The sequence below is a fragment of the Metopolophium dirhodum genome, chromosome 1 (assembly GCF_019925205.1).
Source record: "Metopolophium dirhodum isolate CAU chromosome 1, ASM1992520v1, whole genome shotgun sequence".
In the NCBI taxonomy this organism is placed as follows: Eukaryota; Metazoa; Arthropoda; class Insecta; order Hemiptera; family Aphididae; genus Metopolophium; species Metopolophium dirhodum.
The window spans coordinates 2,674,693-2,746,781 of NC_083560.1; the positions used below are offsets into that span (position 1 = coordinate 2,674,693).

The 72,089-nt window shown below is 28.7% G+C and overlaps 1 protein-coding gene, 1 long non-coding RNA gene and 2 pseudogenes across 2 annotated transcripts; 3 read left to right on the top strand and 1 right to left on the bottom strand.

The window, feature by feature from the left end:
- Positions 1 to 714: 714 nt before the first annotated feature.
- On the top strand, positions 715 to 6,471 carry LOC132933570 (uncharacterized). Its single transcript, XR_009662902.1, has 3 exons — positions 715 to 909; positions 5,734 to 5,869; positions 6,459 to 6,471. It is a non-coding gene; the product is annotated as an uncharacterized LOC132933570 (long non-coding RNA).
- A 6,940-nt stretch (positions 6,472 to 13,411) lies between these two features.
- LOC132935927 (uncharacterized) lies at positions 13,412 to 28,658 on the bottom strand (annotated as a pseudogene).
- Positions 22,013 to 26,140, top strand: LOC132937318 (histone-lysine N-methyltransferase eggless-like; annotated as a pseudogene).
- A 21,874-nt stretch (positions 28,659 to 50,532) lies between the features above and the next one.
- On the top strand, positions 50,533 to 54,344 carry LOC132937324 (lysine-specific demethylase 3A-like). Its single transcript, XM_061004151.1, has 6 exons — positions 50,533 to 50,596; positions 50,669 to 51,861; positions 52,040 to 52,906; positions 53,047 to 53,242; positions 53,471 to 53,568; positions 54,081 to 54,344. Exons 1-6 carry the CDS (start codon positions 50,533 to 50,535, stop codon positions 54,342 to 54,344), a joined length of 2,682 nt encoding a protein of 893 aa, XP_060860134.1.
- Positions 54,345 to 72,089: the final 17,745 nt, after the last annotated feature.

Below are 72,089 nucleotides of genomic sequence, written 5' to 3' on the forward strand. Positions count from 1 at the left end.
AATTTTAAGAATATAGTTAGAAAACAACTAGCGATTTTGGGTATAATAATTATATATCAGTTATATTTTCAGTGCACATACTATATGTATATTCAACCTAAAAATGGAGAGATGCGAAATTGTCATTTAAAAAAGGTGAAAATGTATTAACAATAGTGATGCGCAAACGACAACCAGTGATTCAATATACGATAATATAGCAAACACATTTTTCATTCTAATACTTTTGATTTATAATAATATACTCACTACTAAAAATGTATTTTTTTGCTAATAAGTCTTTGTAACTAATATTAATAACTATTATCATAGGTGTCGACGCCAGATAATGCGTTAAATTTAATTGTTAATTGTCGCCACCGTATCGCCATATATCCCTCCACCGTCCGGCTCACATACACACTCGCACGCACACCTGAGCATTGTTTATTTTTATTTTTATATTGTTCTAGAGATTATATTTTATGTAGATTAGGCCGCGACGCGGTATCGGTCACATAGGCCGCCGCAAATGAACCAGTACGGTTTTTCGTAGTGTAATCGAAACAGCCATTATTACGTGCGCAAATCGCCGTTTTTACAAATTAAATTATAGTTGTTTTTTGTCGGCACGAATTGCCAGTGTATTATATTATTGTAGGCGCAAATCGCCACGTAAACTGTTATTATATTATTGTAGGCGCAAATCGCCACGTAAACTGTTATTATATTATTGTAGGCGCAAATCGCCACGTAAACTGTTATTATATTATTGTAGGCGCAATCGCCACGTAAACTGTTATTATATTATTGTCAAGGCGCGAATCACCAAAATTATTATTGTTATTATATTTTTTTATCTTGTGTGTGTGTGAAACTTTATTTTTATTATATAGCTAGGACCAGCTGGCCAGACTGCGCTCCACAACTGTGAGTTATTTTATCATTATATCTTTGTCATATTAATTATTATCGTGCCGGAAGGGCCGTATAAATATTATATTTTATCTTGGTCGTAAGGGCCACCGATTAATTATTTATATTATACTTTTTTTATAAACTATATTATTGTGTTGCTGTGATTCTAATATAGCTACATTATTATTGATATCGTGAATTATACAACAACTAATTATTTACTTGAAACGTGTTACCTTTTATTATTAGTTTTCTTTTAAGCACACACTCACACAAATACACACATACACACCGCATTCATATTACGTAGCTCGTCGGTATTCGTGAGGCGATCCCGACCGCTGCCGACTGAGTTACTCACACACAAACACACCATAGGTCATAGTGTACAAGAGTCGGTAGGTGATAAGTGGTGCGCGCGAAGTATATCTGGTGTCCGGGCATACTTGATAATATTTTTAGTACTCCGGCGTTTTCAATAGGTACTTGTATAAGTAAATAATAAATTAATACATTTAGTAGGAAGAGTTCTAATTAATATTTTATATTTGCGACGATATATTATGTACTATGTTACCCACCTATATAATAAAATAACTACCAAGCTGAGGCATTCAAACTGTTTCAATCCACAACAATTTCATGCCTGCCTGTGTTATATAATATTATGAACCGATATATTACAATATATTACACAGGTCCACTCATAATATTATAACAACCCTCACTATTATACCCGACGATGTATCGTCATTGTATTATATCGGGACCATAGCCGGCTGATTTCTACGAAATCGTGTAAGTTAATATATACGTTTATCGCCTTTTAATATGGCTCACCTAAGGACACGTCTCAGTAATAAAATATTGTAAACACAAATGCCAATGCGTATCATAATTATATTATACATTCATGCTTGTAAAGCAAGTATCCATAAATAAAGTATAAATAAGAAAATTTTACTGGTTTGGTGGACACCCGCCATTTGTAGAAAACAATTGACATAATATAAAAAGAATAACTAAATATAATAACGGACACATTGAACAATATACTATATACATATACCGATAACCAAAATTTATGACGATACAGCGCATTGTCGACGTGTACATGTTTATAAATATTTGGCGCCTTTTAATATGGCCCTTTAAGGTCACGCCTTTGACCGCCTCAGTAAAAAAATATTTTAACACTTATGGCGATACTGTATGATAATAATATTATATATTATACATTCGTAATACAGTGATGGATTTGTGAAACCAAATAGGTACTGACCATAAATCTGTTATTTGTTATTTATATTAAGTAAAGTTATGTATTATCTCCGTAAATTAAGAATATTATTATTAATATATATTTAATAATTATATATTTAAATTGATCGAGTGACTTGCCATGTGATTGTTGTATTTCAATACATTTTATTAGTCAATTATGTATTGTACTCGATACATTGACTAACAAATAGTGTTTTCATAAAACAATTTCATTGCAATTTACTCGATAAATTCAAATGATACTTTGAAACGTTAATATGTTTAGCGACTATATAATTATATTTTACTCGGCACCTTTTTTTTATCATTTATATTATAGTAACGTAGTGTCATATTTTGTAGACGATCGTCAATAAAATATTATTTCATATAGATATTATCAGGTACAACGATTGTATTCGCTAGAAACGATATGGTCGTTGGTAATATCTAATTCACTTCTACAAATTCATTCAAGTGATCGTAATAAGTGAATAAAAGTATATATGACTATAATATACTAATTTTATAAATTTAAAACAGTTAAATTAATTTTAAACCCAACAGTAGATAAAACTTATTAAACTATAAATATATACCTACACATATATGTATTATTGTTGTATGTCTGTAAATTCCTAAAAGGAATATTTTCACGAAAATTATTACGTTTCATATTAATTTACTCAGATATAAAATTGTATATTTTAAACAAAATTTAAATAAGACATCTCTACTTACTTTAAACGTTTTTGTCATCAATAATTATCTAAGAATTTGATTAACAATGTATATTTTGTTGGAATGTAGAAAACAATATTGATGACATTATTTAAAAATAATAATTATTGATACAATTAATAATTTAACTATTATAAAAATAGGATGTGACATCAGACGTTTTATTACAAATTTCATTGGGTGGGCTGGATTGTTTTTAGAGAGGGTTAAAGTCCTCCCTGAATAGCCCCTTAGCAGAGGGACACTTCTGTGTCATGACTCCCTCCTGCAGACAAATTTTCGCTACCTCCCCGCGGACCCGCGACCTACTAGTTGAACAATACCTTTCACCTATAACTTAAAATATTATGACAATCGTGTACATATAAAATATATACGTTTGGCGTCTTAAATTGGCTCACCTAAGGACACGCCTTTGCCCGTCTCAATAATAAAATATTGTAAACACATAATCCAATGTATCATAATAATATTATAACAGCCCTTGCTATTTTAAGGTACTCGGCGATGTGTCGTTAGTCTATATTAGATTGTAGCCGCCGCGGTCCTATGCGGTGACGTCTACCGACTTGTAACCTAACCTAGCCTATATATTTTGGTCATTTGCGCAACTGCAATTATTTAAAATACCAATAATATATTATATTTCTATCGTTGAATTAAGTTCATCAATGAGCGTGTTCAATATAAATTTTTACTAACTTAACTTTTTACCTGATAGATAACTTATTAACTATACAATATTATTACGGTATATATATTATATATATTTTAAAATAGAAATACCCATACAATATATGAAAATTGAATATCTATAACGAGAATAAAATAATATAGACATGTGTGAATATTAAGATTATAGTTAGAAAACAACTTGCGCTTTTAGGTATACACATTTTTATCAGTTATATAGTGCAAGTATAACCACAAATTACAACAATAAACAACTGTCTTACAAAAGGGTGAAGTTCAACAATAAATTGTGATGCGGAAACGACAACCAGTGATTTAATATAATATAATATAAATAGCTTGGGTGCGAACACATTTTTTAATTTATAACCTATAATTAGCGCTAGGGACTTAAGTTATAAGGTTAGTTGAGCTATAGTTGATAAACTGACTTGAAAATATATTTTTAAGTATAATATGTAATTAATTTTGAATTAAATATATAATGTGTGCATGTGTCGGATATCGGAAATTCAGGTGTCGGCAAAATAGTGTTTAGCGAATTGATTTATCACCCATTCGGTACGTCACGGTATTCCTATGCTATAGAGGTAGGTATAAGTATATATTATTTTAAATTAAATATTAATAATGTGGTAAAATATTACACTAATAATATCGCTTAAAAATATTTGTTCTATCTCTTTCATATGGTTGTGAATAATATTATATTCTGAGATTTTTTTTCCTAGCGTGGGTTTATTCGTGGGGATTTTTATACCGCATTTTATATAATTTTATATCCACCCACTAAATGTATGCGATAATATGTTTTTTTTTAAATTTACTTCCAAATAGACTATTTCGAACATGCTGCCGTTTTTATTATAACATTTGGCAACCGGTCCGTGAGACGCCGGGCTCCGCTGAATTATTCTTATTTTGAGTTTCGCTCGGTAAGAGACGTCTTCACCTTCGTACACTTGTCGTGTTATTTAATATATTATCGTCAAATATTTAATATATTTTATATTTATATTGAGTCACCTATCCCGTCCAAAGTTGTAAACACCACCTTTTTATTTTATTAGTTGCCCGGCCAAATGCCAGTAAATATCCAGAAGCGCAAACATAGTCCTACATCGAAAATTTGGGCACACTATTGTTATAATAGTTTGGCACTGCTATAATACTATAATATTATATTTTAAGAAACGGCTAACTTCTTCGGACGTTAAAATCACAATATTGTTATATCAAAATGTCCAAGGTACACGTTTTAGATACTGGCTGCTGGCACACGGCCTATAGAAACTCCGAAGCAAAAATTGACAAAGACCGATATTCGTTTTACCTTTTTTGACCCATATTACGTTACAATATAATATAGGTATTTAGTGTCCTCTGACTTACTGCGGAATACAAAAAAACCGTTTTCCTTTAAAACGAACATACCAAACTAGTTTTATTGCTTGGGGGTTAGTTGGGTATAACGATTTCGTACCTGTATGTACACATTGTATTGTGCGTGAAATTAACGTTCTAAAGGGCACAATTTCAAAGCCGATCGAGACGGCGTCAGCCGTGCCGCCGGGTGGACGCATTTTATCAAAACAGACTAACGAGGGATGAGTAAGAGGTGGGGGGTAAATTCTTAGTCACTAGCAGCTCAAGTGTCCTACGTGTTAGGGCAGTCGGCTCATTGCGTTTTTCACTGAGGTAACAGTAAAACGTCCTCACATGCACCTACGAGCTGGAGATTTCAACGGGTGACTAGCATGAGTACGGCCAAATAAAATATACTTTTACGCTTAATATAAATATATTATATTATGTAAGGCCTGTGAATTGTAGGAAATCGCATTAATTTTAGTTATTATTTTAAAATATAACATTGTATACACAAAATTTTATTTTGTTTATTTTATTTTTTATTCATATCCTCATTCTGCGTTTCGGTTTAGATGAAAACACACAATACATTATTTTTAACTAATTGTTAGGTATTTACTAATATTTTATCGGATGTTAAAATATTTATAATTCAATTAATTTAATAGGCACCTAATTGTTCTTGCTATCTAATATTTCTATATGGATATTTAATAATATTATGTACCTACTATCACAGGCGTCTAATATTTATTGTACAATTTACAGTTTTAATGACATACAGCATTATTCAAACCGGCTATTAACCATCGGCAGAATAACTGATATTTATCGAGAGACAACGAAGCGGACGTTACTCGCAGTACAGAGTTTTGCTATTGATTTCAAGAAAAATACACTTATCGTAAGTATATTTGCTTTATTATAGACATTAGCCGTACAATAGTTTATATTTTATTTTCTATAAACAATAACATTTTGAAAATATTTTGACTCGTTTTGAGTTGTTTATGACCACTTTCGAATTTCAATTTTCTTATCTACAAATATCAATAAAATTGTATTTTTTGGGCAAATGGCCCGTGGCTCATTGCCCGTCATGTCACCCTAATGGTACGCAATTGATAATACTATTAAAATGTTATCATATATCTATTTATATAGCTTCGAATAACATAGTTTCCGTTTATTTAACACGCATTTATTCGTACTTTGACACTGTTACCTATCCTATAAATTTTTAAAAATATTCATGAGAACATTTATAAGACCTTATATGTTGTTTTGAATTAAAAAATTAATTATTTTATAATAGAACATTTAATATAAATTATTTTATAACCTTCCTAATTTTCTACAATATACATGATTGTGTGTTTTGTTTTGGCAAATTTCGATAGTACAGTGAATTATTATTACTATTATTATTATTATTATTATTCTCTTTATGACGAAGTTTATATTATAATAAACTAAAAATCAATTTTCTTTAGTCCAAAATGCCCGGAGTAGCCATGAGGAGATGCATTATAAAAATGAACGACTCCGCGATTGGAGACTATTTCATGTGCAAGAATTGCAAACATTTCATGTTGTCGAGAGAGACGGCAGTATATCATCGTAAATGTACCAAACAATTATTGGCCGCGTAAGTATAAATTGATAGTTATTAGATATATTTAGCATATAATTCAAACAAATCCATTGAGAAATGAGTGGTTTTTCGATAGTTATGGGTAAATTGTCTTAGTTTTGTAGGTACCATTATTAGCTAAAAAATATATATTTTAAATAGGGCTTTATTTGCTGTGATATTATATGTTTGAGATTTTAATATGTGTGTGTATTCCTTTTTATTTTGTATTTATTGTGTCTGTGTGCACGATAAGTTGTTGAAATAATGCTCTGATTCTCAACTTCAGTAACTTTTCTGGTGGGACAGTGAATATATAGTTAGTCGGATATTTTCGAATATTTTAATAAATTGTATTACCGGAAACTCAAACACTTTTTTTTAATGAGCGTTTGAAGTTTGACATTGGATATTCACCCTTAAATTGACATATTGTTTTCATATAACGATCTTATTTTGTTGCAATTCAAAGATTATAATTGATGATACTTTTTTGTAATTTAAAAATATTATAAGAGAACTATGGGCTGACCACCATCTTACCGTCCTATCCATATCAATAGATTTAATATTAATTATTTCATAATGCAAAACAATTAATCAAGCATTTGAACTTCCCTCTACTCCGAAAAATTTGAATTTAAATTATAATATGATTAAAATATTCCTAATTAATATAACTAAATTTTTTTTTCTAGAATTGAACCAGAGGAAGATGTATATCGCTGTTCAACATGCGGTAGATACTTCGATAACAAAGAGCAATGGAGTAGACACAATGAATTACACAAAGCTATCGGAAATTACGATGCGTTCAAATTTACCACCTTATTATAGACGACGATAATTTTGTTAGGAGTTTACGTTTATAATTTTATGTTTTATTGGCTGTAGTAATTCGTATTATTGTTATTTAATTAGTTTTATGATTTTTTTGCCTAAAAACAATAAACTAACATATATTTCTTACTTATATTTAACATATTTTTTATTGTATATACAACTTTTTGTATACCTATATGTACTCTTGTGTGTTTGCACTACGTACTTTAAGTTTTAAATTCCTAACTATAAAATAAGGCAATTGTTTATGTTCCAAGTTGTTGAATTGTGTCCTCGAAAATTCAAAATTAAAAGACATCGAAATATATTGATTATTGTTATTTAATCTTTACTCGATTGTTTTCTAGCTTTTTGAATAGAAACTGCCAAAGTATACAAACAAAATTGTGACGAAATTACGATGAGTTTATACAGTTGATAATAACACGGATGTGAGCGACTTGACATATTATATTGTCAAGGGGTATACTGAATGAAAAATGAATATTATTTCAGTGTAGTGTTTGCTTGAGCTTTCCTGTATGTGATGATGAAAGAAGAAGAGAAGAGATAGTTAAATAGACAATAATTCAGTTAATTCAGACTCACTGAATACGGGTAACGAAATGTTAGTGTGATTAATGCACAACATTATAAATAAAAATCGACTAAAAACGTACTACGTACCTACCCACTTAAAATTCTAAATTCCTAAACTATAGAATATGGTAACTTTCTGTGTTCCTAATTGTTTAATATATTGAACTCGTTAGTAAAATGAGAAGTTTAAAATATCTATTATTCTAAAAATTTTCTATTATCTATTATAAAAAATTTTACTTTTACTTTAGCATAAATGTTGAGTGTAGGTATAAGCGTGTTCCTAAGTTTGTGCCAGTTTTTTAAATTCTCACAATTCTATAAAATTTTAAAATTAAATTTTTTATTTTTGTTGCCACCTCAATCGTAACATTTTTCCACTAATCAACTACTCGATACCTATTTAGGGGGGGAGTGTTTATAGGGTGAATTATATCGCAAAAAATGACTTTAGGGGAAGAACTCTCAAGCTTTGTAGAATTGTCGGATTATTTTTTTATCTGAAAGAAGAAGACTTCCTACAGCCCGCATATCGATCTTTGATTTTGTATTTTAATTCAAATAATTGTATTAAAAAGTTTGTAAAAAAAATGTTTTTTATCTTGTATTTTTTTAGACATATTTTCAAGTTTGAGGGTAAAATAATGAAGAACAGAGATAGATGCGGGCTGTAGAACATTTTAGACATTTTAAATACAAAATAATTATTATATTTTTAATTTAATACATTTTGACAAAATTAAAATATATGTAATATGTAAAGAAAGTATTAATCTATAATAATAAGTATAAAATAAAAAAAAAAGAATTTGGAATATAATTTTGCTACGAAAATATTAAATAGAAATGTGTGTGCTTAGAAAATATAAAGTAACCCTGTAATTAATGTAATGGAGCATTTTGAAATAAGATAATGTTAAATGTTAAACGTAAATTTTAAGAAAAGTATTACATTTGAAAATTTATTATATTTATCAAATCAGTTGTTTTTTAACTATAATCTTAATATTCGCATATCTCTACAGAGATTTACAGCGCGTAAAAGGTATTCAATTTTCTTGTATCGGTATTTCTGTTTTAAATTAAATATATAAATACCGTAATAATATTTTGCCAGTAATCAGGTAGAAATAACACGACGAGATGGGTAAACTGCGGCAAAATTAACCTTTTTCTAAAAGTTCATATGTAAACTGTGACAACAAATTTTTACATCATACGATCTTTGACAAAACCGATAAGATACATTTTACAAATTGCGGCGATTTATTTTATTCCTTCTATATACACAGCTTCCTATATACATATAGATTCGATAACCTATGTATACGTTAATCGTTTATTTAGGTATAATAGTATAATTATATTTGTTTCCTAATTAAAAAGTTTTCATTTTTGTTAGTCGTAATATTCAAATTTATTAGAACTTCGTGTACTTCATTAATATCCTTGGAAAATGGTGGGTGATATTTAATTTTTTTATAATTTATAAATTTATACAAATATATGAAATATTATTAGTCAGTAATTGTGGATAATTTCTTAAAGTTTAAACTACTAAGTTATAATATAGTACATACAATAAATTGCCTCAGTTTGTATATAATGTACCTTATCGGGTTTATCGTTAAACATGGTATAACAGAAAGACCAGTCAAATGAAATAACTTTTGTTATAATCAAGATTTAACTTTTTTTTATACATATATTACCTAAATAATATAATTTATAAACATTTGCTATTTCCAGAATAAATTTTTTCATATTTATTTCTTGAAAATGAAATTAAAAATTTAAAAATTTCTTTCAAATTCTTATTGATTTTAAAATAGCCAATTTGTTAGTCTGATTATAAGAACAATTTTGATGGTAAAAACATTTATCTAAATCAAGTAGTTTGTTTTTTAGAATTTTTTAAAATATAAATATTTTTTGACTAAATTAACTTAAAACAAAATTACTTTTTTAATATTATTTTCCTAACTTGCATAATATTTCATATTACATACATAGTTTTACTTATAAGTTATAGTAAAAAAGTGTCTATGCCACTAAATTTACTAATATACAAATGAGATTATTAATAAATGTTTTTCTGCATTAACACCCATTATATACAGAGTGATTCGCCAAGCAAGCTCACTCCCATTTTCTTTAATAATGCGATTATTCAAAATTAGGTTTTTAAAATCTTTAATAATTATACTTAAAGAACATTTTTTCAAATTCTTGTTTTTTTTTGTACTACTTAAAGAGTTTCTTCTGGCAATACAAACTTTTTTTTTCAAAATTAACCTTCTTTTTTACTGTTAACTATTTAGTGGATATTTATTTATTTTTGAAAATTTTTATTTATGCAATTCAAAATTTGGACGAGTATATTCTCAATTATTAAAATATTTATTCTAAGATAATAGTCCTTAAAACTGGTTATATTGGATCTAGTATTTGTTATATTTGACCATTTCTACAAATTATTAATGTTAAAATATTAACCAATATTAAAAATTTATATAAAAATGTCACCAATATTTTTAAATCATCTCGTAGGCCCCATATCTTCCAAACCCATTATCATGAACCTATTAACCTTAGTACACAAAGTTAAATAAGAATAACTCAAAAACAATTTGTTTGAATTTTGATTCTGATGCGTTGATATTTTCAGTATTTAAATTACATTCAAAAAGTGAGGTTCTCATTTGAAAAACAGAAGTTTAAGTCACCACACTCCTTATGTAGTAAAAAAAAAATTCAAGAATTTAAAAAAATATACACTCTTTGAGTATATTTAAATATTCAAAAAAGAATTTGAATAATTTCATTGTTAAAGGAAAAAATTGGGAGTGAGGGTGCTTGATAAATCACACTGTAAAATATAATTTGGAACTAATATTCATGTTATATTTTTATTTTAATATTAACAGTTAATATTAAAATAATAATAAGTTACTTATCTACTAAATTAACACTATTTTACTGTACAAAACACAAATATATAGAGTAGCGCACACAGGATTTGTTTTGTAGGGATTTATAATTATAATAATTCCTACTACTTCCTCGATGTGTGTCACTGAATATATAAGTTATTATTAATAATTAATGTATTTGATGTATTTGTATTTAATTATAAAGTTTTAATCATTATATTATTACCTTTTAATTGAATTTGGAGCACATTATATCCCTGTTGTCTGTTTAGCCGTTACCAGTACATATATATAGTTATGTACCTGGCATGTCGATAGAAATTGGAGAAATAATTTGAGTAATATTAGTGGAGGATCTGAACAAAAATCACTTGTTTACAAAACCTTGAGAGCGTTGTAACAAATTACATCTATTGATGAGTTTAAAATTTCTTAATAATACTTATTAGATAAAAAATCTTTTCAAAAACTATGCATTTTTCTTGTAATTAATAATATTAAATAATGTTTAACACTTCAGTCAACATAACACTATTCATTTGTTCCACTTTCTACTACATACATTAGGACATTTAATTTACACTCAACAAATTTAAAGAATTTATAAAACCATAATATACCTACTACCTATGTGTTTTAAACCAAAAGTCATCTCTTCTAACTCCACAGTAATGTTGTGTTTGACACACAAGTGTTCTTTGAATTTATGAGGGCACCGACATTTGTTGTCTCCATCAAGTGACGTGACATTCGTTGCAAGTGCGTAACATAGCAAATTTTGCACTCAGCAGATCACGTCTAACTCTGTTAGTTTAAAAAATAGAGTGAATTTACCACTAACAAAATATATAGGTAAGATTGTTATCTAGGGCATCTCTTGGGTTTTTTATTACATTTTAGTGTAATTCGTCTCCAAAATCATGATTCATTCTTATAATATACTATATTGATATAAAATAGAATATAATTAATTGATTTTATAATCTTATAATGATTTTATAACTTTGATCATTTATTATCATTGTCCATTTATTGCTGTTATTATACTAATCAGTACGCTGAATTATTATTATTTTGAGTTCCGCTCGGGAAGAGACGTCTTCACCAGCCAACATTCCTACACTTGTCGTGTTATTTAATACATTATTATCAAGTATTTAATACGTATTATTATTTATATTTACTGGTTACATTTTTTTTGCTGTTTGAATCGACGACGTCGCGGGATCTGTTTTCACATTCTTCCGCGACGTCGCCATCGTTTATTGGCAAGACAATAACAATACGGCCGATGGCAAAAATAGAGGTAGCCAGGACAATCCCCTGACTTACCCACTTACATTTACTTTTACATTTTATGATGCGTATTTGCATTTAACTAGTTGTTTTGATGTTCCGTCGGGTTCTCGAGCCGACCGGAGTCAGCCGCTCTGGAAAACTCGTTCATAGGTCCTCTTTGAGGGCCGACCGGAGTCCGCTGCCCTGATAGTCATGTTCGTGTCCCTTGTGGACCTAATATGCTGTGATCGTCGTCCCTCCCGTGGTGTCATAGGTAGGGATATTTACTGGTTACCTATCCATACTAAAGTGAACAGCACGGTTTTTCATTATTATTAGTAGCCCGGCCAAATGCTAGATAATAGCCAGATAATAACGCAACAATAACAGTGATAATAAATAATATGATTTTTTAAATGAGTTAATATTTTTATAATTAATCGTATACCTGTTTAATGTTTATGCACCCTAACATCGTAAATCATTTTTTAACTAAAGTAAAATATAGTATTAATATTCTATATACTACAATTTTATAATTTTAAGTAATACAATTTCTCAACGAGAAAAATGAATAATACCTACTACAATTTATTCTTATACGACTCCAAATAACAAATTTGTCGAGATTCTACTGTAAAATTAAAGTATCTGCTTGATACTTTAACTAGTCAAACATATTTTAATTTTAAAGCTAGTTATGAATATTTTATATTTCTATGATATACAATAAATTATATTATAATATAAGTATATTTGCTTTCGCGATTTTTATTCCGTGAATTTTATTACGATTTCCTTGGTATCGATCAGGCCACGTTTTATAATATTTAATTTAATATTAAATTTCGTACATTTTAAATATTCAAACAAAATGTATATGAGCTTAGGAACAACATTTTAAAAAGTGGCCTGATCGACCTCAAGTAGACATATTAACGAATTCAAATAAGTAGGTATATTTATAAATATTTATTTATTTATTTATAAACGAGTAGGTAATCATTCGTAATAATAGTACATTAAGTAGAAGCTCAACTTGGCAAATATAACAGTGCAATTAAATAATAATGTAACGTTTTAAGAGAGTTAATATTTTTAAACTTTTGATGCTAATGTTCTTGGAAACTACTCAACCGATTGTCTTTATTTTTTTTTTAATAAAAGATTATATCACGGAGAAGGTTAAAAGGTTAATAATAATATTATTAATTCAACGGGCCAAATTACTTATGATCATTTTGAAGATAGCTCGTTATTGAAAATTCTTTGTAACACACGTTTAATGCAATTCTTGATATCAGTACCTCCTATTCTAGTAATAAAATTTGTCCGTAAAATTATAATATGTTATTAATAGGACTTTATTTAAAATGGAATATGCATTAGTTAGGTATTTATAATGTAACAGACATAAACATAAAGGCAAACATACATCATGTGAAACGAATAGGTCAAAAAAAATTTTTAAAAATTTAATATTCTTACCACATTTAGTTTAAAATCTGGATCATTTATAATACCTACGAGTATCAAAATCTTTAAGTGAATCAATATTTTTTAAAGGAACATGGTTAAAAATGCACTGTTTACAGAATTATTATTATTTTGGGTACCAGACATATTTTTTATGATTTGATCTAGACAATCCATTCTTCCGTCAATTAGTTTTAAATATGCATTTATTTCAATACCTTGTTCATATATAAGATTCAATATATATGACTGTACAGCATCTCAAGTAGAAAAATATTATTTTTTTAATAGTTATTATACAACTATAGGTACTAAATACTATGATATTAGATATCTTCATGTATATTTTTTAGTAAATATAAACAGTTTTTAGTTTTTAGCAAAGCATAATTTAATGTAACGTGTATGTAAATTACATGAGTGCATCAATGTTTTTGCAATGGTTAAATGGTTTTAAATTGTCACCTTTTAAACGTGACATATTTACGTTAAAAAAATTTTAAAGTTAAGACATAACTACAACTCACCACGATTACAGCAAAATTGTTAGAATCATTATTTAGTATAGCTGAGGCAGATAGTAATGAGCGGTGTCGAAAACTGTGACATCTGTGTTATCTTTTCAGAACACAAAGGAGATGCAGACTCATAAACATTTACATTTTGATTATTCATATTTAATAATGTGTTCATTGCAGCTAAAAAAATTTTACAATAAGAACATTAAATATACATTTTGTAGTTTTAGAATTGATAAATTTATTTATTTAATTTTAATTGTTACATATTATAAAGAATTTTGAATGATATTACTTACATAACATATAGGTGCTGCTAGCCATTTGTACAGTGGGTTCCTGTGAAATTTTTGCAGAACTTTGATCAATGTTGAACATTTCTTGATTGCTACATGCTGAATTTCTTGCTTCACATGATTTTAGCAATAAAGTTTTAGGATGTTTATCATAATTTGTGACTAAAAATAAAAATTTTAATTGGTTAAGGAAAAAACAATATTACACACTGTTACAGCATACCGAACAATACCCAATATTTCTCTATAAACTATAATATACTCTTTTAGTCAACATTTTTTTACTCAATTTCAGCAGAACAATATCATTATTACATTGCCACATTACATTGTCTTAATTTAAATTGAATTTATATATTGTACATATTTAATATATTATTTTAAAAGTTAGAAATTTAATTTGTATTTTATATTTTTTTTGTTTTTATGAAGTTTTTAGCGTTAACTGGTGTGAATTGGTTCATACCGTTCTTGGTATTGGTAAATAGCTAAAAATTAATTTAAGTATTTACAAGTAGCGAAAACGTTCAAGTATCCTTACGAAAAATAATTACGGAATTACATGTATCGAAAAACGTATGAATCACTTTGAATTACGTTTTCAACCTATTTTTTTAATTATAAACAAACATTGTGTAAAAATAAAAATAATAAATGAAAATAAATAGTTACTCGCCTAATAATTTTGTGTACAAATTTATTCAAAATATTTTTGTGGATTTTTTATGAATTTTGTATTTATATTTTATAGGCGTTGAAGTGTTTGAAATATACTGACATTATGTCATGAATAAAACTCTGCCCCCCCCCCCCCCCCGATCATTCTACCACTTTTTCAATTTTACAATTGGATACTCAAATCAATGCACTCATATAATACAATGCCTAATCATTTATTTTTGCGTTTCCGCTAAACAAAATGTTTAAAAAAAATTCATTAATTAAGTATGTCCGTGGCATGTTGTGTTAACCGACTGTCAGACCACATATCCTTGGATATAAATCCGTCTACGACGGAAATGTTTTATATTGCCATATTATGCTGTCACTGTGATGTGACCTTTTTTTATGTATTTATAATTATTAGATTTTGTGTAATTATTTCGGAGCTCTAATAGTAATATTACTATTATATTTATTGAATCATATTATATTGTGTCATAGTACGTATATTACAAGTTTCATATATATAATATATATAAATACTAAGGGCAACCTTCTCCTGTCCTAAACTCCTCGCAAGGCGTTGACGCTAACCGCCATCTCGTATAGGAGCGGCTTAGGCGCAACAATGTAATTGGTAAATAATTGTGTTTAAAAACATGACGTGGCGAATGGCAATAATACCTACGAATATTATCTCTTTTGTAGTTATTTATCGTATACACGTTTCACATCCAAACATAACAAATAAATGTATTTAAAATCCTGAGTGGAGCAATTTAGTACTTATGAGAGGTAAAAATCGAAAATTCTCACGACTTTTTAATTATAATTGGGATAATGAAATATAAATTAAGGAAAAACGGATATTTTTAAAATGTTTAATAGTTTTTTTTTTGTGTGTAGATTGAAAGCTTTCTATATTTTTATTTTTATGACAATATTTTCGCTTGGTCAGAAAGTTGGAAAATGTTATACAAGGTTGCTCAAAAATTGATCACGTGATTATACAATTCAAAAATTATCGAAAATTCATTGTCAAGATATTATTATTAAAAGCCCTTTAAAGTTAGAATTTTGACAAAACTCGTAAAACTCGCGAAAATTTGCACATTATTTTGATTTATAAATACGTAAAAAATTGTTCTTTTACCTCTAAGATTTGAAATGTAATACAAGATTCCTCGTTAAGATTTTCCACCTTAAATATATATATATTTTTTGTGTTTATGACACTGGCGTGTGATTATAAATTTTATATAGTTTCTAGTTTTTTAATTGTAGATGAAACTGTTAAAGTACATTTCGTAAAATGTCACTTATTCGGTAGGTAACACAACGCTAGGCGCGAACTCAATAATTTTACTTAATTACAACTTATAATATGAATAGAATAACAAAATATATGAAAATAACACCATCGTCTAAAGCAAATAAATATAATTAGGTTTTTGAAAAGTTCTGAATTTCTATCTTTCAGTTATTAAAATCTTAGTGTAGGTAAATCAAAATAGTAACTACTTTTGCACGTATAACATGGGGCTGCTCACTCGTCGACTCTATGACGTCACACGGAAATTTATCAACTCTCGTTATCTCGTTCAACAGCAATTTTATTAACTTTGGATTATTACCAAATAGTTTTTCATAATTTGGACTAGAATAATACACAAATTAACATAAAATTAAAAAAAAAAATTGTGTTTTTATGTCTTCAATATAATGTTCTTTAAATATAAAACATAATATTACATTTCATCTGGTATCGTGTAATTTTTTGGATAGAAAAAAAATATTTTAGGTTATATAGATATAGAGCATAATGCAGTCTACAATCGTGTTTCAAAATATTCCAAGATCGACAATTTGGCCACCTGTTATAATAATATAGTCTTCCGCCACTGAAATACTATATATAATATTATATATTCTAAGTAACCGCTTAATTTTTCAGACTTTTAAATTACCGTTGGTATAACAAAAAGTACCGGTCGAAGATGTCGACTGCAACTATTGAGACACACTCTCGAGTCGTTTTTAACAGAAACTACGGCGATATTGTCAATGGCCTATTATCGTTTTACCTCTATTGACCCTTGTCAAACCGTTTCCTTTAAAACGGACTAGTTTTACTGACTTAGTAGGTAAGTAGGACGGCATAATGATAGTATTATCGTATATAACTTAACCTAACCTAACTACACACGAATATAGTATTACCCATGGAATAAACATTCCACAAGATACAATTTCGAAGCCGAACGAAACGGCATCCGTCGCGCCGCCTGGAGGACGCATTTTATCCACACAGCAAAAACAACCCAGACAAGAGTGTGGGAGGGGGTGAAATTTCTGAGTCATTTGCAGGTCCTGTGTGCCATGTACTTGGGAGAAGCGTCATTACGTTTTTTATTGTACATGCAGTAAGACGCGTACAATATTTACGCATCAAGAATACAACACGTGACTGGTGAGTATACCTATGGCCAAATTAAAATATACTTATACACATATTGTTATACTATAACTATAAGGGTTGAGAGTTATAGAAAATTGCATTCTTTTTAGCTATTATTTTAAAACATACCTTTCTTAACACAACATTTTGCTATCCAACGCGTAATTTAGGCAGTAGGCGGCAGGCGAGTGATTTTTTTATTATAGCACAATCATATTCTTTTTCTGGTTTTTTTTTCCCAATTCAGCCAGCCTATTAAAAACAAGAGTTAGGAATTTAGTACACAATTTTAATTATTGTTATATTTTTTATGTTTTCATTAATTTTAAATTTCTTTCTTTGCCACTGTTGGCAAATTTGTCTAATAAACTTTCGTCGAGTATGTCAATAGTAGGATAAAAAAGAGAGTTCTAAAACCTCAACCGGCTGGTGAGCATAGCCGGTCGAGTACAACATTTTGCTAGCTATGCATTTATATTTTGGTGAAAATTACTGGCTCCCATTAAATATATTATAATACAGAATGATTAATTAACAATATTTCTAAAGACTATTCACAATGAGATCATTACTCGGCTGCCTAGTTGTGCGCATCGGCGTGGCTTTGTTCCGTGGCAGGGGACAGCGTCTGACCGCCGCCCGACGAAAACTGGTCGCCGCCGAGTAATGATCTCATTGTGAATAGACTATAATGCTAGCATGATTTCCATATTTTAATTTACTTAAATCGGGAAAAACGTTTTTTGTATAAATTGCTTGGCAAAAATCAGCCGTTAGTTTTAACGTCATATTTTAACATAAATATGTTTTTGGGCTGGTACACATATTTTTTTCAGCATACAATTTATTATCAGTCATTATATTAATCATAGACCTGTGTTGGGAGTAACTGATGTTTAAACTACAAAAATAAATTATGCTTTATTTTACTTTTTTCTATTTATTTTCAAATTAAGGTGACGCTTAAAAACATTATTTTACTGTTCGTAACTTTTCTTCGAAGTGGAAAATACCGAGTAGTTTTTTTCGAACTAGAATACCACATACAATAATTAGCACTGATTCATATAGGTTTATAACGCAAAAAGTAAAACAAAATTACAAATCGAAAAAATAATTATCAATTACTTATATTAAAAACTGTCATGAGGGAATGGGAAAACAAAATGAACGTATTCATTAATATTGGGCATCAGTTATGCCCGGTTGCACAAAAGATCAATAAAAACAGTTCAATAAGCTGTGATAACGGTCCAATAAACAGTCGGATAAATAACTTTATTGGTTCCTTAAAGTGTTGTTCGGTTGCACAGACATTTTTTTAACATTTTAATGGTTAGTGCTCTAACCATAGTTTAGATACCATGGTTACAAGAAATTATCATTCTATCATATATTTTTAATGTTATCAGTGTTAATTGTTATCGTTTTTATACTTTATTCAATAAACTCGTGGTCGAGGAAGGTCTATCAAAACTTCAAACACTTCATGTTCTTCATCGGAATTCGATGATGATGATGATGATGATGATAAATACATTACTACTTTGACAAAGTAGAGAAGTTACCGCTGGTATTCGTATTGACTTCGATATTAGTAAACTATAAACTGACAAACTGTAACTTACCTAACACTGATGAAGCAGAAAATAAGATTGAACTCGTTTCAAAAATATTTAATTAAAATATGACAAATAATAATATTACCTTATCAGTTATCACAAAATAATTCGATATTATCAGATCAATAAAGTTATAGAACTTTTTTGAATATTTATCGAACCGAAATCAGGTCTACAACTTATCGAACCGATAACACAATATTTATTGGATTGATAAAACTTATTGATCCTTTGTGCAACCTGTCAAATTGTTATCGATTCGATAACCTGGTTATTGGACCGATAACTAGTTATTGGTCGTATGTGCAACCGGGCATTAGTGTATCATATTTTTCATAGCTAATTTCCCAACGAATATACAAATGCATAATAGTAATCAGACGGCCTAACCTACATATTATAAATAAATCGTGGTAATATTTTAAAATATGACTAGAGTAAAAAACTCGTTAGTTTCACAATTACATTTCAAAATCGATGGTACTATTGTGTTATTGGTATTACAATTTAATAATATTAATTATGAACAAAGAATACTTCATAGTTAAAAAAAATAGATAAAATATGTTGAATAATTTCTTTTTATATTTTTTTAAGTGTTGGTGTAAAATATTTATTTAAAATAATTCAGATGTTTTCAACAGTCATGCATAATAATAAAAACAAAAACTAATAATTGCAATTTAATGGTAGAAGGCATATATTATTATATTAAACACATATTATATACCTACATATTACATATATATATATAATTTTTATAATTCATATAAAACTTAAACATTTTTTTTTTGAACATAATAATATACCAAATATTTGGGTTTAAATTGCTTAAATCAAAGAAAATGTATTAAATCATTATAATATTATTAAAATAGTAGTTTTGGAATTGAACATTTTGTATGTGAACATTAGTAATCATTATCTTCTATAAATAACTTTTTGACTAAAATATATGATGGAAGTTAAATTATTTACAAAAGGTAGTTGTTATATAAGAGTAATTCTTAGTTATACTACCTATTCATTCAATAAATAGATACAAATAATATATTATGAAGAGTAGTATAAAATAATTTTTTTTTTTAGTTAATTATTAAAGACATCAACTACAAGGTTATTAGTCTGTGTTACATGTATTAAATTACATAGATTACTTATTGCTATTATATTTGTACATTTTAAATAAGATGACGCAATACAAGAATTTATAACTTTATATTAACTAAAAACAATTAATAATGTATATACAACATATAACTTACTGAATGAAGCTCTTTTGAAATTAATAGATTTGCAAAACATTTTTTTTTTTTTTTTTCTTGGCCATTAAAAGAATATAAGCTTATGCTGTTGTCAGTAAACAAATATCCCATAATTCTTTTGACCATGGTTTTAATACTTTTTCTGTCAGGTAACCGCTAAATTATTTTTTTAACATAATATTTTTTTTCAATTATATCATTGATAATTTAATTTATGTTATATTAGTTCTCAATAGTATATTTTGTTTAAATTTATTATTGATTAATGATGTTCAATTTAATGTTTTCTCACTCGATTCCATATCATTCTACCTGAATAAAGATGCCAAATTGAGATTCGTTATTCAATTATTCAATTACACCAGTATTTGTTAAATTTAAGACATTGGAAAATTTTGAAATTACTAAAAAAAAAAGCACTACTACTACTCAATATGTGTGTAGTTTAATCTATTTGATTCAAACATTATAAATGTATGAGTTCAATTCGTAATTTTAGCTTGAGCAATAAATATCTTTCGTCGAATAAATTTTTAATAAAATACATATATTTTGTTAGAATCTTCATACAGTATATAACAGATATATTGGTAGGTTACAAGGTCAGAGGCGTATTTACGATTTCAGCGCCCTAGGTACACACAATTTGGGGGTCTAAATGTGCGGTCATGTGTTTGCAAATTCTTAACGGATTTTAATTTATATAGTAGTGCCTATACTGAACTTTATATAGCATATGAGACTCTCCTAACCATATCTTTTACACAAGTAACATGTGAAAGAAGGTTTTCAAAATTAAAAATGCTCAAAACTCGTTTGAGATCACTTATGGGTCAAGATCTTCTAGAATCCTTAATACTGTTAAATTGTGAATCAGATATAATATTAAAATGGGATTACGATTTCATCATAAATGAACTAGGAAATACCTCAAATGAATTAAAAAGAATTTCATTTTAAATACCTAGTTTATAAATTATAAAACTATTATAATTTTTATTTGAACAATAAAAGTATACATTTTATGTAATTATATTTATGATTTCATTTTTAATGATAAGTAAAATATGTAATAACTAAGATGGATTTGTTTTTTGTATTTTAATTGTTAGCTTTCTTTTTTGTGGGTCTTTTTTACTTAACTGCATGATAGGCCTCTTTGAGCAAGTCCGAACCTGCATACAGTACAATTTTTATTGAAATATAAATCAATGTTTAATAATATTTTAAAATTTGAGAAAATACATAATGCTATTATATTTGTAATATTTCAAAAAAAAGTAAAATAATTAATAATATAAAATCCAAACGACGTTTCGAATTAGCTAGGTAACGTATTTATAATTCCTTCAGATTTTATACCTGCTGACGTCAAAACTACAATAATATTTTTGTATTATTATGTTATTAGTCAAATATTCATCAGGTGGTTAAATTTAATAAAAAAATTAAATAAAATTACATAACATAATCGAATATTAAAATGGATTACAATGTAGTATTTGGGGGCGGCATTCTAGCCAACGTCGCTAGCACGCATACAACCATTTTTACTCGTCTGGAACACATTGACGTTATAGATAGGTATTAGGTACCACCGCTAACCTCAATTAAGTTTCTTCCATTTATGTTTCAGTTGCTACTTCCGAAGCATCCACCAATCCCGCAAATCAATAACATCGAGAACATGTCTTCAAGGTCAGTAAATATTAATATTAAAAATAGAATAATAAATCACAATCAACATTTGGGATTTTCAGTAGATAAATGATATTCCAATCGTGAACCTCAACTGTTAATTGTTTAATGTTTATATTTAATATGATAAAATGATCTCCGAAATATTTTTGTTTTGTTTCCAAAATTTTTTAAGACATATTCATAATAAGACTTAAATAATATATAGTAGATTATGTGAATCATCTATTTAATTATTTAAAATTATTCTTAAAAGATTAATATAATATAAGAATTTCTTCTTTGATCAGCGTTCTTTGTAATATAAATTGAACGAATATGAATCTATTGATATTAAGCTTATTAATAATTAGATTATAAATTGTAAGCTTTAATATATAATATATAATTAGCATAGGAAATAATGTACTTTAGGAGAATAATATATTAAAGGTAGTTTTGTTATCTGCTGTTCATAAATTGTATTTTATTTGGGTAAACCAGAGTTATATTCCTACATTAATTTAAAAAAATTATATGTATACCATATATAGTATATGGTATATTATTATGTTTCAAATAAATATTACATATATATTATTAATAATAATAATAATATACTTCAAAAAAGTAATTTTATAATCCTTTGAGAAACATTTTTCAAAAAATAATGAAGATTTTTTAAAGATCCTTTAACGATAAACATAATTTATTATAAAAATGCTTTCAAGATATTTTTTGGCCAGATTATTTTTATATTATCTTTTTGTATTAACAAAATACTATAGTGATCAGTAATATATGATTCTAAAATAATACGTTCAATATTACTAATGTCTCCATTTCTTTTTTATAAATATATGATAAATTGTAGTATGAATATTATTAATCCTGGTATACTCATTTATACAACTAAAAAATCCCATTTGTACCCTAAAGTTTAGATAATCAATTTTATATTCATCATAACTATCTTTTGAAATATATTATCTTCTATTATTAATTTATTTTACTTATTAATTCACCAAACTGATTTTTAAAATGTATAAAAATATTATTATTTATTTATTAAAGTCGATATAATATAATATCAGATAGAATATTAATTCTAATATAATTTAGGTTATCTAACTCATTTATAATAGTATCATTCATCATATAATTTTTACATTTAGGTACATAATTAAAACAGATAGAGATCTACCTATATTATTTTATTCAAATCATTTTCGTTGTAGATCCTCATAATTTTGGTATTTTTAATAATCCTTACTAATATATCAATTGAGCTCATCCATACATATTTGTAGCCCTTTTCTCTCTCCAATGACTTTGATTTCCCCAACAATAATCTTTTGAATTTTGTCAGATGAATATTAATATACATTTTTGATGTTGGCTCAATACAAATTAACTGCCCATCTATTGTTTTACTTCTGTGACCAACTGGTATCTACCATTATTATTTGACAGCCAAGCAATTATCTTCATATCAGTCTTATGTTCAGTTGTTATTCTATATGCTTTCAATACATCACATTCTATTTTAATTTTTTCAGTTATTCCGTTTGTGCTGAACCAGCTAATTTACCTCTAGCAGGGGATTTACAGTATCCTGTTGTTGAGAGTGGACAAACTGTATATGGAATGCAGTTAACTAGAATAGATCCATGGTATAGCGGTAAAATCGAAAAGATATATAATCAAGATAATATACACATAGTATTTCAAACTTGTCAAAAGTTAGTGTCAACAAAACAAATTGCATACTCTACACCAAATTCAGTAAGATTTCCGGTGGGTTGCAGAGTAATTGCTAAGTTTAAGGATCCTAATTCTCCATATGACAATGAATTTTATGCTGGTATAGTAGCTGAACCTCCAAATGCGTTTAATAATTTTCGGTAAGGTTAATTATATAATGACAAGATAGCAATAGTTTTTAATATTTACAATTATTTGTTTTTTAGATACTTGATTTTTTTTGATGATGGTCAAGTTCAATATCGAACACACCAAGATATTCGTTTAGTTGCACGTTTGAGAAGTAAAGATATTGTATGGATAGATGTAGTAGAGAATTCCCGGTATATTATAAAAAGTTATTTGGAGAACTACCCAAACCAACCAATGGTTGAGTTGAACATACAACAATCAGTACTAGCAGTATTTCAGGGGCAGTGGCAGATGGCAGAAGTGCTTGAAGTTGATGCATCTATGGTTAAATTATATTTTGCCAATTCCCAACATAGCGAATGGATATATCGTGGTTCAACACGTTTGTATAATATTTTTAAAATAACATGCATGCCTGTGAATTATAATTTAGCCAATTTAAATACAACATTTGCGGAATTCACAAGTGTAGAAGAAAAGCCCTCCCGCCTTTTAGCTAAAGCTGAAGTTTGTAATAGTACCAGGAAGAATTCAACAACCACTGGAACTCGAAAATGTAATAAAATTAAGGCCAATGCTACTAAGGTTGTTGACCTAATATTGCCTGAATCCGTTCATAATCTGATTAAATATGGCAAACACCAATGTAATCCTTTATGTGTTACAAGGACATCATATAACTATGAGATAACTAGGACTATCAACATGTTGACTATTCCGTTACATTTTGGTTTTACCAGGCATCTAACCAAAATTAATAAATATAAAAAAAAAGTGGAGTACAGAACCCCGTGTGGCGTAACTATTCAAAACATAGAACAGATGCTGGAATATCTTATTGTTACCAAAAGCGCAATGACTATTGACCAATTTGATTTTAATAATTGGGTCAACCCATTTGCCGAATATAAAATCATAAAAAGTGTACAGTTTCTAAAAGATATATCCGAGGGCAAAGAATTTAGGGCCATACCATGTGTGAATATTATTAACAGTACATTACCACCAAAAATGGATTATATGACTACTAGACAACCAATGCAAGGTGTTCACATAAATGTAGAGAGTGAGTTCTTATGTGGATGTGACTGCACCGACAACTGTCAAGATAAATCGAAATGTGCTTGTTGGCAAATGACTATCGAAGGACAGAAGAATTTGTACAAAGACCCAAATATTGGTTACAATTATCGAAGATTGCCCGAACACGCTGTAACGGGTATTTATGAATGTAATAAAACATGTAAATGTTCCAGTTCATGTTTAAATCGTGTGGTACAGAACCCACTGTCGCAAAAGTTACAATTATTCATGACTGAGAAGAAAGGATGGGGTGTCCAATGTTTGAATGATATACCTAAAGGGAGTTTCATATGTAATTATGTAGGTTGTTTGTTCACTGATGCTGATGCTGATAAATTTGGGAAAAAATATGGTGATGAATATTTCGCAGAATTAGATTATATTGAACATGTTGAAGAAATAAAAGAAGGTTATGAACATGATATACCAAGCAGTGACCACGAATATGAAACTGAGACGATTCACTGCGAATCATCTGATGGTAATTTTTATTATTAATAAATAATTATTTATAATTCATATAAAATAAATAAATATTTTTATTATTTAGGTAGAAGATCTGAAAAACGCAAAATATCTAAGATAAAAAAGGATGTTAAACATATGCGGGTTTTGTCCAAATTCAATACACGCGATATGAAAAAAAAACACTAAACCTTCAAAATCAGTGCGTGAATACTTTGGAAACAACGAGAGTGCATATATTATGGATGCCAAAATTAGAGGCAATATTGGACGTTATTTCAATCATTCGTGTTCTCCAAATATATTTGTCCAAAATGTATTCGTGGATACGCATGACTTACGGTTCCCATGGGTATCGTTATTTGCACACAAAAACATACGTGCTGGAACGGAGTTAACTTGGGATTATGGATATATAGTAGGAAATGTTCCACAAAAAAAATTAATATGCAATTGTCAGTCAACAAAATGTAGGGGGAGGTTACTTTAAATATATATATACGTAATAATAAATTGAATAAATCAAAAAGTTAATTATATTTTATTTATTATTCCCATGAAATTATTATAATTTCTACTAATTTAATTTAAATAAGACAAAGAGTTACGAGGAAACTACCCATGTTCTTACCTACTTACTAGTTTGATAACAGGTCAATTCACTTTTAATATCGAAACTAACAGCACGCTACTGAAACTAGTGAATGAAAATTTGATATATCGTACGTGTGTAAGACAGGGACACCAAATACATGGGTAGCGTCCTCTTAAATTAAAGTATCAAATTTACAACAACAATAATCAAGAGGTCGACCAAAGCGATTGTAAGTTTTTAATAAAATTCTTTAAAAATTTATCAGAATAATTAAATAATTTGCCATCAATATTTGGACTCAATATAGATAATAGACAATGCATTCAAGACCATAAAATGATTATACACTTAACATAAAGTACATTTTTCAAAAGCAAGTGGTCCATTATAAAGTATGAACTGACGAAACTCGGTAGCCTTCAACTGACCAACATCAAGATGTTGACTTGGTCTTGGTTTTTGTAGAAAATCACTAGTTATTGAAGATTTCAGAAACATTAAATTTGTACTATTTTTTTAGATTATCCAACTTGGCAAAAGTACAGTCAAAGGACCTTATAATCTTCATCTGTTCTTTCTCTAGAATTAACTGATTTTAAAATGGTTGCTTGATTATTAAGAAATACTAGTTCCTTTTGAGTTTTCCAATGCTTTGAACAGTAGCTTCACATCATCTTACACTAAATTAATATTAATATTATATATTTTAAATTCTTTCTTATAATGAAAATTAATTTCAAATTGTAAAAAAAAAGTAACTAGATACCACAAAAAAGACTACTATGTTAGTACTACTACCTATATTAATATTTTAATAAGAACTTAAGGTTATTTTGAAATTTTTCAAGTTTTACTCAGTATTTATATTACATAACAGAATTTAAAATTTAAAAAATTTAAGACGATAAAACTGTAAAACTACCTATTGGCTATTTGTGTTTATAATATGGTATAATGCGGTCAATTAATACATTTCATATTATAGGTAGGCTGTAGGGTACCTTGGTAATTACTAACTACTATGACAGATACCTATTTCAATATGGTATGAATAATATAAGAAATTATATTATATAGAAAAATTAAGTATTTAAAACAATAATAAGTGATTGCATTAACCTATGTAACTATTGTAAGGTAATAAAAAATTTAAATAAATAAAATATGAGATTACTAATAGTTATGCCCCCTTGTACAATTTACATGGCAGTTTATCGTTTACTATGAAGGAAAATCAAAATATTTTAAAATTATTATAAAGAAGATATGTGCATAGTTTTACAGAATGTAACAGGAAGACCTGACAGAAAAAAAAATGCAGCTATTTAAACGTTTGACAACATTTGTTAAAACTATATGATTAGTAAATAGTTTAAGAAATATACTAATGTCAGAAAATTCCCAAAATTAATATTTTGAAAAAAGTTATTATGTTCCAAGTTAATTTAATCAAAAAAAATATTGATAGGTATTTCAAAAAATTCTAAAAAATAAACTACTTGACTTAGATAAATGTTTTTATCCATCAAAATTATTGTTAGGTATAATCAGATTCACAAATTGGCTGTTTTGAATTTATCCAAAAAAATTTAAATCAAAATTTAAATTTATTATTTTCAGTATTAAAAAATATATAGGTATTTATTTAAAATCGATTAGAACAAAAGTTATTTCATTACAGCTATAATAAATACATACTATAAAGTGAAACAACGGTTTAGGCGTTTATAGCTAATATAAGCCAGCGGCCAGGTAATTTATGACTATAGATAATATGGATACAATACTTTATTATCAACTAATTTATTGGTAACTAGTTACCTATGTAACAAAACAAAACATTTTAGTTTGTCTTTAGTATTATGACAAATAGCAATAATGAGTAATGACCAACAAATTTTGTAAGTACACCTAGGCATTAGAAATTTAATAAAAATGCAACAGCAACTAATATAAAATATACGTTTATTACCTACTTATTCTTATTGAATTTATTAGGTACCTACTATTTTGGTAAGTAATTTTAAGGTTGATAGGTAAATACTTTTGCATGACTAAAGAAATATAGTAAAATTAAAACATTAGGAATAGGTACTTACCAGAATTTATGATATTCGCTAACTCGTAAATCTAATAAAATATAATAATCACTGATGGCGATAACCGGCGGCCATAGACTGTAACAGAAAGTAGATACAAATTCCGACAGCGGGCGAGTATAACGACTGTCGTTTCTAGACATAAAAACGTAAAACGATAAACGGCAACGGTTTAAAAAGTCAAAACTATCATGAAATTAATAAAATATTAAAATTACAATTACAATAATCACTGACGGCGGCTATAAAAGGAACGACTTAGAAAAAAAAACACTAAAAGTAGACACAGCAAACGAACGACCGAACGACGACAGTTGCCCACCGCCACCACTATACAACCGTGACCCCTTCCTTGTGTTTAGTTTCATTACAACTGATAGGCGACACTGCGACAGTCGATAACGCCGACTGACTATGGGCTGTCGGGTAGCGGGCGCCGTCACTGGGATTTCCAAATTCAAATAAAATATTATGAGGTGAAGTCGCGAAGAATATTAACAGAGTTTGAGCGTTGCGTTGCGTTGAGTTTTATTTTATTTTTACTTAAATAATATTGCATTTTAGAAATGAATATTACTCATTTTCTTAAACTGATTCGATTCAGTAAATTGAGTAGGTCAAAAAATCGTTCACTGGTTCTTTAATTAATCAGCTAAACTGAGTTAAATTAAATCACTGATCATACTTAAATCATTTAGAATTTAGATGATTTTTAAACCAATAGCATAGTGACACGAACCACGGTTAGCTTCCCTGCGACCCGTAGTTAGGCATTCGGCTGTCGAATCATAATATTATTATTATTATTACATAATCATATACCTGCATTTAAACATTTGATACCTAAAAATATAAATATAATATAAAAAAAGGTAAATTGTAGCCGCTGGGTTACTCCTTTTATCAAGCAACTCATGTCAACTTATTATTACTTATAGCTCATATTCTTATTGTAGAAAATCTAATTTACAGATTGTATAATATATTCTACTAAAAAATAAAAAAAAAAAATAATATAAAATATCCACACTGACAAACCGTCACCGCTCAGAATCGTTTTTCGTATACATAATATATTATATCATTAAATTAAAATGTAATATACCATCCATCGGCGAAAATATTCTTTCTAGAGCTCTGAATTTTCAAATATGATGCATATATGCATACAAAAAGTGGCTGGATATGTAATTATATGCATTATGTATATTAAACTTAATAAAGTATGTTTAAAAAATGAAACACTATTTTTACACCAAGAATTAATAATAATAATCATAAACTAATTAATACTAACATTTTTATCAAGAACAAAAATACTCAAATAATTAAAAATGTAACAAACTGTTAATAGATTAAAATATTTTAAGCAATATTATAAAATATTGAAAGAGAAAATTAAAATAAAATAAAATTTGCTGGAAATACCTATAATTGCAAATCATTTAAAATAACACATCTAAAACTCACAGACTAACAATAAACTTTCAAAATAATAGAACTAAAATCAAAAATTAACAGTCTTAACTTTTAGATTGGTCCGAGGATCGGTTATTAAAATATTTAAAATAATTAAAATAGAAAACAACTTTTAATATAATAAAATATGAAAATGCAATATTTTATAATTTACATAATTAAAAAAACTTAAATCTACTGTTTAAGTTGTATATAATTTTAAATAACTTTTGAACTCTCAGGAAACATAATATATTGACAATCAAAATTTAAAAAAACTAAAATCCTCCGCAATCATTCAAAATAATTTGAACTGCTGTATATCAGCACGTACCCATTATAAAAATGTTACAAATCTGTATAAAAACTTATATAGGTACTACTAATAGTTATTATATTTGTTTAACTCAATCCTAGCTTCAATCTAATTCAAAACTATATTTTAAAAATGTCATAAAGTATGTTGTGCCATGACGTGGGATTGACGACATCGAATTGCACGTTTTGACATGAACAATTCGTAGCAAGGTATTTAATACTTTAGTGATATTTTTTCCAAAACGTATAAGGTACATCAAAATTTCAAAAACAATAAAATAAATATTTTAATTTTTAAAAATAATATAGATACATAAATAATGTGAAAGTACTTCACCGCGTGAACAAAATGCAGAGCTAAATAAACGTAAACATTTTTTATTCCACTCTGCATGTATGACTAGATATACATATACCTAATAACATTGTAATGGTAGGTATTAATATTATGTATGACCGTTGAAAACATTCAACATTTATCTATTTTTTTTTAATCATGAAGTATACGTCATTCATAAATATTATTAAATTTTAGTATCAATACAATAATATAACCAACGATTTTAAAATATTACCACGATTTATTTATAATATGTAGATTTTGCCGTCTGGGATATTATTATGCATTTGAATATTCGTTAAGAAATTTATTAGGAAAAATATGATTCGATACAAATCTTTTATAATATCTATATTTGTGTAAGTTACCTTTGTAGTATATATATTATAAAGAAGCAGAATTAAAACGAAAGAATATAAACGAGGCAGTTTACCAGAAATTTGGAAAAAATATGTATACCAGACCAAAAAAATATTTATGTTAATATATGACGTAAAAACTAGCGGTTGACCGTAAGATTTTTCCCATGTTAATCATAGTTAACCATAGTTTATACGTAAAAACGTTTGTGCCGATTTAAGTAATTAAATTAAAATATGACAATCATAGCATCAGAAATATTGTTGATCAAATCATCTTGTGTTATATCTTATATTTAATGGGAAACCGTAATTTTCAAATGATTTGTAATACAATACCATAATGATCCATACCCGATAGGTATTACAATATTACATATTTCGTCCAGTACCACAACTAGAGATTATACATAATTTAGTACTGTACATTTACGGTGTCAAAATATTCAAAATTCTTTTTGAAATGTTATAGTTTTTATTCACTGAATAATATTTATTCCTTCATCGTAGTTTTATTATTCTATAATATAATAATAAACATATTGAACACATAACTTAACTAGACTATTAATAATTATATGTAATTATTATGTATTTATTAATAACATTCTCACACATTATAATAATTAAACTAAAATGTTATAGAATAATATCAAAACGGCCGGACTGTTCGTATAAATCGAAAAAAAATTCAAATTTTTAATATTTTAATGAATTTTGTCAACATTTTAACTTTAAGTAATAATATTTAGAAAAACTTATAATGTATGTACAATGGAAAATGATAAAGTAAACATTTAGTAAGAATTTCAATTTTATCTATGTACGATTAAACCACAAAATAGGATCGTTCGAAGACAAATCATTAATATTTACAGGGTCGTAAAAATGTGTAGGTACATACCTTAACCTGTACAGTAGGTTACAAGTGGGTCACTGTAATGGGTGGTGTTAAATTTAAAATCAATGGTATTATACCATTGTATAAGAAAAACGATTCTGATAGCGGAGATCAGCCTTGAATATTTTTTATTATAATTATATTTAATATTTTATTTGCATATTATCATGTTTCAAAATGTGTACATAGTTTAATAATAATACGCTTCCCCGTACGCTTCAGAAGTTTCAAGCATCCGCACGAATAATATTTTTAAATAACAACAAAATAACTAAAATTGTTATTCTTGGTTATTTAATTATATCTCGTCCAAATTTTAAATTAAATTAACAATAAAATAATACAGTGTTTTTAGATTTTTTTAGATTTTTTGGTTGGATAATAAGCTACCTATGTAGAACCTTGTTTTACATTTTTAATTCTTAGCAATATAAGTTGAAAATTGTATAAGTTTTTAACTATACTACATAATTATTTGTAAATTTTCAATTTCATCAATTTCATCAATATTTCAACTTTAAATTCGTTTAAGGAAAAAAAGCGTGCAAAAGTATTTTTAATATTTTTCAACTGCTGCTGTAACAATGTATTAGAAGCCTTTTATTAGATTTTCAAGATTTTTGACCCAACTTATGATATTTTATTGACATTTATAGAAAAAAAAACTAAAAATATCGAAAATTAAAAATGTCCGTTGACAGCTCAAAACGAGTCAAAATATTTGAAAAGTTGTACGGTGCATGGAAATCGCTGAGATAAACATTCAGTGTAAATTTCATGTAACTTAAGTGTTACGCGGATAACCAAAATCGATTTAGTCAAAAACCAATTTTGCGTAAGAATACCCGTTTTTCCTTGATTTTTTTTTTTTTTGGTTTTCTAGGAGCTTTTGAAAACTACATTAAATTTTGACCACCCCAGTGCACCAACCAGATTCACTTTACCACCGAAATATATACCGAAATTTAAAATCCAATCATTTTTCCGACTACTTATCGTGTACACAGACAAAAAATAAATAAAATGCAAAGCAATGTAAAATCATTACATTCATCACTCCGCTCAGAATCTAAAGTCTTAAGTTACAACACATATTATATTACTTACAAAAAGTTTAATATTGTGATATTTTTGTGTTTTGTAAGACTAAAAAATTCTTTTTATTGAAAAATTGTCAATCAAATATTTTATCAAATAATAATTATTTTTTTTACGTTTATAATTTTAGACTTAGCTACATTATATATTCTTCCAATAATATTTCAATCAAAAACAATTAGCTTATCTACGTCAAACGGTTCAAAGAAAAGAAACATTGAAAAGTGGAGGCCTTCAACTGAAAAAATTGCTGATGTATTTGTTTGTTTTACTAAAGTAATTGTTTTCTAATTTACATATATTATAATATATACCCTCAATATCTATGTACGTACATTATATATAAAACTAAATACCTAACAAAAAAATGTTTACTATTATGTTTACAGTCTACAATACAAATTAATTATAAATATTGCCAAAAAACAACAAACCTAAAAATTTAAACACTACAGTATAACCGTATATTACATTTTTATGTCTAGACCTTGAAAATCCTCTTAAGGTAACTTCTGATTATATCTGCATCTTACGTCATAATTAATAAGTATCAATTTAAAGTTGAAACACCAATGAAGGCAGTTGCTCAGATGATTAAAAGTGTTTTTTCGTTAAACCTCAATTATCCGAAAGAATCTGAACATTTATGGGAATTAATCCAGAAAAATGTTTATAATATTACCACTAATCATGACAAACGATTTACATCCACAAATATAATCTTAAATGATTTGAAACAATTTTTCTGATTATATAAATTTTTTTTGTTTACACAAAATATTAGTTATTATTATATATTTCAAACTAATTCACTACCTATACTTTTTTGATAATTTTATATAAACAATAACGTTAAAATTATTAATATCTCTCTTTAGTGCTATACTATTGAGCTTTAATTTTTCTATAGCAAAAAATACTAATTTTTCAATCATAATCATATTATTCTGCATTAAGTACCTACATTTAAACTATTGCCCATATAAATAACACTGTACTGTTTATATCTATTTATATGTTATATGTGCGTGTAATTCTTAAATTAAAAATGCCTAAATGTTTTAAATGCTTATCAAATCTTGCAAATTTTAATTTATTATTTTTACATTTCAAAGTTTATCATGCAAACAATATAACATTTTCAAGTGCCTTGAAGCTAACTGTTTAAGGTTTAAAATCTTTTAAAGAACCGAATAAAAAACATATAAAATCTCATATTAACAATTCTCCAATTTCACATGATTTGAATAGCATTTCTAACAACAATGATTTAGACCTGCCTGATGCATCTATTATTAATATTAGGTATAAATGATAATGTATTAGACGAGTCCATTAACGTTTGAAACTGACAATAGTGACAATTATGCGAAGATGGTCAGTCAGCCTATGATATTACTAAGTATATTTGATGATATTATTGTGAATATTATTATGAATAAAGTAATTTATATATAACGTATTTACGTAGAACCTTGTTTTAAATTTTCTATCCTTAGACATAAAAGTTGAACATTTTATAAATGTTGAACAACAAAATAACTATTATATTTTAAATTTGATAAATTTTGTCAAAATTCAAACTTACAATGTTTATAAAAAAAATGTTGCCTATTTATTTTTAATATTTTTTAACTGGTATTATAACAATATATTAAATTTCCAAAATTTTAAAATTTTTTATTACTCGACAAATAACATTTTATTAACAATTATTGAAAAAAAACTAAAAAAATTGAAAACTGACCATGTTCGTAAACAGCTCAAAAAGAGTCAAAATATTTTCAAAATTGTATGGTGTATAGAAAATGAAAATATAAACATTCAGTGAAATATTCATGTATATACAGTTCTTCGTTTTCAAATTACTACAAAATAACAAAATCTTTACATGAGAAATCGAGTGAAAAATCTTGTAAAAATATGTACTTCAAACGTTCATACAAAATGTTATAAATTTCTTATTCAATATAATTTGCACATTTTCGTGAATTTTACGTATTTTGTAAATATTTGAACTTTAAATGCTTATGAAAAAAATTGTGACTGGATTTTTAATTATTTTTATGTCTTTGAAACAATATTAGGTGCCTTGACCTTATTGAAAGGCTTTACGAAACTCAATGATACTGCGATGGGCCCGAGCACCGAGATGAAATTGGCCAACATCGCAGTCTGGGCCCAACGAACTATAATCCTACATGAAAACGCGATCGGTTGTGCGACTATTTTATCGGTATCGAACGCCGAAGTACAAGAAGAAAACACTTTCGAAAAACGTCCACTAGGATAACGGCTACCTTGATCGCTGATAGCTCTCGGTGATAACAAAACTAAGTGCCGAGTCGTCGGATGTTCGTTATGACCAATACGTGGGTGACTCGACGGCAAATGCCCAGTGAACCTTTGCATCCGAAACACATAATTGGGCCATGACTGTTTCGCCCACGTCGACTAACTAGTAGGTAACGCGCAAGGTGCGCGAATGCTCATCGGCCCGATTAAGCGTGGGAGACGTCCAAATCAGCGGACTCGAATTGCTGCCATAACGAATCTAGGCGAGCCGCGCGAAAGGAATAAAAATATGGGGCAAAACAACTATCGTCGTTAGGGCGGACAAGCTCGATTTCGTTGAACATTGTCGTGGACACAACGCGATGTTCCGTCGGGATACGACAACCCATAGTCTAAGAAAATATAAGAAGTATGATCAACTCGAACCGTGTTTTCGTCCTATAAAAAAAAAAAAAAATAGTTCACGCATGTGCATTGCTTTGTGTTTTTGTGCATACTTCATTGAATTAATTATACATTGCCCCTTAAAAAAATATGCACAGTCTTATCATTGAGCATACTTCTTACTAGGCGACAACCTAACAACAAACAACGTCGTACGAACTAAGTCGAGACACGGTACGCAAAGCGACCGATGCTATTACGTAACTAGTATAGTCTATAATAGTACAGCTGATATATCGGAGATATAAACTCGGCGACCGTCGAGACTAATGAGCTCTGAAATAGATATTGATAATAGCGAGCGGCGCGTACCTATACGTACCTAATAATATTAATACCTGCACTACGGATATAATGACCTGCGTAATTCGAATAATAATAATTTATATAATATAACTGATATATCGGAGATATCAAAACTGCGACCGACGCGACTTATGAATAATAATTGTATTGTAAATATATCGGAGATATTTCAATAACTAAAGTTAGATTTAGCTATAGTGCTATGAATATCAACGCACCGACGAGTCAACTAATACACGATACACCCATCCAATTGTCAACCACTCGTGAACATCTATGATAAGCACTGTTCTATAGACCCAGGGAAACACAACTACCTATTGCTAATGTCTCAAACACAACGTTACCGAACCCACAACAAACGTGAACACCTAATAATAAACCACGCGCTGTCGACTATTAACTGGAATTTGGCCGGGCAACTTATATTAATAAAAAATGGTGTTCACGAGTTTGGAGTAGATAAGGTGACCGAAAGTATAAAACAATGCTAATACCAATCTAGTAATAATTGAATAACTCGTTATAATGGTAGTCATGTATTTTGATAAATATTTTAATAACTAAACTGTATATATGCCTTTGATGGTAATTAGGCAGGGTTATGATATTTTTTATAATATTACATGATTTTAACGAAATTATGATGTTTTTCCCTATTTTTTACTAAAATATTGTGATATTTTCATATACTTTATTGAAATTATGATATTTTTACTTATATTAGCTAGATTTTTGTATTTACACACAGACAGCTATGTTTTTATCAAAATTAATACATTTATTAACGTATATTCGTATAACATTGATGAGTATATTTTTAGGTTTCAGCATATATATAGGTTTCAATTCTACCTACGTATTTAACGAAAAAACGAGTAAATTATAATATATGAATAGGTACTATATTGCATTTAATTGTTGTTTATTAGATATCGTCGTATCAGTATGCACGGCGACGCGACGTTGTGATATATTTTATGTGTCTACTGCAAATATATAATAATTAATAAATGTTTAAGAATTTAGATATTAAATAAATTATGTATCGAAAATATTTGATGTAAATTATTATTTGAAATAATCGATCGAGTCTATGCATGCATGAATGCTGTTTAATTAAATATATATGTAAATGTATTATGTATGTAAGTAATATATGTGTACGCCTATATGTAGGCGACATATTGATGTGTATATATGAATGTTTATATATTGTATATATACTTATGTAATTTATATAATATGTTTAGGTGTTTGTAATGTCGAATATGTATAGGTAGGTATATTATTTAATGTGGGTTTGCATATCATACTATGTTTCACATGTTCATGTAACTGTAGAACTAAGTGATGGCTCGATAATAGTTTCTACTATTTTTATATATATAAATAATTCCCACTGCACTTGACGAATAATAGTACAATAATAACAGTTAAAGAGATTTATTTTTTCTCTTATATACCTATAATCCCAGTATGTGTATATAAGCTATGATTTTAGACTAATGTAATTTCATACAATATTTCAATGTATGTATGATTGATTAAAAACATAAGCATCTGTGATGTTATTCAGGATAGGTTAGCCTAATAGTATTGTGTATATAAAGATATAAGAATAAGAATATATGTATGTTCCCACCTATATGCTCATTGTAGCATGAGCCTGTATGGAAAATGACTAATAATATTAAAATTTATAAATGTTTAATTGATAAAGATGTTACTATAATACTACAGATGTAACGTTAATTATTGTGGATTTCGAGATTTTGGTAATAAACCGCATAAAGTATCTACTGAAATGAGAGATATTGTTAATAGTTCTTAATTTTCCGATATTATAACTTATACAATGATATATGGCGGAGGTAATATGCCTGTGTGTATACACACAATAAAATAAAAATATTATACAAGTGATAGACTGTTGTGCGTATGCGCTGATAAAATATAATATGTGTCAGTCACTTGAGTGATATGTAAGTTGCTGTATGTGGGGGGGGGACATTGATTTTGGGGGCCCATCTTTATCCCCAAAATATATTTTTTTAACGCATACAATACAGTTTTCAAAAAAAATAAATAAATATTTAAGTAGGTTGGTATATAGTAGGTAAATTATTATTAATAATTATAAAATAAAATTGTTCGCAATTTTACGAAAAATTACTATAAATAATGAACTATGCCAACGATTTTGTTTATGGTTTTTTTGTTGATTATTTTAGATTACCGATTTAAGTATATAAAAAGGTAGTTATAAGAAAAAATATTTAGATCTTGTAGATTAGGTATTTCAGTATAAAAGTATTAATGCATATTTTACTAAACTTTAGAGGACCATAATTAATAACCTAGCAAATCAAAATTGATCATTTAACTGTCAAAATGTTCAGAAAAAAGCCTTACCAGAATCCATAAAAAAATAAAGTGGTTATGTACCATATCATTTGAAAAAATAAAGTCAATTTTATTATTGGTACAACTGCGTGTTTAAAAATTTTGAAAATGTTATAAAAAAAATTGCCTGTTAAAAATAAAGAAACACGTCATTTTTCGTTTTAACGAAATCCTATGTCATCAATCCATCTTTTTTTATTTTAACGTAATTCCATATCATCGACCTTAATTGTTAAAAAAAACCCACGTACAATGACACCCAGCATATTTTAAAATTATACAATAATATAAAGTCGTTAATATGTAATGATACAATTTTTTTGAAGTAAAAGTTGAAAGGGGGCCTACTAAGTGTATAGTGTCCCGGGGCCCAATTAATCCTTAATCCGGGCTTGTATATATGTCGGTAGTGATATGTAAGTTGTTATATTATTTAATAGCATCAGGTAGTGAGTTATGAAGACTAAAATTATATTACCTTTCATAAAAATACTTACGCATCAAGCGTTGTTCTGTTGTTCATAGTATTATACTTGATTGGTATGATGGTATATTGATATGATCGGTATGAATCCCTACTATAAAATAAGAAAATAATACAGAACAGCGTATATATACATTTATGTATACATTTGAACTAGCTTCAAAATTCATAAGATTGTCGATGTATATTTTTTAAGTAAAAACTTTTATATATAACCCATAATAAATAAGGGTTTATCGTTGCAGTTTAGTAGACTTGAATACAAATATCCACAGTGATCTACGTTTATAAATGACGTCTATTTCTACAAACAAATTATGTACCTTATACAATGTTTGTATTTTGTATATATTATCCAGAGATTCTAAGAATTAATGTCGTACAATGTAAATGTTATATCACAGAATAGATGAAATAGATTTCATCTATTTTGTGGTTATATGGTCTAATATTTATAATATATACTATTCAACTCTAACTCTATACTTAAAAGTGAATATTTTGGAAATAATAATTCCTTAGTATATAATATAAGGCGAGTTTAGGTAATTATAATAGAGACTAGTGAATATGGTTAAAATGAAAAGTAAGGATGTATAAACATATATTTTGTGTTTAATTCAAATATAATAAAATAAATGATGTATTATTTCTAACATGAAATGTACTGTATCAACGGTGAAGTCGAAATATTATGATAGTTTTATTTTTGCATTTAGTGGTCAACCCATACTCGAAGACGACGTCTAAGACCCTCAGAGTCGATATCCTCTATTCTCCTTAGTCAGTATACCTACTAGTTACATACATTTATAATATTGTGTGTCATAAATATATATTTTTGTGTATGTTGTCGGGTAATCCTCTGAGCTGAATAAAATATAGGCAGATCTACCTATTTTAATTGAGATATTTTTTTATGGTCTATGGTCTATGGCCTATAGTCTCGTCTTATTTATGTATGAATACTGTATATTATATGTACCATGTATGGGAATAAATGATTATATATATTATATTATATAATACAATATGTACGTTTTATAGCATGTTTAAGTGTTTGTTATAATGAATGTAATAATTCTTTTTAAAATGTTGTGTTACACGGTAGAGCATGTAATAATGCCCCCTTAAACTGATGAAATATCCGTGTAAAAAGGTGCTCAGAATATTATACAAATGTATACTACTTGTGTATGTATATAATATGTAAGTATCTAAATATGTATGAACTAACCTATTGGTAAATGAGTGAGGAATGTGTGAATGCAAACGAATATCTCTATATTTTAACGTGTATGTTTTGAAAAATAAAATTGTTTACTAGTTTATGTATGTGTGTGTTTGAGATACATTCCGGTGTATAACGTATGCTTTAGCGATTCGTTTTTTCGTATGTAATAATATAAAAAGAAAACTGTATACTATTTTTGTATGTATGTATGTATGTATGTATGTATGGGTGTATGTACCTTTTTTTATTTTATTTTTAATAGTCCAGTTTTAGAAAAAATCGATTATATTATTTTGGTATTACTCAAAAACGAGTAGGTAATCGTAAATATTTGTCTATGATAATTTTCACCAAATATATTTATATTACCAATTTCTGTACTTATGTGATAACATTTTCAAAATATTTTGATTTCTTTTAAGTTAATTATTAATTACACATGTTCTGATATTATATACAAGGAGTTAAATGTATTTAATTTTGATAAATTATTCAAAAAAATCTATTATTACTTATATATAAGCATATACCCATTAGCCACTGCACCATAGATTAACCAAAACATCGTATAGATGTCTTAAAATAGTATATCTGAAAACTATAATAAATAATAATAATACACAACAGCTTATACCTAAAATGGGTTTTTGTAATAATAAACAAATTAACTCTTTACATGATTTAAGACACAAAATAAATACAGCTGATACTTTAAATCCCCAAGTCAATTCTAATAATGATGATAGTAGTTCTAGTATTAAAGATAAGCTTCAACAGTGGGTTCTAGCTTACAATGTTAAAAAAAATAGTGTAAATAGTTTATTAAAGATTTTAAGATTTGAAGGATTGGATTTGCCAAAAGATGTTAGGACTTTGATGCATACTCAAAGGTCCCATGATATAGTTAGTATGAACACTGGAACTTATATTCATTTATGTTAAAAAAAAATGCTTTTGATTGTATTAAAGTTTAATACTAATTGTTTAATAAATGTCAATGAAATAAGTTTAAGTTTTAATATTGATGGGTTACCGTTAGCACACAGTTCTAAACAACAATTTTGGCCAATACTTTGTTCAATTATAAATGTACCTTTTCTATTTAAATTAGTTTTTGCTATTGGTTTATATTTTAGTACACTTAAAAACCAGAGTCTATAGATGGCTTTTTGAATTTGTTTATAAATGAAGCTATAGAATTGGTAAAAGATGGAATTAATGTTGATGATAAAGTACTACGTATAAGTATTAAACAATTCATTTGTGATTCTCCCGCCAAGGCGTTTTTGCTTAATGTTAAAGGACATAATTCTAGTGTAGGATGTAATACATGTTTAGAGGAAGGCGAATATAAAGAACATAGAATGGCATTTTTGGGAGTGAATGCTGCATTGCGTACTAACGAAAGTTTTAGAGCTAGGAGTGATGACGAGTACCATAAAGGTAATAGTCCTTTGGAACGTTTGTCGATTGATATGATTAAATCCATACCAATTGATTTTATGCATGCAGTTTGCTTGGGGGCAATGAAACGCCTTTTAAAGTTTTGGGTGAGAGGTAAACAATTGACAAGAATACCCTTAGAGAAATGTGATGCTGCTAACGTAGAGTTAAATAATTTAAGAGATTTTTTCCCATCTGAATTTGTCAGGTTACCTAGATCGTTAAACGATATTGAATACTGGAAAGTGAATGAATTTAGAACTTCTTTGCTGTTCACTGGTCCAATTATATTAAAAGGAAGACTTAAACACACAGTTTTATTTTAATTTCATTAAATTACACTGCACTATAAAAATGTTGGTGACCCCAGCTCTATATTTAACTAAAAATGAAATTGCTTATAATATAATAGTTGAATTTGAGAAAGAATTTAAAACTAATTATGGTGCACATTTTATGACGCATAATATTTACAGTTTAATTCATCTCCCATATTATGCTAAGATACATGGGTGCCTGGACAATTTCAGTGCTTTCAAATATGAAAACTACTTAGGACTTTTAAAAAAAAGCATTTCACATTCTCGTTTTCCTTTACAAGAAGCTGCCAATAGAATATTAGAAAAAATAAATATTATGTATAGTGATCACGAAAACACTATAGATATTGAAAAATATAAATTAAGTAATGAATGTGATTGAAACAACCATATTTTTAATAAAAATCAGGAATTCATTTTTTACAATAACTTTAACTGGTGCAAATTATATTATTTCCTCCAAGGTTCCAAAAAATAATTATATTATGTTAATTATCAATGAAGTGGCATTAGTTAGGCATATATATAAGGATAAAAATGGAAACATTTGTGTGCACATTTAATAAATACTCAAATTTTTTTTGATGTTCCACTAGAATTATTTATAATTGGCTCTGTCATTGTTGATATTGCATCCCAGTCTAACTTGAAACGCATAAGCGTTAATGATATTAAGTATAAATGTTTTTTTGTTCCTTTATCAACTGATAAGGCAGTTGTTATGTCTCTAAGTCATAATGTATTATAATTTTTTTTATCAACTATCAATGTAATATTCAAATCAAATATTTCATAACATACCTACCTAATATTGATTTTATTTTACTAGATTAATGGAAAATGTATCATTTGTCTGTTCATTCAATATATGTATTATATGGTGAAATGTTGAAAGGCTCTTTATACTCTCAATATAATTATTATAAGATTTATTAGACAATAAAAATTATAGTTATAGTTATAATTTTTTTTATTATTATACATTTATTTTCTTAAGTAAAGAAGTTTTTTTTAAATATTATGATGTATACAGTTGTGTATTAATATACATCAATATTTAAGTTCCTATATTATAATTTTTTTTATTATCATACATAGATTTTATAAAGTAATCTATTATAACTTTTATGTCACTTTTATTATTATTAAATTATTATCATTTATTATATGTATTAATAAATAAATATGTTTTTAACCATTATTTTAATTTTCATATTAATTATTATTCTAATAAAAATTATGACCAGTTGATGGATTTCATTGGTTTGTATAGCAGTATATAAGTAACTTTATGATCCCAATGTTCATAAAAAAATTTTAAAGGGGGCACTTTCCGGGTCCAAAGTTGGTGGTATAGCGGGGATTAGTGCTGTTTAATCTCCCGCTAACTTCACGAACCTGCACTTTCCCCCAAAGTCCCCCCTGGCTATGACACTGTATATTCCTCTAGCATTAATAACATTCTTGCTATGTTATTGAAATAACTTCTCAGAGATGTAATATAACAGGCAAAATGATGTCTTATGGTTGTTCAAATTGAACATGATATAGATGTTTAGAAATACACATATTATGGAAGTTATATTAGACATCCCACGGATATCGCATAATGCAGTCGTATAAACGTTGACACCTAACTTCTTATAAATTACTTTTTAAAAAGTTGCTCAACCTGGCATTAGCAATCCCATGAACATCATTATAACATCAATATGCATTAATTAATAACATCGCATATCCTCAACACATATTCGTGGGATGTTCTTGGTACTGCATTTTGCACAGTGGGTAGGAGTGTTATTGTACCAATATGTAACCAATAACCATAATATTAATATTCGATTTAGGAAAAATTAGATGTTATAAATCGTTTGGTCTTAAAAACTAATTAAATACTGATATTATTATTTTTAAAGATTTAAAAATTAATATTAATCTCTTCAAAAACTTTTATCATTTTACAGTGGCTGTTTTCACATGTAATTTTACATTAGGCGGAAAAATATTAAATAGTAAATACACTATTACTCTAACACAGCCCACAGGAACAACATTTTTTAAATGGTATTGAGTTATCAAAATGGAGCGGAAAGATTAGCCAGTTATGATAAAAAACTATTCTGTGGCTCTGTGCTATAGACTAACTTACTCTATGTTCTGTGCTAAGACCATCATTTTATCATATCCACAGATATAGATAATATTTCATGACCAGATGAAAACAGCGTGCAGTGTGGCAGTGCGACTGCATATAATTTATGTACCCGGCGGCCGACGTTTATAATATCGTTGAGCGATTGATTTTAGTCGCCTTTGGCGGCGGTCTGCGCATGTGCTAATCACACTATTTTACGAGCTTACATGTGTGTGCGTAGAAGCACCTCGCATGCACAAACTTAGGTGAAACTTAGCGATGGCGGCGCCGGGTGCATAAGTTACGTTACAGCAACGCGCAGCCATTCTCGCGTTCGTAGGTACAACCTAACCTACGAGTTATAAGTTAGACATTGGATATTCATTCGTAATTTAACAAATTCTCATACAATTTTCTTATTTTGTCGTTATTCAAAAACCAGTTACCAGTAGGTATTTGACATTTTCATTAAAAAATTATCTTATCATTTTCTATACCCAGGCATTTAAAATATTCAATTTTTTAAATTTTTTATTATATACATTTTAATAAAAATATATTCATTGTGTGAAAAGCTTGAAAATTGATCACAAGGTTCCTTATAAGTTGTTAAAATAGCAGTTGATAAATATTAAAGATCCATAAGCACGTTTTTTTAAGTCATTAAAGTTCAAATTTTGACAACATTTATTAAAATCTTGAAAATTTTCAAATTGATTGTACCTAGTTGAAAAATTATAAAATGTTTAAATTTTATAGCTGTAAGGATTAAAAATGTAAAACAAGAATTCTTATAAGTTGTTCATACTACAACCAAAAAATATAAAAATAAAAACTCAGTTATTGTTTACAGACATTTTAAGTTTGGAAGAAATTACATTTTAAAACCGTAAATAACGATTTTAGTTATTTTGTTGTGATTTAAAAATGTTATTCGTGGGTAGATGACACTTTTAGAGTATATTATTATATTTTATACAAACAATAATATTTTTAAATGTAATTTTATTATAAAATTAATTTAACCTAGGTACTGTTGTACTAATGCCTAATAGTAAAACAAATTACATTATTCAAAATAATATTAAGTTTCATTTTCAAACCTACTTAGTAATAAATCATAGACTGGCCGTCTTCGCTCATAATCATTTGTTGTAGGCATACAATAATTTTATATAATTTAATTCAAATTTAACACAATTTATTACAGTGACCCAATTGTAACCAGCTACTACCTACTGTACAGCAGAGTGACACCCACTTACTCGCTTTTTTTTTTCTTGTATTTGTAGGTGTATATGGTAAAAAAATAAATTATTGGTTACTAAATTGTGTATCATGGTTGCTGGGTGGGTAGTTAAATTCAAAATTTGATACACCTTTATTTTGTTTGATAACCGCCACTTCCTACGCCTAACCTACCGAACCACAGTTTGTGTTGCCAACAACCGTCAAAACTTCAACACTTAAGCTGTGTGTCTACGGAGCGACGTAAACCGATATATTCGATAATATACATCGATGTAATCGTATAATATAATACGATGTATCTACACACTGTTTAAACTTTAATTGTAATTTATTCAATGATCTGACAGTTATTATAAATTATAATGTATGTTTGAATAATACATTTATTTAAATCAAACCACAAAATTGTGTTAACGTTAACCAATATACTTACGTAATTGAGGACCAAACAATATGTCTACAATAATATAATGCATTATTTAACAATATTCAAAAAAAACAAAAAAAAACAGTATCTATCAGTTGTGCGTTGGAACGAAGACCGACTGACATTTCGTGAAGGCGAATTTTAAAGTGTAGAAACCGCATATCCATGGGTTTCAAAAGAAATAAACTTAACGAATAGAGCACAAACAGCGATTGAAAAGACGTAACGAATCGAGAAAGACGAAAAAAGCAATAATAACGACCGACGCTGGCGTCGATTGCGAAGGCTATGGACCGATATCACGTACAAACCGCACATCGGCGGCTTTTAAAACAAACGAAGTGTGCAAAATTGTCTAAAATGCGAAAAACTGAGTATAATGCGTAACATTTATCGAAAAACGTTTTATTTTCGAAAAATTTAAAAACCAACCGATCGCCGCCGCGACGAAGGTACGCGATAGGACGCGCTAAGGAATCGACAGTAACGTGTCGGGCGGACCGTGGCGACGGAGCGGTGTTTATTTTTTTACACCACAGGTTCGCTATAGCCGGCGTTTTCCGTTCCATGGGTAGCTTATACCTAGGGGGCGCCAAGGGTTCTCGAAATTGTCATTTTATAGACTTAAATTTTAAGTGGTTTTTACAATGGTGTTTATTTTTTATATCTTGTATACAAAATATCTACCAGAAGGAGTGCTTCGATTTCAACATAATATAGTACCTTATCTTTTATAGTTATTTCATGTCACAGGAAAAACCACCGACAAATTACGAAAAACCGTTAAAAATGTGATTTTAATTTCTAACGCTTTGTGTATCACCATAGAAACGAATAAACAATAATAATACATATTACAATATAAATTCAACTTACAGGATATAATAAATAATAGCAATATCCAGACTGACAAACCGACTCCGCTCAGAATCGTTTTTCTTATACAATGATATTATATCATTGAATGCAAATTTAATACCATCCATTAAACAGTGACCCACTTGTAACCTACTGTACGGCAGAGCAACATCCAAATACCCGCTTTTTTTTTTAATAATTATAATAAATCGTAATACAACGTACTTTGGAAATTCTTAGATATCGTTTTTTTGACATACGATAACGCAGCGGCGCGAGCGTCTAATAACGTACCTATCATTCAACTCCTCGGAATTAATTGTTGCACCTATATGGGCTTTTAACGTAACACTCGTTGAAAGAGACACGTATATAATATTATATAATATGTATACCATTGTAACGTGGTCGGGGGAACGACCAGTAAAATATAAGATATCCAGGGAGAATCGTAGGATCCTATAATAGGTATAAATACCGTAGCCAGGGGCAGATATGTAGATATCAGGATCTTAAATATATTTAAATTACTAGGATTCTTTTTCAGTTATAATTATGTTTTATTGTCTACTCAACACTTACAAATATATCAACTATGTTTACTATATAACTGTATCGTAGTCATACGGAGTCCGGTAATCGTAGTGTAACCTATCCTAACCAAATTGAGGTCTAAGGTGCACAGCGAACTAACTTACTAATACATTGTGTGTGTTTGTCATAGGCCTTACAATTATGCGTGTGTTTTAATATTAATGTATCGGTCAGCAGTTAATCGTACATACGGTAGGGTTCGTATTATATATACATAGGTGTCATGTAACATATTTATATTTATAATTGTTACACCATACTTACAATATCGGAAAATATTTTTATTCGTAATTGTATTATTAAAATGTAATGTAAGAACTATATTGTATATTTTATAACTACGCAGCTATTAGGGTCCGTAAGAATTTTGTCTGCTATCTGCCAGTTGTTTACCCGAGTACACCGCCATTGATCGTGGGATTGGGATATGTTCACCTTAGTCACCCATTGTCACCCATAGTCATACATTTGACCTTTTTTCCTCACCTACCTACACCATATCGAACACAATGTATTCGTGTCCGACGCTCCCACCTAAATGCACTGACAACTCCTACTCCTGCACACACATCAACAAGTATTTTGTATTTTATTTTCCAGCCATCGCAATCCGCATTGCCGAGAGACTGTCATTTCACGGTTACCTTCGGTGGTACCTATAGCACATGAGGCATATACCCAAACATTTAAACAGTTTAATATTTTTTATGAATGTATTTTTCATCGAATCAATAATAGTATGCAGTGTGTATAAATCGACATTTGTTTTTGTACTTATATTCGAGTTTTTTATATTTATATAGGAAAATTAAACGAAGAAGGTAAGATTTTATTATTATTATATTAAGCTGATAGATAATACTATGAAATAATAATGATATGTACTATACATATATTATGATTTCGAAATGCCGAATAAATGGGACAAATCTAGTCGAAATGTCCTAATACTATATCCATAATATTATGTATCATTGATCGTCTTTTAATTTAGACGTGTATTAGTATTATTATTATTTATTTATTTAAGAGGACGCCACACCCGCATATGATGTGTTGTATCCGTCTTTCAAATGCATAACATAGCAAATTTACTCTCAGCAGATCACGCTTATCTTCGTTAGTTTAAAAATTAGAGTGAATCGACATATCATGAAACTTGATAATAAGAACGTTATTTGTGTTTATTTGTTGGTTTTTTTAATGTAGTTAAAGTTTTTAGCAAGTTATGCATATTATATGATAATATAGCGTAAATTAAAAATGCTGATAACTCATTTAAAAACTGAATAATTGTAAAAAACCAACATATGAGCACAGATAATGTTCTTACCATCAAGTTTCATAATAGTTCGATTCACTCTAATTGAAGTAAACTACTTTCTTGAGGTGTGAGTGGAAAAAAAAATCGGCGCTGCACTCGAGCGTCACGCGAAAAATGCTAATTTTTTAACCGTCAGGATGGGTCCGTGACCGTCGAGTGTTACGCCGGTCCCATGTTCTGTTCCTGACTCAGCCGACCGAGTTCGTCAATGGTACATGGCCGACGGGGCGCGCTGGCGCCGGTCGGTCGGGCGGCTAGCCGTGTCAGAAACAGAACACGAGACCGGCGCAACACTCGACGGCCACTAACACGGCGACAAGACACGGACTTACGACGACAGAATGCTGTGGCTTGGAGAGCAGCGGCGACGAATGCCGCGGGCGACTAACGTTATCGCCACCGTGCGGCCACGCGCAATATCCGATCACAGCTCCGCAGTGTGCGAGACCAAGCTTATAAATACGATTGGGGAGTACAAAATCTTTCAGTTTTTTATCCTACTTTTTTTTAATGTATAGATTTTTTTCACTCTCTCCCTAATTCACTTATAGTTTTACGGGTCCCAATGCTTATGAAAGAAGTTTTACTTCTCTAGAGTGTAATGGAGAGGTCACACACTCGTTTTTTTTTTTAATTAACCGTAAATTTGCTATGTAGCGCACTTGTAAGAGAAGAGACAACACATGTGAGTGTGGCGTTCTCTTAATATCTACTATATTATGTAATGATAACAACAATAGCATTATAATATATCTTTACATATTTTAACAAAATATTAATTGATATACATTTATAAGTAAATTATAAATTTATAGTAAAAAAAAGAAGGATTAACAATATTGCAGCACTCTAAAGCAGAGCTTGTGCTGGGAGAGCAAGTTCTCAAAAGAAATAAATATAAGATTTAAGTACTCTAGTAACAAATGATAATTAAAATATAAAAAATACATTATATAGTAATACTAGGAGACTTAATTAAACTAAGCACAAAAAAATATAATAGAGCATGAAATGGGGTACAAAATCAAATAGCAGGAGGCCAATAAAGAAAATAAATAAAGTAGGTATATAAACAATAAGTGAAAGATATGAGATAAGTAATAACTAAAATTAAATTTAAGTGCGCTAACAGTATCTATGAAATCACATTACCGCCATCCATTAATATCATAGATATTAATTTCACTTAAAGGTTAGTTGTACATAGTTATTATAATTAATAACAAGCAAAATTAACATTCTTACATTCTTACATTCTTACATTCTAACATTATTTCTTATAATATTGTCTATATTTTTGAAGTATCATCCATTTTATCAAGTATTACAAGTATTGACTTTATTTAATGTAAAAAATATTTCTATTTAAATTTGCAGTGGTAAAATTCTACTTTGCCTTGTTATTGACTTTGTGATAGGGGTAAATTGTTTCATGGCTTCATTTTACCATTATACCACTGCAGTGTGCTGTCCTGGTTTTACCTTATAGCAAAAAATGATAAAACATAAGATCTACCACACTATGTAATACTTAACAATGATTTTTAACAATATTTTCGAGTACTTAGATTTTTGACAACATATAAGGAGTATCCTGGTGGCGATACCAACTTTGGTTTTTCAAATGACAATCAATATTATGTTTTAAAGCAGATAATTTTTCTTAAAATTATAATGGATTGTAATCAACATTTTAATGAAAACTTCCGGAGTTATTCTACTTTTATTGAAAATAGTCCTGTAATTTTGAGCCTATAGAAGAAAAACATACTAAAGAAACATTGATTTTTTTACTGTTTATAGATATTTCAATTCAATCACTTGATTACCCTATACCACATAAAACCGTACTTATCACATTGTCATTAAATTATACCTCAAGTGTAGTTATATTTATGTTCTGTCTTCGTATTCTTTGTTGCAGTGCGTTAAACATTTTTCTCAAACTACATTTTATTGGAGATACTTCTATTTTTCTTTTTAGTTTCCTAATCGATTAGAATATAAAAATATCTGTACCCAGCCCAAAAACATATTTATATTTAAAAAAAATTGACATTTTTTCAAATAACTTTACAATAGCTTTAAATTGGTACTTATTGGTTTTTGAATGTTGTTTATATAGATTAAATTGAAGACTATTGAATAGTTCGAAGACAGAACATTTACAAATTGATAAAATTGTATACCAATAATGAATGGTAATCAAGGTTCAAATTCAAGACGCAAAATGTCTAAAGTAGAGTTATCCCGGACAAGTAATTTAAAATTAAAAAAACCAATATTTTTTAAAAAAATTTTTTGAATAATGAATCATGTATGTTTTTTAGGTTATAATAATTATGGTATTTTTTTGAATAATTCTGAAATAAAATACTTTAGAAAGACTTGTAAGACGTTTTTACAGAACATAATTTGTCTTATTTTACCACCATATATTGATAAATGTATTGAATGTCAAGATTACCAAATGAAAAATAATTTGACTACACATGGTTATGATAATATTACGTGTAGATTTTATGACTTCCGCCAATTAAGATTTAAAAAGTCTGGAATATTGACCATTGCTGGATATCCAGATCCTCAAAAAGATATTGAAAATAACGATTTGAGTATTTGGTTACTTAGTAGCCATTCATCTGATCCCAGTGATTTTAACATTCAAGCATCAACAAAAATTTTGAAAGATATAGGTGGTCAGTTTTGCATGTTTGTCAAGGATGAAATGGAAGCATTATCAAAATTGAATTTGCCATATAACGGGGAACCACGGCAGATACTATGGAAAAAATATGTTAGTGGAGTTAGAGAAATGTGTGATGTTTGTAGAACGATAATATTCAACCACCACTTTTGTTGCCGTAAATGTGGGTTTGCGGTTTGTGTTGATTGCTTTAAGGCCAAATTCAAAAGAACTCTAGTGACTGAAAAACAAACCATTGTACAAAGAAATTTTAACAAAAAAATTTGGTTACTTTGTTCAAACCAGAAAGAACATCAGATTGAAAAACTTTTCATAACCCAAATACTGCCTGGGAATGCTTTAAAAAAGATGTCAGACATAATGCATGATACATGTCGTACTCATAACATACCTTTAGATTGTAGTTGCAATGAAACATCGGAAAAGATTTTTTCTCCTAACTCTACTGATCCTGTTTTTGACAATCTTCTTAATATCTTTGAACAATTTCGCCCTAATGATACAAATGATAATGATGAAGACAATTCAGGATTAAATGCTTTATTAAATAAACGATGTAAAAAGTATTTGAAATATGATTCAACTAAAGTAACTGAAGAAGTGGAATCTGAATATGAAGAGAGTAAAAGTAATCCTAGAAATAATGTTGAAGATACAATTTATACAGTTGGACATATCAAAAGAAAAGAATGGTTTTTACCCAAATTATCTTTGTTGTCGGATAATATAACCAATGCACCTTATATGTGGCTATGTGAAGGGCATCTATTACGTTTATTAGATCCAGAAAATGACATAAACTATACAATGTTTCAGGTATTTAAAAATATTTTTTTTTTTTATATTTTTATATTGTATTAGTATTATTTTAAACTTTTTAAGAAATGTATTAATCATTTATGCATGATTTGAGAAAGCAAAATATGAAAGAAAAAATAAAAATATTAATTACACATATTTTTAGTTACAATTTAATGTTTTGTGTATTTTGTAGGAACAATGGACGCGTGGGCTACCTGTATTAGTGAGTGATGTTGGCAATAAATTAAACTCTTCGCTATGGCATCCAGAATCATTTTCTCGTGATTTTGGTCATCAAATTCATGACTTGATTGACTGTACCACTAGTAATTTTATCTCAGACCAACCAATGAGCATGTTTTGGAATGGTTTTGAAAATTCTGCGGAAAGATTGTGTGATGAACAAGGCAATAAAATACTACTGAAACTAAAAGACTGGCCGCCATCTGCAGATTTTGCAGAAACATTACCTGATAGATTTGAAGATTTGATGAAATGCTTACCACTAAAAGAGTACACACACCGTAATGGTAAATACAACTTAGCTTCTCGTCTTCCAGATTGCTATGTTCGACCAGATTTGGGACCAAAAATGTATACAGCTTATGGTAGTGCAGGTACGATGCACAAAAAAGTAGGCACCACAAACCTGCATTTGGACGTATCAGATGCTGTCAATGTTATGGCTTACGTTGCAATCACAAAGAACTGCAAAGAATATGATTACGATTGGCACGTGAGAGAAGCATTAAAAGTGATTGAAGAAGCCGGCTGTGATGATTTGACATTAAGACGAATGTATGTGCATGGAGAAATTCCTGGCGCTCTGTGGCATATTTACCAAGCCTCAGATGCTGACTCAATTAGGGATTTGTTAATCAAAGTCGCAGTTGAACAAAGAACATCTCTGGAACAAATCACCGATCCAATACACGATCAGTCCCACTATCTAGACAAACACCTTAGGAAGCGCTTGTTTAGAGAATACGGGATCAAAGGATATGCAATCGTTCAGTATTATGGTGATGCAGTATTCATTCCAGCAGGAGCTCCTCACCAGGTACATAATATATCTGTAAATTGGATAGTAATAACTAATAAATAATATTAATTTAAGGTTTGATTGAAAAACAATGTTTAACATACATTATATTTATGTTATTATTATTTTTTGTAATATTTTGATTGTCTTTTTTTTAGGTCAGAAATTTACACAATTGTATAAAAGTAGCTGAAGACTTTGTATCGCCAGAGACCGTCCACCATTCATTTCGTATGACGCAAGAGTTCCGGCAACTAACTGACAATCATACTAACCACGAGGACAAGTTACAGATCAAAAATATTGTGTTTCATGCAGTCAAAGACTCAATTTCATACCTCCCAAACACTATAAGTAACTCACCGATGTAACAACATTTTTCACATTATTCATAATTGACTAATTGTTTGTAAAAATATTTTTAAATGAATATTTTTTTTCTATCATGTAAGTAATTAATGTAAATAATTGCAATTTTGAAAATGCTATTTTTTAAATGTATTGTATCAATTATTTTTAGAAAAATTTAAAATTAAAAAATTTTTGAATTTAAGCCGTCTTGTTTAAAAAAAAAACGCTTAGGGCTGTTCTTACAATGTCCGGTTGAAGTTAATCAACACTTAACTGGCCGAAGTCTGCCTAAAGGTCAGTTAGTGCTAACGGACACTTTACTGGACATTGTAAGAACAACCCTTAATCTTATTCATTTAGTACCCAAATCTTCCTAAAATTTTATCATTTTATAAAAAAAAAATAATAATCTCATTTCTTGTACCTATATACGATTAAAAATATATCATCTAAAATGGTTGGTAGTTTTGGTTTTTGATTTAGATAATATCCAGATAAAAAGCTTTCTGCATTACCTACATTAACAATAAGTACAAATTCCATGAACTTACTAAATTATAAACAGACACTAAATAGAATATTAGTTGATTTCTGTAAGTTATATAATCTATACTGTTATATAAAGAGGAGTTGTTAGTTACCATTGTAGAAGGTAATCTCTGGAACTACTCAACCGATTTCGAAAATTCTTTCACCAGGAATTTTGAGATTTACAATATAAAACAAATTAACAGATTTACAACATACAATATTTTTGTTTATTAATGGTTGATATGGGTTATAGGAGTTGAGAATAATATTCATTTCTTATTATTATTTTTTAATTTGAATATTAATTAAGCGTCTCAATCTCATTCGTTTCAATCAGTCGAAGTTACGATCAGATGAGTACATCCACTTGCGTGACGCTATCGCTACTGAAGGAGACGCGGCCAACATTGGTTGTTTGACCATTCTCTTAGTTACTCAGGTTGGAAGCCCACGCATGATGCATTCAATCGCGAATTGCAACGGGCGCAAGACTCTGATCAAGATGAGCTGGCTGAAAGAGTCGAATAAATGTGCAAAAAAAAAGCTAAACACCATCTTCCTCTCTTTTGTTTAACATAATCACAAATCAGTGGAAAAATATACCAATAATTATACCACTAAATAGTTATGGTGAAACTTATTTACTAGAATGATTGACGTATATTTGATCTTGATGGTATTAAGAGTAATTCTCAATATTTTCTTAAATCCGGTCATATTTTTGACTCAAACCATCACCAAGTAAATAAAGTTTCACCATAACTAATTAGTAAAATAATTCACAAAGATGCCATGTCTGAATGTTAAACATTTATCAAGTAATACACTATCATTGAAATATTTAGTTTCTAGACATACATTATTTAATCTAAAATTAAGGTAAAACCGGTAAAAGAATAAAAAATATTAAGATAGTAGATCGTAAATTCGTAAATCCAATAATAATTTTATTTTATTAATACATCCAAATTCAATTTGATTATATTACATACAAATATTTTTATATTATAATTAATTACTATGACAGAATTTAAAATTAATAACACAATTAACTTGGTAGTATGAAAAGAAAAATAAAGAACACTGATCTCAAATTCACACTTAGTAATCAGTAACATTTATGAACATTTTCAATTCTACTTTATTTATATCTAAAACAGATTCCTGAATGTTTGGTGAGTTATTTGATTTTTTTTTAAGGCTGGCAAAATCTTATTAATATCAATATTTCTTAACAAATCCGGTTTCTTCATTTTCAGTTAATTTATTATTAATCTAGCATCAGCTTCTACAGCAGTAGTATGTACAATATGTAGTATGTTTCATCTGTGTATAACAGGCGCACCTAACAATCAATTATATATTAATTTTTTTATTATATAATTTATGATTGAAATATATAACTATAATATATTATATTATATTATTGACTGTAAACAAAATACCCTTATTTTCCATCACTTGTTGGTGGTAAAAATTATGAGTCGACATGTGTAGCATATTGTTTACCAGAACTGCAAGTAATTTTGTTGCATATTATGTCTTTTTCTTTAGCAAACTTACATTTGCAGTGATAACAGATTCTACACTGAACAATCGATAAAATTAATAAAATATGTACATAATGGTGTTACAATAATTATCTAAGTCTAAACTACAAATGCAACTTGGTCACCATATGAGTACTTCAGTCATTTGGTTTACACTCATGGTTCTAACTAGTACTTCTGGAGATTTTTCTAATTGATCACATCTGTATAGGAAATGACTTTCTTCCTGACATTGCCTAAAGAAATTACATTTTTTTATTTGCACATATGATAGACAAAAGTACCAATAATAAATAATCATAATATTAGTTAATGTTTTGAAAATGAAATATAGTAAAATCTTATAACACACAAACAACAGGAGTCATAAAATTGGAATGCCATTTAAAAAAATTAAGTTCTATTTTTAAAATTATTTAGAAGTTTAAAATTCATAAAATTTTCCCTCAAAACTATTATAATTATTTGGTTGTATGTAATTTAAAATAATATTAACTATTGACTTTTGAAAAATGTAGATGGTTTGGGCTTACAATATTCATACTATATTATACATCTTTCATTGTTTAACAATTACAGTGCATATATTATAATATCATAGATAAATAATTATATTGATCACTAGTTTCCAAATTGTCATCATCTCTTAAAATTTTTATGGAGTTGTAGAGTAAATTGTAAATATGTGCAAAATTATTATAAATAATTACATATTATTATATTAAACAGTATTGTATATTTCATCAACTGCAGAAAAGCCATTTTATCGATAGCGGTTCAACTATATTACGACACGAGTTTTATTGTACAATTGTATTTTATTTATTTGGTTTTATTAAATATAAAATATATAATGCATACCGTTACATTATTAAAAATATTTTATAGATTCTGAGTGGACCGATGAATGTATTGATTTTACAATGATGTGTTTTTTTTTAATTTTTTATTTTTGTGTCTGTCATCATCTATTAGGACAGTAAAAATGCTTAGATTTTCTCCAACAGTATCTTTTTTGATAGGAAAGTGAATCTAGTTGGTACTTTGGCAATACAATTTTGACAAAATACGGAAAAATCACGAAAATTAGCAAATTATTTTGAGTTGAGAATTCATAAAAATTTTTCTTTTTAAATCTAAGATTTGAAAATGTAATATAAGATTACTCATAAGTTCGTCTACTTTTATCAAAAAAAAAAATGTCTACAAGAAACTTAAATTAAATTTTTATGAGCGTCTGAAATTTATATTTTTATAACATTTGATATTCACTCGATTTCTAATGTAACAATTTTCTTATTTTATTGTAATTAAAAAACGAAAAACTGTAGATACTTGAAAAATTCACTGAATGTTTATATTAGCATTTTCTATACACCATAAAATTTTGAAAATATTTTGACTCTTTTTGAGCTGTTTACTGACATTGTCAGTTTTCAATTGTTTTAGTTCAATCAAATTTTATTTGTTGGGTAAAAAAGCGTGAACATTTAATATAAGGTTCCTTATATATCGTTCTTATAGCAGTTGAAAAATATTAAAGATACATAGGCACAATTTTTTTTTATAAGCATTTAAAAATCAAATTTTGACAACATTTATTAAATTTATAATTTATTAATTATTTTGTAGTTAAAAATGTATAAAATGTTTAACTTCTATGACTAAGGATTGAAAATTTAAAACAAGGCTCCACGTAAATAGGTTATATATAAATTACTTTATTCACAATAATATCATCACATATACTTGGTAATATCATAGGCTGACTGACCGTTTTCCTTCAGAATCGTTTTTCTTATACAATGATATTATATCATTGAATTCAAATTTAACACCATCCATTACAGTAACCCACTTGTAACCTACTATACAGCAGAGTGACATCCACTTATCCACCTTTTTTTTTTATCTTAATTCCAAATAAATATAATGTAAAATTTATGAAACCAGTGGTTCAAAAGTTATAGCGTTAAAAATTTCAAATTTGTGATAGGGTGTTAAACATAACTTAGGCTTATCAATATAACTCAACTAATAGTTACTCAAAATATTTATTTAGAAATAAGAAGAAAAAAAAGAAACCTATGCTGAAAGTGGAGTTTTAATATTCTTCCAGTCTGAACCATTTGCTGTGCTAATATTAACACCAATCATGAAACGAGCCCATGACTTACCTCTATCAAAAAAAATAGTATTTGTTGACTCAATAAGTTCATGAGATCCACAGAACCATTGTGTAACTTTTTTATTGACACCATGTGCAGCTGCTCCTTTAGGTGTGATAATTACATGGTTAGAGTGAAAAAGCATATAAAAGTGGATTCAGTCTAATTAAGAATAATGTAAGAAATGCATTTGGAGAACAAGGCTATCCTTCTATATTTTTAACTAATAACTCTGATGCCGAAATAAATGCTTTAATGACAGTATGGCCAAATTCAACTTCACTTTTATGTATTTTTCACGTTATGCGAGTAGTTTGGAGATCGTTACCTATAGAATAGCAAAATATTTTGAGTTTTCCAATGACAGAAAAGCTACAGCTTGCTTATATTTTGAAAGCATAATCAAGAAAAGTAATTATGTAACAAAAGATAAAATTACTGTAAAAAATGAGCATTACCATGTTCCTAGTCTAAATGATCAACAACTAATGTACTGTGTTAAGCCAAGTATAGGAATTTGCTCTTGTGAGGATGGCATGTATGGTAGATTTTGTAAACACCAAGGAATAATGTATGTATATTATAAATGTGTGGGGGTTAATTTTCCACCTATAACTGTAGAGGATAAATTTGCAATATCAAATTTAGTATTGAGCGACAAAGCGCCTAGAAAGACATTTTATGAAAGGCTTATACCTAAAGAGGCATTACACCAGCAAATTTGAGACTCATCCAATACACTTGCCTATATCAGAAACACACAGACCAGACGTAAATAATATACATGAAAATAACTATAATATTACAAAAAAAAAATGTATTCAAAAGTACAACAGTGCCCAATGAAAACAGTCTGATATCAAATACTGATAATATATATAGGATAGTTATACAGTATTGGAAGATATAAAAACTCTATTGACTAACAATGTAAAACAGTTCAGCCAATCTACTCTTGAAAATGTACTTAAATTAAAAAATAGATTAGATAAAGTAAAAATAGAAGGGCAATTTAATACATTTTTGGCAACTCCTGGTTCTGTGATAATAGCATTACGACATAGAGACTCTCTAGAGAGGGTGCAGCTATTAAAGAACAGCCGACTACAATTTCTAAGCGTAGACCAGGGATAACAAGAGGTAGCAAGCATTTACCATCAGGTAGTTTATAATAATAGACATATTAAAATAATATTGTGCCTTAACAAATTTAATTATGTTGTAGGTAGACCAGCTTCGGCAACGAAATACAAACATGAAGTAAATGATTCTACGACAAATTGCATTGTTTACAAAACAAAAATTCAAATAGATTAATAATAGCTATCTGTAGAAATAGCTTATTGGACAATGGTGTGCGTCTTCAATTTATTGCGATGAGAATGTTTGGACTGTTACGAGGAGTAGGATAAAAAAGAGATTTCTGGAACCACAACCTGCTGGCACAACCCTATACCTGATGGCACAACCCGTGAAAGCCCGTTGCACAACCAGCATACATCTACTATACACCTCTGCACAACCCATGGGTTGAGCAGATCTATCACATACGTACACGACATTCCCCCGCTACCCCGCTCATCATATACCCCCCACTATCAATCACGCACTTGTACGATATTCCCCCCGCCACTCTTCCCTATCAATTAGCCGCGGAAAATAATTTAAAAATTTTTTTGCCGAACCGGGATACGAACTCGAACCGGCCGCTTCCCATACTTACTCGCTTATGTATCGCCAGGTATATTCTATCTCATTTAACTGGTGTTTACGACAATCGTTCACATACGTACGAGATGTATAATTTCCCCCCACCACCACAACCACTATATCTTACAAAGGGCAGCCGCGAACGCGCGCGAGCCCGCCACCGCGTTATCATATCTATGTTATCAGTTATCACATCTATAAATACCTACTTACATACGCACTTACGTACAGTGGTGTAGTGGGGCGTATACGCGGGTATACGGCGTATAACGACTTCTCCAGTTTTTGGTTGATGCGTATACTTATAATATAATTTGTGATACGCAGGTATACGGGTATACTGCATAGCTATAAATCAATAATATAAATAGTATTAACGAATAACCAATAATACCAAACATATTTCCTTGTGATCATGTTCATTAGGAACTATTATTATTTTTACATTTTACACATCTATTTTTAACTTCATTGCATGGATCTATATTTATTATAATATAGATATAACGTATATATCATACGTCTAAAATTATAAGCTTATCTATAACGATAGCCGACGAAAAATATTATTTTATGTACCTACACTGTGTCACACAATAATTACATAAATATAACAATTGATCTACAAAAAATGATGTTTTCATTTATTTTTAATCATTCAAAGTTGTGATACCTAATTTATATACTACCGAGTATACATTTAAGACTATAAATATTAATAAATATTTAGGTTTTTTGACTTAAAAAGAAGTGGGGAATGGGGATAGGGGGGTTAAGAAATTAACATAGGTAATCATAAACAATTTAAATGTATAATCATATATTTTAGGAGTATGATTGTAAACTATAGAGACTCAATTGCAGTAAGGTAGTATTAAAGTGTATGTAATTATAAATATATCATTAGTAATAGCGTAGTATATATAGTGATTGGGGGGGGGGGGGGGGGGAGAAGCCCCCCACGTTTACATATCAAGCACATTAAAACGTATACTCAGTAAAAAAATTACGACTACATCACTGCTTACGTACAAACACACATACACATACATACATACATATATATATATATATTACACACACGTTATACACACACATATACACACATACAAATATATTATAATATAGTCTACATATAATATACATAGGTACTTACATATATCTAAACAATTATACACACATCATTATCACAAACCCCTGAACATATTATTATACAATTTATACACTTATTACTTACATATCAATAAAACGCATCATATAAATATGATATAACCGTACACATACAAACCATAATTTACTATTAAACACCATACAGTACTAAACAGTTTTCATTCTGAACTTATATAATAATATTTACTACACACACATACACATACATACATACATACATACATACATACATACATACATACATACATACATACGCACTTACGTATAAACACACATACACATACATACATACATATATACGAACATACGTTATGCTCATAATATAGGTAATATAAGGTACCTACAACATCACACATACCTATCTACAAATAGTATACCATAATATTATACACTTATTACTTACATATCAATAAAACGCATCATATAAATATGATATAACCGTACACATACAAACCATAATTTACTATTAAACACCATACTGTACTTATCAGTTTTCATTCTGAACTTATATAATAATATTTACAACACACACAAGCTCAACATATATATATATTATATACCTTATCATACATACACGCATGCATGCATAGATACATACTTTCATATCACATCACACACACACACACACACACACACGATCCCAGTATTCCATATAGTATACAAACAAGCCCAGTCCTTTATTCATTCAATTACATATGAACGCTCATACATATATACATACATACATACACACACGTTATACATCTCAAACAAACACACATTCAAATATATTATAATACATACAAAAATATTATATATAATCAAATTCGAATAACATCTCGCTAAGCATACGTTATACATGAGAATGAATCTCAAACACACACATACACAGACATAAACTTGTAAAAATATTTATTTTCAAAATATACACGTCGGAATATAGGTACATTCGCTTACATTCACACATTTCTCTATCACAACACACATACACTCATATACCCATAGGATAGTTCATACATATTTAGATACTTTCATAGTCGCATATTATATACATTATACATACATACACACATTCATCAGGTATCACAAACACCCAAACATATTATAAAATTAAAGTATATGCAGTATTCATATATATTTAGTTTATGTACATATATTCATACATACAACATCACAAACACACACACTCACACACACAACCAAACATATTATACAGCTTAGGTACCTACATATCAATATATTAAGACACAAAAGTCATACTTACAAAATACATAGTCGCAATTACGTAGATGCATTTAAGCATTCCAATCCATCCACCCTAAAAAGTATTTTCACCCCCGCCATCCCTCGTCAATTACTACTACAAAATTGTAATTCCTATTAAAATACATAGATCTTACTATTTTATACAGCTCAAAGGATTACTCGACAACATACACAAAATTATATATTTATGACACACAATATTATGAATTTGTGTAACTAGTAGGTATACTGACTAAGGAGAATAGAGGATATCGACTCTGAGGGTCTTAGGCGTCGTCTTTGAGTATAATATATAGTTTGGTCACTAAATGCAAAAATTATACTATCCTATTTCGACTTCATCGTTTATATACCTACTACATTTAATTTAATGTTTGAAATAATACAACATTTAATCGAATATATTTGAATTAAACACAAATATGCTTATACTTACTTTTCATTTTAATATTTTAATTTCTGTGTAAAATAAAAACAACCGTGATATTTAAAAACAAGTTTTAACAATTATATATATAATAATATAACATATTTATATGTTTCATAACACTTATGTATATAATACGAACTCTACCTTATGTACGATTAACTGCTGATCGATACATTAATATTAAAACACACACACATAATTGCAAGGGCTATGACCAACACACACCATGGATTAGTAAAGCAGCTCACTATACACCTCATATCTCAATACACACTACGACTATGTATGACTACGATACAGTCACATATTATAATAGAATATAGCTTAGGTATATTATATTTGCGAGTATTATTATTATTATTTGTCAGTGCTTAGTAGACAATAAACCATAATTATAACTGAAATGGAATCCTAGTAATTTAAATATATTATTTAAGATTCTGATATCTACATATCTGCCCCTAACCTATGGTATTTATATCTATAGGATCCTACGATTCTCCCTGAATATATTATATTTAACTGCTCGTCCCCCCGATCATGATACAAAGTTTTTTTATTTATTGGTAATAATGCTACATAAGGTTACACCACAGCCGTCTCAATCAACATTCGCCAAACACCCCGCACCAGCACCTACGCAATGTGAGACGTAGATTATTCTAATATTTATAGGAAATTAAATAATTTATATAAAACAAAAAGACACGATATATAAAAAGTATTTTCAATTATTAAAATAATATTAAGGTTTACAATAAATATTTACAAGGTTCTTACTTATCTATTAAATGGATTATAAAATTGTATCAATATAAACCGTTATACATAATATGATGATTTCATACGTTAACTGCTTAACTCAAGATACATGAAAGATCATCCAATTCATAATTAACATCTGTACGGTTCAAATTCAGAAATCACAATCACTCGCATACGTGCACGACTATATTTCCCCCTCCACCCCTCTACTAGGTTAAGTTAGTTTCCTGTAGGTTAGACTAAAAAAAAAAAAAAAAAAAACGATGTTTTGGTTAATCTATGGTGCAGTGGCTAATGGGTATATGCTTATATATAAGTAATAATAGATTTTTTTGAATAATTTATCAAAATTAAATACATTTAACTCCTTGTATATAATATCAGAACATGTGTAATTAATAATTAACTTAAAAGAAATCAAAATATTTTGAAAATGTTATCACATAAGTACAGAAATTGGTAATATAAATATATTTGGTGAAAATTATCATAGACAAATATTTACGATTACCTACTCGTTTTTGAGTAATACCAAAATAATATAATCGATTTTTTCTAAAACTGGACTATTAAAAATAAAATAAAAAAAGGTACATACACCCATACATACATACATACATACATACATACAAAAATAGTATACAGTTTTCTTTTTATATTATTACATACGAAAAAACGAATCGCTAAAGCATACGTTATACACCGGAATGTATCTCAAACACACACATACATAAACTAGTAAACAATTTTATTTTTCAAAACATACACGTTAAAATATAGAGATATTCGTTTGCATTCACACATTCCTCACTCATTTACCAATAGGTTAGTTCATACATATTTAGATACTTACATATTATATACATACACAAGTAGTATACATTTGTATAATATTCTGAGCACCTTTTTACACGGATATTTCATCAGTTTAAGGGGGCATTTTTACATGCTCTACCGTGTAACACAACATTTTAAAAAGAATTATTACATTCATTATAACAAACACTTAAACATGCCATAAAACGAGCTAACACAAAATATATGTTTATACATCCTTACTTTTCATTTTAACCATATCCACTAGTCTCTATTATAATATAATATAATAGTTAGTACATACATACATACATACACACACATACACACGTACATACATTTGCATACATATTTACTTAAACAGCATTCGTGCATACATATTACATATAGACGCGATTGATTATTTCAAATAATAATTTATATAAAATACTTTCGATATATACCTATTTTATTTAATACCTGAATTCTTAAACATATATTAATTATTATATATTTACAGTAGATACATGAAATATATCACAACGTCGCTGTGCATACTAATACTACAATTAAATGCAATATAATACCTACAAAATCATATTTAAATTCCATGGTATTCGATAATAAGAAAGATAATATTATATAGTTATTTTCATCACATATTAGCAAAAACAAAATAAAATGTACCTACGTCAAGCTGTGATAATCTTTCACTTATGATATCATATAGTAAACCATATATATTTTAATTATTTTTAACGCATATCTTACACAGATGGCCCAGCATTTATTTTATACAAAATAATAGGAGTTTATTATTATTTATACAGTTATATCTATACTACATGGATGCTTATCACTGATACTTTTCATGTATTAGGTATTCTATATGCTTACTTTGTAAAATAATCATAAAATCGCTTGTATATTACCTTCACAAGCTTGGAAATATATATATATATTTTTTTTTTCTAGTGAAAATTGATAAAAATACCTTAATTTCTCCCAAATTATTATATTAGGTTTATTAATGTCGATAAAATCTTATACAAATATAATTTCTATGTCAAGGACATGTCTAAAATAAAAAAAAAAAAACAAAAAAAATACAAAAATTAAATTAAAGGTTCACAGAGTGTAGATGAAGTAATCTTTAATCGTATTAAAGGTCATGATCCATTATGACTCATTACTTCATCGTTAACAGAGTGTAGATGAAGTAATCTTTAATTTAATTTTTTTTTTTTTTTAGTCTAACCTACAGGAAACTAACTTAACCTAGTAGAGGGGTGGAGGGGGAAATATAGTCGTGCACGTATGCGAGTGATTGTGATTTCTGAATTTGAACCGTACAGATGTTAATTATGAATTGGATGATCTTTCATGTATCTTGAGTTAAGCAGTTAACGTATGAAATCATCATATTATGTATGAACTATCCTATGGGTATATGAGTGTATGTGTGTTGTGATAGAGAAATGTGTGAATGTAAGCGAATGTACCTATATTCCGACGTGTATATTTTGAAAATAAATATTTTTACAAGTTTATGTCTGTGTATGTGTGTGTTTGAGATTCATTCTCATGTATAACGTATGCTTAGCGAGATGTTATTCGAATTTGATTATATATAATATTTTTGTATGTATTATAATATATTTGAATGTGTGTTTGTTTGAGATGTATAACGTGTGTGTATGTATGTATGTATATATGTATGAGCGTTCATATGTAATTGAATGAATAAAGGACTGGGCTTGTTTGTATACTATATGGAATACTGGGATCGTGTGTGTGTGTGTGTGTGTGTGTGATGTGATATGAAAGTATGTATCTATGCATGCATGCGTGTATGTATGATAAGGTATATAATATATATATATGTTGAGCTTGTGTGTGTTGTAAATATTATTATATAAGTTCAGAATGAAAACTGATAAGTACAGTATGGTGTTTAATAGTAAATTATGGTTTGTATGTGTACGGTTATATCATATTTATATGATGCGTTTTATTGATATGTAAGTAATAAGTGTATAATATTATGGTATACTATTTGTAGATAGGTATGTGTGATGTTGTAGGTACCTTATATTACCTATATTATGAGCATAACGTATGTTCGTATATATGTATGTATGTATGTGTATGTGTGTTTATACGTAAGTGCGTATGTATGTATGTATGTATGTATGTATGTATGTATGTATGTATGTATGTATGTGTATGTGTGTGTAGTAAATATTATTATATAAGTTCAGAATGAAAACTGTTTAGTACTGTATGGTGTTTAATAGTAAATTATGGTTTGTATGTGTACGGTTATATCATATTTATATGATGCGTTTTATTGATATGTAAGTAATAAGTGTATAAATTGTATAATAATATGTTCAGGGGTTTGTGATAATGATGTGTGTATAATTGTTTAGATATATGTAAGTACCTATGTATATTATATGTAGACTATATTATAATATATTTGTATGTGTGTATATGTGTGTGTATAACGTGTGTGTAATATATATATATATATGTATGTATGTATGTGTATGTGTGTTTGTACGTAAGCAGTGATGTAGTCGTAATTTTTTTACTGAGTATACGTTTTAATGTGCTTGATATGTAAACGTGGGGGGCTTCTCCCCCCCCCCCCCCAATCACTATATATACTACGCTATTACTAATGATATATTTATAATTACATACACTTTAATACTACCTTACTGCAATTGAGTCTCTATAGTTTACAATCATACTCCTAAAATATATGATTATACATTTAAATTGTTTATGATTACCTATGTTAATTTCTTAACCCCCCTATCCCCATTCCCCACTTCTTTTTAAGTCAAAAAACCTAAATATTTATTAATATTTATAGTCTTAAATGTATACTCGGTAGTATATAAATTAGGTATCACAACTTTGAATGATTAAAAATAAATGAAAACATCATTTTTTGTAGATCAATTGTTATATTTATGTAATTATTGTGTGACACAGTGTAGGTACATAAAATAATATTTTTCGTCGGCTATCGTTATAGATAAGCTTATAATTTTAGACGTATGATATATACGTTATATCTATATTATAATAAATATAGATCCATGCAATGAAGTTAAAAATAGATGTGTAAAATGTAAAAATAATAATAGTTCCTAATGAACATGATCACAAGGAAATATGTTTGGTATTATTGGTTATTCGTTAATACTATTTATATTATTGATTTATAGCTATGCAGTATACCCGTATACCTGCGTATCACAAATTATATTATAAGTATACGCATCAACCAAAAACTGGAGAAGTCGTTATACGCCGTATACCCGCGTATACGCCCCACTACACCACTGTACGTAAGTGCGTATGTAAGTAGGTATTTATAGATGTGATAACTGATAACATAGATATGATAACGCGGTGGCGGGCTCGCGCGCGTTCGCGGCTGCCCTTTGTAAGATATAGTGGTTGTGGTGGTGGGGGGAAATTATACATCTCGTACGTATGTGAACGATTGTCGTAAACACCAGTTAAATGAGATAGAATATACCTGGCGATACATAAGCGAGTAAGTATGGGAAGCGGCCGGTTCGAGTTCGTATCCCGGTTCGGCAAAAAAATTTTTAAATTATTTTCCGCGGCTAATTGATAGGGAAGAGTGGCGGGGGGAATATCGTACAAGTGCGTGATTGATAGTGGGGGTATATGATGAGCGGGGTAGCGGGGGAATGTCGTGTACGTATGTGATAGATCTGCTCAACCCATGGGTTGTGCAGAGGTGTATAGTAGATGTATGCTGGTTGTGCAACGGGCTTTCACGGGTTGTGCCATCAGGTATAGGGTTGTGCCAGCAGGTTGTGGTTCCAGAAATCTCTTTTTTATCCTACTACGAGGAATATTGATGTTTGTCTAATACGACCATACGGATACAGGTATTTTATAAAGTACACTATACAGCGTTTCTCGGCCTGTGGTACGTGGAAAACTCGTAAGTAATGTGCTAAGAAAATCCCTTTTTATAAAAAAAATTGGAATGGATCAAAAAAAAATATTATTTGGTTTATTTGATATTAATAATAATATAAAAAACTATATTGTACATATTTAATTTTCTTTTTGATGTGAAACATCTAATGACGCGGTACGGAGTGAGGCCGACTGTTGCGTATTCCGTATCGGAGCAGCTATGCACGACGGGCGTATTACGACGCGGAATACGTCGTGTATTGTCGGCTCGTCGGCTTAAGAGGATGTCAGAGCACTATTTGTTTTCTCTCTCTAGCCCACGCGCAACATAGACAAAATGCATTTGTGCAGAATCGTTTTTTTCTATGTTTTTAAGTAATCTTAGAGTAAAATCACTCATTACAAAAAAGATAGACAATAATATTTTTGAGGGAATGACATATCGATTCCTCTAAATATTGTTTCAAAACGATTTAAACATAATTTAAATTTATAACATTTTTTTGTTTATTTTGAAAGTCGAATATAAAGTCAAATAACAATAAAATATAAAATTGATATGTCATTCCCTCTAAAATATTACTCTCTATCTTTTTTGTAATGGGTTATTTTACTCTGAAATTACTTAAAAACATAGAAAAAAACGATTCTGCGCAAATGCGTTTTGTCTATGTTGGGCGTGGGTCAGAGAGAGAAAACAAATAGGTAGTGCGCTGACATCCTCTTAATCTGCCTCGGCTCGGCGATCTCCTCTTTCCGCACGCATACGCTCGCCACTATAATACTTGCTCTGCGCCTCTCCAGTTTTGTCGGTGTATCGCAACCACGCGCGGCATGTGCAACTTTAATACTTGTGTTGTTGTGTATAACATAGACCTTTAGGTCTACGTCTATGATGTATAAGTTATAAATATCAGCCACGGACTAAGATATACTGGACTGGTATCGACAAGGTCGGAGGGTAGTAGATGAACGGTCCCCAAATGTTTCGACACCACCACTCCCCATCCTAATGAGCCGCCGAAACCAAGGTGGATTTATAAATCCATCCACCTTGGCCGAAACATTTGAGGGTATAGTAGATGTATGCTGGTTGTGCAACGGGCTTTCACGGGTTGTGCCATCAGGTATAGGGTTGTGCCAGCAGGTTGTGGTTCCAGAAATCTCTTTTTTATCCTACTCCTCGTAACAGTCCAAACATTCTCATCGCAATAAATTGAAGACGCACACCATTGTCCAATAAGCTATTTCTACAGATAGCTATTATTAATCTATTTGAATTTTTGTTTTGTAAACAATGCAATTTGTCGTAGAATCATTTACTTCATGTTTGTATTTCGTTACCGAACGACGGCGGCGCAGCGGCTACAAGTGCAGTTCATATTTCTTCAATAAAAATATAAAATAGATAATATTTATTTCGTAGGTATGTAACTATCAAATAGTATATAATAAATTAGTAAATAATAGTAATAGCTCATTGATCTGATGTGAGTCATAAGGAATATATTATCATTGATTATAAATACTAGTATTTATAATCAATGATTTTATTTTTTATAATAACATAAAGCATTAATGTAATCTGCGGCGGCAACTGCGACAATTATTTTCTGCATAGATTGCGAGTGATATAGACGATTGTTGTCATAATGTCATATTTCTATAATTTAAAATTATAAACCTTTAATTAGTTTTACGTATTAATGAGAAGTTGACAACATATTAAACTGCTATCGAAATAATATCAATTGTTAACGTGTTCTGAGAATAATTTATTATTAATATTCGTCTATACGAGTTACGGGACATAGGTATTTCACTATTTCAATATTCATATACAACCTAGTATACAAAATCATATTATATAATTATATTCTATCCAAAAACTGTTTGACGCGAAACAACTTTTATCTTTCTATGTTTGTAGTAGTGGTTCCAAAATATTTCTCAACATTTAGGGTAGACAATTATCCATGCAACAGCGTGTCTATATTTTAGATAACATAAATAGAAAAAAAGTTATTTGCTTCTAAACATTTCGTTTTTTTTATTTGCATTGAATAATGATTAGATAGTGCTATTAACAAAAAAAGCACGCTGTTGCACGGATAAAGTTCTTTACGTGTTCGGGTTGTGGAAATTTGGTAGTTCTACAACAAATATGTTAGGAGAAAGGTTGTCCCGCGCAAAACAGTTTTTGCTATGTTGTACATTTGTAAGACGGAGACAACACATGCCGAGGTGACGTTCTCTTTGTCGGTCGTCGATAGAAAACGGAAACACGATTGTTGTTTTGAAATTATTTGAATTTCCGATAATGATTGACTAACATTATCAGCTGATAATGAGGCATTAAGGCGACGTCGAAAATAATTCGCTGAAAACAATTATTTGTAATTAAATTCCATTATAACGCAGGTTGCGTGTTTTAATTTTTACACTGTACAAATTGTGCACAGCAATTGTATGCACTCCGAGGGGCTCAATTGTGGGGGGTCCCCCTCTCGGGTACGTCACTGCGCACTCCTGCACTACTATAATACACACCGATACCGTCCGTCGCGGACAACTGCCCGGCTGTTTGGCCTTCGAAATAACCCAATCCAAATATTATATTGTTATATAATATTTTCATAATATTCTAAATGTATAACTTTGTCTCGCAACACCAATCAGATGGCGAGTCAACTGTACCGCGCGTCCGCGCTACACAGCTCCACACTTAACGAGACGCGCAACGCGCGGTGACATCACGCCATCACGGCAATACGACGCGTTCCCTACAATGTTTTGTTCGCCGCTACATCTTTGGCCTTTGTTTGCCGCCCTAAAACCGCTTGTCGGACTAAGCTCGCGTACCTTTCGTAATTATACCAAATCGCGCTGGTCATTAGCAAAAGACGCGTAGAAATTTGCAAATATAAATTAATTTTATTACGCCTTGTTTCTCACCCGCGATGATTGTCGGCGTTGACGTTGCCGCCGCCGAAGTTAATCGACACGATCGTAATTCGGCTCTTACGAAACCGCTATCAATCCCGCTGTCCACTTTCAAGCTTGGAGCTTGTGCGTGACGTCTGCTCGCAAGTTGCGGAAGTCAATCGGTCAGCTTCACGTCCGGTCCAGGGCGACCTGCCGAGGATGCCGCGTCGGAATTGACCCAAGTTATATTGGTAAGTCTTGTTGTATTGTTTTTGTAGTCAGTGGTAACTCTTTAGCGCTAGTAATAGGTACTCTATGATTTAATTTGAATTTGTCATGATCACATCTGTATCACCTATTCATCGATTTATTAACATTGATCTCTGTAGTTTATTATATTTAGTAGTTCTTACGGTGCCCACTCATAGGTACCATTAGTTTTTTTTTATTGTAGGTATTATTATAATATTATGTAACTTTATATATGTATGTAAGTATACAGTTAGGCGCTACATGCAGTATGCATCCTATCGACTGTACACTTTTCGGCCACTAAACATTAAATATAATTTGCTTCTATTACGAACAAAATACTAGGTAGTTGAAACGAAGGTATCGAAATGTATACAACATGAATATTATACTTCTCACACAATAATATAAATTATAGGTAATACTATTAGGTATCTATATTCTTTTCAAACGTAATGAATAGGTATACTTTTTAGAATTAATAGGTATGTTTTCTATGTATATTCAACAATAGGCTAAATAAATTAATAGAATATAATTATTATATCACAATGTCTTGCTTGAGATGAAGTATGCATACACTCATAGATTCTATTAGCATATTCCTTAGATAGTTAGATATCTAAGACAACGTTTGGAAAATATTTATGGAATATGGTACCTATTGGTACCAAACACAGATATTAATTTGATATGCAATAAAAGATAGAAATCTTCATGGAATATCTGTCATTGAACAATACAATTAATCTAACAATACATATGTATACAAAGGTGTATACATACATGAATAAATCATTTATATAGTGTAGGCACCTACCTAATATAAATAAATAAAGTAACATTATTTTTATTAAATTATCGATTGATACATACCCATATCAATAAAAAAAATTTCATATATTATAATATATAAGCTTAAAATTATAAAAAAAAGAATAATGCTGAACATCATTTATTAACATTGAAACTTTTTGTTAATCATTTATAATAGGTACATATAAAACAATACGTATACTATAATAATATGTAAATCTTATATATAAGTTTCAAAATTGAAAAAAATAAAATCATCTTTATAAGAATTTAGTGATCGATTAAAATATTAAATACCTAAGGTAGGTAATGCAAATTATACCAAATATCAAAAAAAAAACTACATTTATATATTATATAATATAAAGTTCAAATTATAAAAAGAAAATAATCACATAATATATTAACATTGAAACATTAAGTTAACCAATTTTATTTTGTACTAATAATATTGTTAAAAAATGCGACTGACTATAATAGTCCAGTGTTTTAAATATAATATAGGTATCGTTTAACTT

Bases quoted from the DNA above. Each gene is read 5' to 3' on its own strand.
- LOC132937324 (XM_061004151.1), top strand. From the start codon at position 50,533: ATGAATGGTAATCAAGGTTCAAATTCAAGACGCAAAATGTCTAAAGTA. The intron at 52,907-53,046 runs GTACATAATATA...TCTTTTTTTTAG, and splicing joins CAGCAGGAGCTCCTCACCAG to GTCAGAAATTTACACAATTG. The intron at 53,243-53,470 runs GTAACTCACCGA...AAAAACGCTTAG, and splicing joins ATACCTCCCAAACACTATAA to GGCTGTTCTTACAATGTCCG.